Source organism: Nelumbo lutea, chromosome 2, assembly GCF_056320005.1.
Source record: "Nelumbo lutea isolate HS-2025 chromosome 2, American lotus-T2T, whole genome shotgun sequence".
In the NCBI taxonomy this organism is placed as follows: domain Eukaryota; kingdom Viridiplantae; phylum Streptophyta; class Magnoliopsida; order Proteales; family Nelumbonaceae; genus Nelumbo; species Nelumbo lutea.
This window is the reverse complement of record NC_142685.1, coordinates 56,436,631-56,502,603: the sequence shown is the minus strand read 5'-3', so window position 1 is coordinate 56,502,603 and position 65,973 is coordinate 56,436,631. Positions and strand designations below refer to the sequence as shown.

The 65,973-nt window shown below is 41.1% G+C and overlaps 3 protein-coding genes across 4 annotated transcripts; all 3 read right to left on the bottom strand.

Annotated features, from left to right (window-relative positions):
* Nucleotides 1-6,269: 6,269 nt before the first annotated feature.
* LOC148870872 (ABC transporter F family member 1-like) lies at nucleotides 6,270-10,124 on the bottom strand. Of its 2 annotated transcripts, none has more exons than XM_088970184.1 (6): nucleotides 9,886-10,124; nucleotides 9,484-9,724; nucleotides 9,038-9,111; nucleotides 8,728-8,938; nucleotides 8,404-8,638; nucleotides 6,270-7,598 (listed from the first exon to the last, which is right to left on the bottom strand). In XM_088970184.1, the coding sequence occupies exons 2-6, from the start codon at nucleotides 9,718-9,720 to the stop codon at nucleotides 6,541-6,543; spliced, it is 1,815 nt and encodes a 604-aa protein (XP_088826310.1). In that variant the 5' UTR covers nucleotides 9,721-9,724; nucleotides 9,886-10,124; the 3' UTR covers nucleotides 6,270-6,540. The 2 variants fall into 2 exon arrangements, with proteins under 2 accessions (XP_088826310.1, XP_088826311.1); XM_088970185.1 differs by having other exon boundaries at nucleotides 9,484-9,751; nucleotides 9,886-10,117.
* Nucleotides 10,125-14,305: 4,181 nt separating this feature from the next.
* ATVPS33 (Sec1/munc18-like (SM) proteins superfamily) lies at nucleotides 14,306-38,987 on the bottom strand. Its single transcript, XM_088970288.1, has 22 exons — nucleotides 38,739-38,987; nucleotides 38,615-38,654; nucleotides 38,447-38,527; nucleotides 38,181-38,375; nucleotides 37,827-37,937; nucleotides 37,672-37,737; nucleotides 33,159-33,266; nucleotides 33,020-33,064; nucleotides 31,224-31,280; nucleotides 30,769-30,863; nucleotides 29,739-29,790; nucleotides 29,522-29,578; nucleotides 23,928-23,990; nucleotides 23,731-23,837; nucleotides 18,846-18,968; nucleotides 18,611-18,692; nucleotides 17,456-17,523; nucleotides 15,866-15,946; nucleotides 15,687-15,744; nucleotides 15,526-15,587; nucleotides 14,911-15,004; nucleotides 14,306-14,723 (listed from the first exon to the last, which is right to left on the bottom strand). Exons 1-22 carry the CDS (start codon nucleotides 38,789-38,791, stop codon nucleotides 14,634-14,636), a joined length of 1,788 nt encoding a protein of 595 aa, XP_088826414.1. The 5' UTR covers nucleotides 38,792-38,987; the 3' UTR covers nucleotides 14,306-14,633.
* A 4,276-nt stretch (nucleotides 38,988-43,263) lies between these two features.
* On the bottom strand, nucleotides 43,264-43,761 carry LOC148870870 (uncharacterized). The gene has a single exon (XM_088969999.1). It carries the CDS (start codon nucleotides 43,759-43,761, stop codon nucleotides 43,264-43,266), a length of 498 nt encoding a protein of 165 aa, XP_088826125.1.
* Nucleotides 43,762-65,973: the final 22,212 nt, after the last annotated feature.

The following is a 65,973-nucleotide window of genomic DNA, read 5'->3' as shown; positions in this document are numbered from 1 at the left end:
CCTACGGAAAGAAAGGTTGGCGCATATATGATGTTGAAAGAGGTGAATATTTTGTCTCTCGTGATGTAGTCTTCCATGAAAATATATTTCCATTGTCGCTGGTTCAGAAGCCACTCTGGGAGACAAACCTGGCTCGACCATTGCACCAGTTGATGCCGCAGTCAATGATGATGTTGTACACAGCCACAAAGGGAATAAAGACAAGGGGAGTGATGTAGCCAACATCTGTGATAGGGGGAGCCTTGAGAATAATGATGATGGAAGAGAGGAGGAGCACGGAGAAGAAGAGAGTGTGCAGGAAGTGGGAATTAATGGCAATGAGGACAGAATTAATGTGGATCCAGCACCACAAACGGCACCATAAGAGCAACTTGGTAGAGGACATCGGCATCGCACGCTGTCTGTTTTGTTGAAGCCCTACGTGACCTACACTTCTCGATGTTTGAAAAACCCCATTCACACTCAAGCCAACTCTGAATCAGAGTCCTTAGGTACGACTCCCTATCCCATAGCGAATTATGTGACATGTACCAACTTCTCTGCTAGACATCAAGCTTTCTTAGCTGCAGCCACTGCAGGAGCCGAGCCCACCAGCTTTTCGGAGGCAATGAAAAGTGAGAAATGGAGGGAAGCTATGAGGAAGGAAATCCAGGCTCTAGAGGATAATGGTACTTGGACATTGGAAACTCTACCTCCCAGGAAAAAGGCAATAGAGAGTAAATGGGTTTATAAGATCAAATATAATTCAGATGGGACGGTTGAACGACATAAGGCTCGGCTAGTTATTCTCGGGAATAGACAGGTTGAGGGGTTAGACTATAATGAGACTTTCCCTCCTGTGGCCAAAATGACGACAGTCTGCACTTTCTTAGCCGTGGCAGCCGCTAAGAACTGGGAGTTGCATCAGATGGATGTACATAATGCATTCTTACATGGGGGTTTGGATGAGAAGGTATACATGCAGTTGCCACCAGGTTTCGCATCTAAGGATCGAACAAAAGTGTGCAAACTGAATAAATCTCTCTATGGATTACGTCAGGCTCCCAGACGCTGATTCTCGAAATTAGCAGCGACCTTGATACAGTTCGGGTTTGTTCAATCGTATCCTAACTACTCTTTGTTCACTTATTTCAAACACAATGTTCATCTGCACGTGCTGATATATGTTGATGATTTGATTGTTGGGGGAAATGATATTGTAGCCATTATGAAATTCAAAGAGTATCCCAGTCGATGTTTCCATATGAAAGATCTGGGTCCACTCAAATATTTCCTAGTTATTGAAGTAGCTCGTGGTCCTGATGGAATATATTTATCTCAACGGAAGTATGCCCTAGACATTATCTCGAAATGTGGACTATTGGGAGCCAAACCAACGTCAGTGCCCATTGAACAAAATCATCATCTTGCACTGGCCAAGGGTGCTCTAATGCACAATCCGAATCAGTATTAAAGACTAGTAGGGAGGTTGATATACTTAACCATCACACGACCTGAGTTGTGTTATTGTGTTCATATTCTGGCCCAATTCATGCAAAGCCCGTGGCAAAAACACTAGGAGGCAGCTCTGCGTGTAGTACGATATATGAAAGGATATCCTAGACAAGGTATAGTATTGCGTTCCGATAGCAATCTGCGCTTGTATGCTTATTGTGACTCTGATTGGGCAAGCTGACCGTTGTCACGATGATCGTTGACCGGATATTTCATTCTGCTGCGGCAGTCACTAGTTTCCTAGAAAACGAAAAAATAGCACACTGTGTCGCGCTCCTCGGCAAAAGCAAAATATCGTTCGATGGCTGTGACATGTTGTAAATTGAAGTGGATGAAGAAACTCCTATTGTCCTTGGGAGTGGCGCATGATGAACCTGCGCGCTTATATTGTGATAACCAGGCAACCCTGCATATAGCCGCGAATCTAGTGTTTCATGATGGGACAAAGCATATTGAAGTCGATTGTCATTTTGTTCGCAATGAGCTGCGACATGGGAACATTGTTACTCGGCATGTTCGAACCACAGAGCAATTGGCTATCATCTTGACGAAGGCTCTTGGCAAAGAGAAATTTACCTATTTCCTTGGCAAATTGGGCATTCGGAATCTTCATGCGCCAATTTGAGGAGGGAGTATTGGAATTCGTCATGGACTAGAAAATTCTGAATAAGCATGGATAAACATGTATCTAGGCACAAATTCTGATAGTTCCCTAGGCGTCCTTAGCTAGGTATGATTTGTAGGTAGGTTACTACTACAAGTGAGTCTCCTGCTCCTAAATTTCAGGTGCCGATTGCATGTGTATATATATAGTTGTGCCGTGCATAATGAAAACAAAAATTCTCCACAAAGATTATTTTTTTATAAGGCGAATTAACAATTGGCACGACTCATCCCTCTTTCTCTCAATTCTGCAACACTACACTTCTCTGTAATTATCATTAATTCGCTTGCCAGCTTCAACATATTGGGTTTCAAGGCCCACGATTCACATGGACGAGCAGACGTCAACTTGATTCTCTTATTCTAGAAATAATTGATCGAGTTTTAGTTACAGATGCCTGGATTCGATTTGTTACCACAGCTTGGGTGAAGCACCTTCGGGCTGCAGGTTCCGATCACAGCCCCATTGTTTTGCACACCTTCCGAAAATTACATCGACGGCAATTACCTGTTCGTTTTGAAGCATATTGGACTCAGCTGGATGGTTTTCGTTGTAAGGTTTCAGATTTCTGGAATCTTTCCTTTCATCATTTCATTTTCATTGAGAAGTGTGTGTCGACAAAGTTTAATCTCAAGGGATGGGCTACTTCCACTCATGATCACTTACAAAAGCAAAGGGAGCAGTTGCTGAATCAAATTTCAGAACTTCAATCATCAATTAATTCAAACTGTTGACAACGATCTCTCCTTAGGGAGTTAGATCGTATAGTGGAGCTAGAGGACATTTACTGGCATCAAAGAGCTCGGTGCAATTGGCTTCAAGCCAGGGACAGAAATAGTAAATTCTTTCATATATGCTTCTAATAGAAAAAGAAAGAACAAATTAATGACCAGTGGACTTCTAATCTGGAAGAGCTAGATTGAAAATCTTATCCGTAGCTACTATATACTATGATTTATTTTTGTCCACAGAGCATTGTTGTGCTGATAATGATAATGAGGTTCTTTGTGCTGTCCCCACTTTTGAAGAAGCTAGAACTGCCTTATTTTCTATCGGCAATCTTTTATCGATCAACAATGCTGGGAACAAGTCGGTGCTGAGTTGGTTGAGTTTATTCAAAACTTATTTCTCAATCCTCACTTGATCACTTGTATTAATGGAACCAATATTAATTGTTCTTATTCCAAAAAAAAAAGAAGGTGCTGATCAAAGGGTGACTGATTTTCGACCAACTGGTCTTATTACAAAATAGTAACGAATTGAAAATGATCACTTCATGGCTGAAGAAACTGCTCCTTCAGTTGATCTCCCCTATGCAAACCACCTTTACTACTACCGGGTGGACTGGGCATTAAATTAAACCGGGCCTTACTCGTGAAATTATGTTGGAGATTTCTCACAGAGGGTAATAATTTATGGGTTCACAGATTTTATCTTCCAAATATTTGGGATCGAGATCATGGTACTCCTTCTGGACGGTCCCTAGCTCTTAGAGCTTCAAGACTTTTTACGCAAAGGCTGTAGGTAGATGCATGGCTGGTTGGCAACGGGTGGTCCATTATATTGACTCGCTAACAGACCCTTGGCTTGGCTTCCACAAGGAACAACAATACAACACACCAGACCTTTTACCAGGAGCCCCAAGCTCATCTTGAACTACCCATTTCATTGATCCCACTTCACACCTTTGGATACCATTCCAGACTTGCTGAGTATCAGTCACTCCTCTTCTGGAGTTTTCTCATGAGACTGAAGATCTTCTACTTTTGGACAGGTGCCCAACTCCAAAATGGTTGTTTAACCTCAGCTGAAGCTAGCTAATTACAAATTCCTATCCTCTCAAGAATATCACTCTTCCTCATCGAATTTTGCTTGGAACCAAACTTGGGAGATCAAGCACCTTCCACCTCATGTGCATGTATTGATTCCTTTGGAGATGTTTAGTGGGTGCATTACCTGTTGCAGCATTATTGGCAAGACACCGTCAGCATATCAGTCCCGTTTGTCGCCTACAATAATTTAATAAATATATAATTCGTGATTATAATTAATAATTATTGTTATTATAAATATTCTTAATAAATAGATATTTACTTTAATTTTACTTTAAATTAAAATTATTAATACTGTTAATAAATTTAGTAATTATTGTTATATTAAAAATCATTAAAAATGTTTTTAAAAGTATTGTTATTGATTATTTAATAAAGTATTATAATTATTGGCTATTATTGATAAATAATGTTAAATTAATTTAACTTTGGTAATTATTAATTTAATGAATATTGTTAATAGATCCTATTCATAAATTTAATATTTACTGTTATATTAAAAATAATTAAATAATATTATTAAAACTATCATTCATGATTATTTAATTAAATAGTATAATTATTTACTATTATTGATAAATGTTGTTAATAGCGTTTTGATGACCGACGGTTTGACCATCCAATTCGAACGGATGGTCCATTCTGACAACAAAAATTACAAGCAAAAAATTATGGAATCTTTCGAGCCACCGGTTTTTGGGTCAATGGTTCAATCATCCAATTCGAACAGACGGTCCATTCTGACAACAAAAATTATAGGCAAAAAATTGAGTTTGTGAGGTCCATTAAGTAGTATCATACGTGTTATGTCATTCGAGTGTGTGACTCATATAACCCAAAAATGGAACCGTTCTGGCCACCATTTTTTGGTCGACGGTTTGACCATTCGGTTCGAACAGATGGCCCATTCTAACAAAAAAAATTACAGAACCGTTCTATCCATCGGTTTTCGAGTCGATAGTTTGATCTTTCGGTTCGAACGGACAACCCATTTTGACAACAAAAATTATAGGCAAAAAAATGAGTGCGAGGTCCATTAAGTAATATCATATGTGTTATGTCACTCGAGCGTGTGACTCATATGACCCGAAAATGGAACAGGTCAATGGGTTAACGGTTCAACCACTCGGGTCTCTCCAGTGGGCCTGGCCTGCCTCTAATTTATCTTTGCGGGTTAATTGTAATTCTCACTGGACGTTGCAAGAATGGTTGAATTGCTGATATCATTTAAATGTTCAAACATCTTCGGCTGAAGTCTGAACCGTCTATTTTCGCTCAAGCTGCAATCTACATGTGGAACATTTGGAAATCTCGTTACAAAACTGTTATGGAAGGTGAGACTTTTAACCCTCTTTCAATGGTTTTGGCCTCTCAATCCCAAATAAACTTGATCTCGTCCAATCCCCCTTCTGCCTTTGCGTACTGCGTCTCCTCCCCCACTTAATTTTGATGGGGCTTTCTAATCATTTGGTGGGTCACCAAGAGAATCTCCCTGGATTCTTTTGTTACGCACGTTCTGTGAACTTGCCTCTTGGTGACCCACTTCTGCTCGAAGCTCAAGCAGTCCGCTTAGCTCTCCTTTTTGCAGTAGAATTGGGAGCCAGGGAGATTCTCTTAAGAGTTTGTTGCACACTGTTCTCTGTCTCCATGGAGGATCAGACATCTTATTGAAGATTGCAAACTCCTTATGTCGAGCATCCCTCACTGTTCGGTTCGTTGGACCCCTCGTGGGGCTAACCATTCAGCGCCCAAATTGGCCAAACATGCACTTTCTGTTTTTCTCTTTTTACTTGGTCTTTCCCCCTGAATTTCTTATTGATACTTTGTCTTCAAATTGTAATACCGAGCAGGTTTTTTCATCACTCTGATGACAGGCTTGTTTGCCTTAAAAAATATATATATATATCATTATCCAACAAGTAAAAATCAAACACCGTACAACGATGTGAGTGAACAAATATCATATCCAACAGTGCATCCAGATTTACATGATTCTGGATGATGACATGATGTTAGTGAACTAATCTTTCAAGACATCAAAAATAACACAACGATTCAATCTGCCATTACAAGTCTCCTGCAAACCTGCAGAAACAAAATAAATAAATAAGGCTAGCTATGCAGAAAATTCAAATTTGAGATGTGCGTTCAATGCTTCTTTAACCAGTCTTCAATTTCCCCCAGTTGTAAGTGATGGAGCAGATAAAACGAAAACAGAAGAGAAAATCTCAGATATCTCGTCGCTTTAGTATTAACTGAAAATCAAATGGAATAAAACATGATAAAACAAAGTACCCATTGACATTTTACTTGTATCTTTTAAAGACAATGTTAATGTTATACATCTCTCTTCCAGCCACCTAAATACTGATGGTGCATATTGAAACAAATTGGACCTGTCAGCTACACACCAACACCAATACCCCTCGCCTCCATTTATTGCCCCGCCATCCACTTAAATTAATAGCATGCAGTCATATTTATAAAGTCGTACATAGATACATAAGATGAAATGGATACCCACTAACTGTCCTCCCTACTCTTCCCCTCTCAATCGGACAATCCAGCCTTGCTCTTTAGGTGCTGCTTGAAATCCATAATGTCACCCTCCCATCGGGTCACAGTCTGATTTTCACATACCCATATCTCTTCAGCCACCTGGTTGATGAGCCTGAAATCATGGCTCACAAGAACCAATCCTCCATCCCACTCGTTGAGTGCCTCTGCCAGAGAGTCAATCGTCTCTATGTCCAGATGGTTTGTAGGCTCATCCAACAATAGCATGTGTGGTTGCCTCCATGCCAACCATGCAAATATCACCCGGCTCCTTTGGCCATCGGAGAGGTTCTTCATTGGCATCACCTGCGCTTTGCCCGTCAATCCAAACTTCCCAATTGCTGCTCTCATCCTCTCATCCTCATTTCCAGGGTACTCCTTCATCATAAACTGCAGTGCAGACATCTCCAAATCAAGCTTCTCAGTCAAGTGCTGATGAAACTGTGCAATCCTAAGGTGGTTGTGACGTCGGACCATTCCATCAAGAGGAACCAGATCTCCTGTCATCAGCTTCAACAGTGTGCTCTTCCCAGCCCCATTAGGACCCACCAGTGCTATCCTTGAGTCTAGGTCCACCCCAAAGTCAAGGTTCTTGTAGATAAGATTCTCAGGTGTGTACCCAAAGGTAACCTCCACAAATTGGAGTACTGGTGGTGGAAGCTTCCCCACATCTGTAAAACGGAAAACCAAGACCTTGTCCCTCACCACCTTCTCTGTTAGACCACCCCTCTCCATCTTTGCCAGTGTCTTCTCCTTGCTCTGTGCCTGGCGTGCCAGTTTTGCAGAACCATGTCCAAACCGGGCAATGTACTCTTTCATTGATGCAATCTGTTCCTGCTCCCACTTGTATTGTTTCATCTGGTTCTCTTCAAGTTCTGCACGAGTTTGAACATACTGATCGTAGTTACCAGTGTAGAGCTTCAGCTTCTTGTTCTGCATGTGGATAATGTTTGTGCAGACACCATTCAGGAAATCCTGAGAGTGTGACACCACAACTAGGATGCGGTCAAATTTCTTCAGTGTCTCCTCCAACCAGACACAGGCTTCTAGATCTGTATACAAAGCAAACGAGAATGGTGACCATCATATTGTTATGGAACTGAGCATAACTCAAACATCAGTCAGCAAAGATGAAAAATTGAAAACAAGCATATTGATTACACATCCCTATGATAAAATGAGCACAAGCCTGTAAGATGTTAAAGAATACCTTGTTTGTAATAATATAAAGTCAATGCATGGTTACTTCTATCTTCCAGAATATTATTGTTAGGCCATTGATCTCTTTTATCAAAAATAGGATTATTCCAAATCATTACCCTCCCCTCCCCCAAACATAAAATAAAATAAACCAACTAAGTAGTAGATGCCAACTAGATCGAGCAACAAAGGCCGACAAAGAAATGTGAATGGGTTATAATTTTACCCTCTTGATTGCAGTAACAGAAACTAAGGCCCTGCTTGATTCAATGTAAAGGGGCAGAAAACAATCAGAAATATCTAGCTATATTTCTGCAACTCCAACAGTGAAAATGAAATCACCGTTTTCCACTTCTTTAAATCAAAACAAGCACAGCCTAAAAATTACCACATATACTGCCACACTACCTAAGCATGCCACAAAACAGCCAAAAAATTTGAACACACTGTGCAGGTTACTCTTCAGATTATCAGAACCAATTAAGTTTCTCTTTACCCATAGTGAAAAATCTTGTCATTTAGGTTGCTAATTTCCTCACAGTAACTATTGAAAATTAAAAAGAATCGAATACTAAACACTGAAACCCCAGGATGTTGATCATGCCAAGCAACATGTACTCCCCATAACCTATATATAAAACTTCAATCATAACTTACCAAGATGGTTTGTTGGTTCATCAAGTAAAAGGATTGTTGGGTTCATGAACAAGGCCCTTGCTAATGCAATCCTCATTCTCCAACCACCAGAGAAATCCCGAGTTTTCTTTGCTTGCATCTTTTTGTTGAAACCAAGACCGTATAAGATCTCTGCAGCACGCTTCTCAGCAGTTGATGCATCCAATGCTTCCAAACGCTCATAAATGCGTTCCAGGGTATCTCCACCACCACCATCCTGAAATAGCACAAGTGGAAAGAAACATTTAGTAAAATTTCAAGCTTTTAAATCGGGGATACTAAAACCACCAAGTTCTCTAAAGACACCTCTGCTGCCAGGGTTTCAGCTTCTTTCTCCAATCTCAGCCTCTCCTCATCACAGCTTATAACCGCCCCAAGCGCAGACATGTCAGAAGCTTCAATCTCCCTGGTGAGGTGATAGATATCCATGTGCTCTGGAATAGGAAGTTCTCTGCATCCTATTGCTGTAAGGAGGGTAGACTTCCCACAGCCATTCAATCCGAGTAAGCCATAGCGCCTGCAAGCAATAAAAAGGTAACAAGTATCAAAAAGAAGTTCTGCATGAAAAGGAATTATATGAATGTGGATGGTAATTAAGTCGTAGAGTTATCTAGACCTTCCATAGTTGAGCTCCAGTTCAGAATCCACTATCAGATCATGACCATGGAAAGTAACCGATAAAGACTCTATCTGCAAATGAACATAAACTAGTAGGCATCAGTTCCCGACCCACTTCAGAACACAAAATCCCATAATATCCTAAGAGATCCAAACGGAATTAAAAAAAAAAAAAAAAAAAAAAAAGAATCAAGTTGAACAACTAAGAAAGATCTAAGGAGAGCAATAACCATTTCTATCATCAAAAACTAACATGTGAACCGGCTTCATTAGCAATCAGTCCAAGCTACTCTAAAGTGACAATCGTGCTCAACCATGGAAGATTTAAAAACATCCCTATTTATGGTTAACACTGATCGACAGAACAATCCAGGTAACGGCCATCTTCCGGCATCAACGTTGCACTCAAATATACAAAAACGAAGTGGCATTGATCAAACGTACATGGATATCTCTAGAAAGAGGATGAGAACACAGAACGCCGGTGCACGTCCGATCCGATATCCGGAGAGAACCAACCCCGTTGGCTAACTTATCAACGCTGCCTCCGTTCTGCACTCCGATCGCGGTTGCGGCAGACTTAGAGGAAGCAGCTGCCGCGGCAGCAGCCTTCCCTCCTCTCTTGGCAGCCGCAGCAGCCTTCTTAGCCGCGGCCTTCTTCTTACTGGCGTCAGAAACCATATTTCTGCTTGAAACAAACGCAAAACCGATCCTTCAAAAAGCCCCAAATAAATAGCACACACAAGATCGATTTTTTCACAAAGAAGAGAACACCCAGAAGGAAAATCTAAACGAAATCAAAACAAGAAAAAAAAGCAAGGAAAATCGGATCTTTCATATACCCACCTTCGGCGGAATCGGAGACGTGGATATGCGAAGAGTGAAGCAAGGACCTTTCTAGGGTTTTGCAGCAGCTCTTCAGAGTGTCTCTTTCTCCTTTTGTAGTGTTCTTTTCTAACTGTGAAGATCTCTGCTGCTGAGAGAGAGAGAGAGAGAGAGAGAGAGAGAGAGAGTAAGCAAAAGGAGACCCGATAACGAGGACGGTTGGACCGTTCGAGGGCTGTGCAGTGGCAGTGGCAGTGGCAGTGGGAGGAAGCTCCCCTTCACTATTTATAAGAGAGGGAGTCTAGGGGGTCCACGTGTCGGAAAGTGAGATGGGGCGGCTAATGTCATGCTGAGATATATAATATCGTATCGTATCGCAAGAAATTGGCAGTGAAGCAATATAATATCGTTGGAAGAGAGTGACACGAGGTAATGTTTTATTCTGATCGGACGGCTTTAATAAACACAGCTATCCAGTTGATTTGGAGAGTTGGGATTTGGTCGGCTGAACCATTGGATCCCACTCTCTTTATTGAAGTAGGGCCACGTATGCGAAAAGATTATATATGAATTTTCAAAGAAAAGGTCATGTTATTCACTTTGTCATTTGTGTACGGGGGATGTAGATGGGAAAATGGCGGTGTCGAGTGATGTTTTCGAACCGTGGTTGATCCGACCGGTCGGACCGTTCAACCCGGAAATCGACCAGGCAATCTGACTTAGGCGGTCAATCTATTTGACCCAAACAATAGTTATTGATCATTTTTATTTTAATTATTTTTATTATAATATTATTTTTTAAATTATGATGGGCCGATGTATTTTGATCAGGTGATTAAACCACTGACCTAGGCGGTCAATCTAAAGTGATTCCAGTTCAGGGTTGATTTTTAAAATATTGATGATTGAATATGGTGGTAAATACATTTTATTAAACACAAAAATAGAACCAATAGAAAGTGGGTAGATTTGATTAATTGAGATTTTGATTTATTGTTTAGTCAAATATTAATGAATGAACCATAATTAAACTCATGATGTTGGAATTGGAAAAAGTGGTTTCTTAAAGTTTGTCTTGTTCCATAATGACTCATGCCATTAAAGTTTATATATATATATATATATATATAATCAAGAAGCAGTAGATTTTACATTAATGTGTTTATTTGTATCTCCTTGTTTAATTTGCTTCAACCCAAAATTATTAATATTCTTCCCCTAACCTAGAATTTCTGTAGATTTTACAAAATATATATATATATATATATATATTTATATTTATATATATATTTTTAAATATTTAAAAGAACTGAAATTTTAGTTATTTTGAGCCAAAATGAAAATGCAACCATTAGAGGTCTATTACTTGAGATGGTGCAATTTACTTCAATGTAACCTATGCCAATTGTGGTTTTACCCCATCATCTATCATCTATCTAATGAGGATAGTTCAGCCACAAAAACAACCAAAAAGGTATGAACATTAACGGCACTTCATATTGACCATCACTTATAATGCACAATAAATACATTATGAAACCAAACGCCTCCGTACAATTTTTCTCTCACAATAAAAAAGGGGGCAAATTAACAAATAAGAGTATCAGTCCAAAATTTCAAAGGCATATTCACATTTATAAATATATGTATATGGGTGTGCGTGCATCCATACTTGATTTATAGTTCTCACATTTTATTAACTATGAAGTCTAATGATTTTTATTAATACACAGCTTGAAAAGTGTCAATCTAACTTTTTTTAACTTGAAAATGTAGGGGATAATGACTATGAACATTCTCAAGTCCCAACAAATAGGGGAGGGGATGAAATAGAAAGTGGCCCATTATCTACCACTTTGAAGGAACACTAGAACCAACTCCAAAGATCTATATGCCAATTACCAACTTAGCTTTCATTACAACACTAGAAAACACATGCAACACATGGGTTAATATAGAAATTCAGTTAGGTTTGAGTTTGGAAACTTAGATTTTGACATCAGCTTGGGTCCAAGCTAGGTTCTATATTTAAGGAGGTAACTACCATCTGAAGATCAAAATAAATAAATAAGAGTGGTTATTTCCACTCTCAAATAGAAGCATTTTTTAAGGTTAGGTTCTATATTTGAGGATTATAAGCAAAAATTATTATACTATCCTGTAATTGTATACTATAGTAAAATTAATCATTCAATTTATGATGGTCAATCCATCATGTCTACCATATCAAACATTAAAAGCCTTTTTTATTAGAATTTACACCAAGAGAGTATATTGGTGAAGGGTAGGACCATAAATGTCTTGGTTGTTATGGTCAATATTCAAGATTGTATGTGCTCTCTAACTCTAATGTTAGAACTTAGAAGAATGCTTTTCAAGTCAATCTCCACCAGCCTCTCATAGTTAATCTGTATTTGTTAGATCTATTACCATAATACATTCTAGGAGAAGAATTCAATAAGAAATTGCCAATAAAGTAAAAAACTTGGGTAAAACTTTTCCTGGATACTGGTTTATTAGAAAGAACAAAAGCTAATAAAGCTTATATTCGATTTGTGAGTGCCCAAGATTGTCACATATTAGCAAATTTCATTTCATGAGCAGCACTCATAATTATTGTCTTCATTGCAACAGTCAAAGTTTATAGCTTTTAGAAACAAAAAACAAAAACAAAAAAAAAACAAAAAATTCAAAAACAAAAAACTGCTTGGACAACCTTTTTTTTCTGGGTAATAACTCCCCCCTTGACCCCTTTTTCCTCAAAGTTCTGGTTGCGGGATTAGATTCCACGTCAACACTGGATCAAACCAACTAACGCACCAACGAGCCAGCCCTCGGTTGATTTGACAATCTTACTTTAATATATAAATACAAGATTTAAGATTTCCTAGGGCGAGAAGATGTTAAAACATAAACTATTGGAGAGAGAGAGAAACATAATGATCTTGTTGGCAAGAGTAATAATGAATTGTATTGGGCTCAGTTTGGAAAGAGTACAAATGCAAATTTGCACAGTATAAATACATAGAAAATAAAATAAAACAAAATGAAAATATTGACACCATACATATTCGTATTTATACTCTTTCCAAGCTGAGCCTTAGAAACAATTAGGACCTAAAAAGGTTTTTATTTTAGGCTGTGTTTGGTTTGAAGGGGAAATTAGAGAAAGGAAAGAAAAGATGGGAAAACCTTTACAAATCTTCTATAGATTCACTACCTTTCCCTTCCTTTTCCTACCTTTTCCTTCAAACCAAGCATAGCCTTAGTGGATGGATTTTCTTAAAGGCAATTAAAAGTGGAGAGGGTTCTTTATTTTGCCTTCATATGTTTTTGATGATTTAATATTTAAAAAAAAAGTAACCACGTGTAAGATTCATGTTGGTTTCCCACTCATATCCATGTGTTTTCAAAATTATTCCATTAAATCCTAAACTTTTACGAGTTAATCCTAACTCATCTCTAAAAATTGCCTCTCCAAAACTTTTCACATTACCCAATAGTTTGAGTTTTTATTATCATTAAAGTAGTAACCAAACACGACCAATGCAAAAAAAGAGGTATAATTACAGTTGTAAATAATAATAATAATAATAAGATAAAATAATAGATAATCTTTGAAAATTGGTATGGATAAACCTGAATCTGTACTTGAGAATTATTAGTTGTAAAATTTAAAACATTAAAAATAAGGTATGAGAAATGTAAAAACTTTTAGTGTCTTTATTAAGAATAAAAACTTGGGAAATTTCCCAATTAGTACCCTGTACTTTGGGTCTACTGTCACTTTGGTCCCTAAACTTTAAGATGCAATAATTCAATACCCAAACTTTCAAAGCGTGACAATCCTATACCTACCGTTAACTAGTTGTTAATCAACTGTTAAGTGACATTTTAAAAAGACATAAATGTCCCTTGCATGTCATCTAATTTACTTTATCAACTATCCAAGCATTGACAAAAAAAAATTAATAGCCCCAAATCCTTACCTCTTCTATTTAAGAAAGTTGAGATCACCAAAATGTTCATTCAAACTTAACCCCAACTTTCTTGAATGGAAAAGGCAAGGATTTGGGACTGTTAATTTTTTATCAACATTTAGATGGTTGATAAAGAAAATTAAATGACACTCGAAGGGCATTTGTATCTTTTTCAAATGCTACTTAATGGCAAATTAACTGCTGATTAATGACAGGCACTGAATTGTCACGTTTTAAAAGTTTGAATGCTGAATCGTCACATTTTAAAATTCGGAGACCAAAGTGACACTAGACATAAAGTAACGGGTACTAATAGGGAATTTTCCTTGTTCACTAACATAACAAAATTGTATTTTTCTAGGCCTTGTACGAAGCCATTTGATTGAAAATTTTGCACTTAGCTGAAATTATAACAAACTTGTCTCTTTCTAGGCCTTATAGAAATCCATTTGATTGGAATATTTTGTACTTAACTGAAAATATATATTAAATATACCACGTTGAATGAAAAGTTCCAATCTAACATTTTTGCTCTAATCCTAACAAACTCTTTCAAGACCCCAGCTACATCATACAAATAGGAGACACAGACACAAAACAAAACAAAACCCATCACCACGAAACAAGTGAAAATGGATTTAAAGAAATAAATGATGAAAGAAAACAAAACACAAAGAAAAAGCCAAAGAAGATGATAAAAGTTACAAAAATAAAATAAAAGCTTAAATAATACAGAGGCATTTTTGGCCTTTTAATGGGTTAAAAGTTGTTTCTCCTTAAGCCTTTTACTTAACCAAGGTTATCCATGAATGTCTCGACCAAGGTGCGCCCATTGACCATTTTCGTGGTGCCAACAATTACATCATATGCCATTCCTTCCTGCAAAACACAGAAGATATATTTAATATCAGCCAATAAGGAAGAGAAATATCGAAGGTAGGATGACAGAAGAATGGAAATACTGATTCAGTAGTCAGATTACTGCATTGACAGACGATTTTAATTTGCACAACAGCTCTGTTGTATTAACTAATATCTATCCAAACTGGAAGAAGTTAAAACTCACCTGAGCAGTAAGAAAACGAAGGGCAGATATCTCTGCAAATGTTACTCCACCAATAAAGACAACAAGTACTAGAGAGCGGTGTCCATCTGTTACCCTGCATGTACCAGAAAGATCTGGAAAATCAACAGGGGGTCCAAAAACCTATAACTTCAAACTCAGATGAAATTAATTAAGCCAAGTTGACTCAAGACAAACCATCTTCATTGGGTATTTACTATATATGTTCAGTTATACACACGTAGAAAGCATCAAAAATTTAGAAGGATCTTTTCCGGTTCAAAGGTTAAAAAGAAAATCCTGCTTAATCAGAGCAAAGTTAGGTAAACATCAAAATGAGAAATTATAATAGCCTAATACTCCAATCGTTAGAAATTTCTGTAGATATGATTCTTCAAATACTCATCTAACTTGTTATAATTGCTTGCTATAAATCAGTTACTTTGATAGCTGAAACTTTCATTTGCTTAGTAACATTGAGACTAAGGGCCTTTGTTTCACTGTATATTGTCTCTTCACTGCTGGTCAGTAATGGTGCATATTTAAAATTTCAACCATGTGAGTCTTAAGAAGTGACAACTACGAATCTACATGTTTAAAGCAAATATTCAGGCATACTTGTCCAAACTGGTTGGCATCCCCGGTCGAGCATCAATTGGTGAACTCTTCACATGACCACCCTATGAAAGGAAAACAATATTGGAAATGGCATTAGGTAAAAACAAAGGGTGGAGGGGGAGGAAGAGGGAGAAGAAAGAATATGAAAAATATGTACTCACTCTCTTTGATTCCAGATGAGGTCCAGGCAGGAGCTTCAAGATTTCTTCAATTGGACGCCTGACATGTCATTTTTATATATTTCACAACAAATACAAACCATATACAAGTTCTAAAAATGAAGGACATTGTTCTTACTATATCTATGAATATGAAATTTGATTACAAATGTTAGTCTCACCATCCGGATCGAATTGCATGCTGTACAAGGCGAATGCTAAGAGGCGCATATCCAGCAAAAACATAATCAATGTCATGCAAGCTATATAAACACAAGATTCAAATATAAGTAATAAATCAATTGAACAGTAATTAATTGCTAAGAGTTAACATTTAAGACCATATATTTATTTCCATGCAACAGACATCAAAACTACTTAACATGACAATTTGAGATGCAAGAAAATGGTTGAAAACACCCAATGGTTGTCTCAATCCATTGCAGGCAGTCCACCCATTAAGGAGTAGCTTTAATTTGTTTTGGATAATTAAAGAAAGACTTTATTCAAAGAGAAAGAGAGCTCCTAAACAGCAGCAACTCTCCACCTATGGTTCAAAAATGATGCAAGTCATATCACAGAAATTGGAAGAAGTGAGTCCACCAAAATCTCCCAATATCAACACCCAAGAGACAAAGGTTCTCTTAATGACCACAATAACTGCCTCAAAGCCCCAACTCTTCCCATCAAACAGATCTTTTTGTTCCTTTATTTCCATGGACACCAGCATATGGTGAAGGGCCTAGATTCCATAAAACTTTTCCTCTTCTTCTGTTATAATAACATTTCACCAGCCAAGATTCAATTAGGCATGCCTGGTCACACGGAAGGACCCATTTACCTTTGTCACCCAAAGAGCTTGAGAAGTGCCACCAAATGGAGAAGCTACAATGGTTGAGAATATGCTTAACCAATTACAATGATGAAATTACAAAAAACACACTGATTTTCTAACATTCTGCCTTCACAAGGTTATTGATGATTAGAATTTTGTTAAAAAATGCAGTCACATGAAAAAACATATTTTGGAAGGAATATGAGGGACCAAATCCAATGCCAAGGAAAAGTACCATTTGAACCTCCCACCAAAGCTTTGCAATATGAGGTGTATCTTTAAATAATGAATCCATCAAAGTCATATGGGCATTCTATAAAAAATATAAACACAGTCCACAACAAACATCATTTTAAACATCTTCTGCATATGGGGATTCCATCTACCATTCAACAGATTCAATCTAGGAGATAAAGAAACATTAATTGAATGGTACCATCTCATCTATGATTTTGCCAAGATCATTTATCATTGTGTTTCACATTTGATTTTGTGGTCATCCAATAACAGTATTTTTTTAGAGAGAAAAAAAAACAAAGAAAAGGAAAAATGGGACAACAGACAGTACAATCATCATTACCCCCAAATGAGGGGCAGTAAGATGAGGACAAGGCCTCATAAAAGGAAAGCAAACAATAGTGCATGATCATTTATCATCTTTTTTCCAACAGTCTAAGAATTCTATTATCAGTATGTTATGGTCAAAGCTCTAATTGCTTTTCTAATAGAGATTTATGTAGTAGAATTGAGGATGTCACATGGTTCACATAGTATGCATGTACAGATCATTGTTTTTGTTAGCATACTTATTAGAATTCATTGCTGGGCCAGACCTCATGTATCTGATGGACCTCATGAGTAAGATACTTGTTTGACACCCAGGCTTTCTCTATACACCACATTATATGATAAATAAATGAACAGAAAGAATCAATACCTGGTAGTCTCATCCTGAGCTACAAGCTGCAATGCACGTTTAATTGTTACCCAGTTACTTTTGGACTCCTGCAAGGCCCAGGTGATGTAGATTAATCTAAGACATCATGATGTAGGACCAGCTCAGTTCTAGTCCGTAGAGAATGTTGAATGGTTTTCTTGATCAAAGTTTTATGGCTGTAATGGCTTCTTGAAGGAATAAAAGAGAAAATAGGGAGAAAATACCTGGAATCACTCACAGGGTGCCTAGAATCACTCTAGGGCATGGGAATCACTCACCATAACTAGCATAAGCTGAAGAAAACTCAATATATTTCATTGCCTTTGTGTAAAACGTCCATACATATTTATAGACTCTAAACTCATAATAATCCTAGGAGCCAAACTGTTAGACTCATAATAGTCTTAGGAGAAAAACTGTTAGGCTGCGTTTGGAAACGATGAAAATGGAGTGTAAATCCCGGTTCAGGGTAAATTTGCACTCTGGTTCACTTTTGCCTGTGTTTGGCAACATTACATTTATGCATTGACAAATGACAGACCAATGCATATTTACATTGATAATAAGATGTAAAAGTACATCAATAAAAAAGAAGTAAATTTGCATTCAAGTGGGCTTTTGATAAAAAAAAAAGCATATGCTTTATTGAAATTCATGTTTGCATCCATTACAGCTAAAAGTCCATTTGGTAAGAAAATAAATTGGTCAGTGCAAAACTAACCCAACTTTGCAATTTATGTGAACCGTTTTACACTCTACATATTTGCACTCACACTTATTTGCATCGTTTCAAAACGCAGCCTTAGACTCAATAATCCTAGTAGGATTCAAACTAAGTTGCCATATCCGATTTCAATTCAAAGAAGACTCAATAACTCTAATCCTAGTTATGCAATGACTCTGAAATTTTAAACATAAACAAACTATAACTAGACAATTTAAACCCTATCATTGAACCCCACAGAAAATTGCAAAAATGACAAAAATACCCTTGCTACTCAATTCAGTCCAAATCCCAAGTACCATCACTTTGCCATATCAGGACCTGTTGTAAGGCCTTCTTCTTTCTAGAATAAGTCTTCAAGGGTGCTGATCGATTCCTATCACATCAGTAACAAATTAAACTGTCTTAGATCATAAGCTAAGTAAATGTACCTGTTTCTTAAGAAATCCGGCTCTCTCCAAATTATTCAGTGTAGACATGTGCTCAAATCCATAACTGTGTAGTAATTCTCTCCTGAAACAAGAGAATAAACATACAGTAGAGGTTTTAAAAAAATTACAAAATGGAATGGCTTTCTTATAGATTAAAAAATTTTAGAGCATCAAACAACAACAGCCAATGACATCAAAACATGAAGATATCAAACCTGAAGAATGGCAACATTACCTTAGATAGTCAAAGTTTTTCTTATATAACCCTGAATTTGTAGTGGAAAATAATACAAGAAGACGAAGGACATTAACAAGTGGCTCCTGCTTATGGATCATTTCTTCAATATAGTCAATGCATCTGCATACATTGGCCATGTCAAGTATATATTGATATAGGTAAACTAAAAAAAAAGTTTGAGACTATATCACCGTGATTGAAGATCAGTATCATGCATTAGTTGACAAGAAGGAATAGAATATACAAGAACCCAGATTTCGTGATCACATTCAAAGCTCAACAATTTACATTTCCAAAGGAATTACAAAAAAAAAAAGCAAAATAAGAAATCCTAATTATCAACTAACACTGGAGACCAAAAATTCAATCTAAAGGAAGATCTTCACATGGCTTTGCATTCCAGATCAGTCATTACCCAATCTAAAATAAGAGAAGTGAAATCAATACATACAGTCCTATTACCTCATTTTTTTTAGGAATAACTATTAACTTCATTGAATTTAAAAGAAAGTGTACAAGAGAAAGTGGGAGAGAGACAAGCCCTCTTATCTCTCCCCTTGAAAATAAGACAAGCCCTATTACCTCACTTTTTATCGATCAAATATCCTTCTATTTCTTACTCTAAATCCTCCCAACCAATTGTGAATGGAAAATTACTCTAGAAATTTTTGCCTTCTTACAACCTTGCACAATATCTTCTTTGATCATCTTACGCATGAAATGTGTGATATTTATCCAGGATCCCCTATTTTTCAAATAATATACCAGAAAGAGAAGGAATCTAAGAGAATGCTTCACCTAGGAAGGATGGAGTAAACCCAAATTACTTTAACGAAAAATACCCAGTACTGCATTCTCCCCACCATCTTGCATCTGACATCAGACACCTTAGGGAGAACTATTATGCCCCTAATCTCAACTCAACTTAAAAAAGCCTAGTCCCAACCATGTTTTCAAAACCAACCTGGAGGTTGAACCATACGTACATACATACATACATAGAATAAATAATATATAATTGCATTCTACATGTAATATATATATGTTTTATTTTAGATCAAATTTATATTTTTTGCTTCAGTTTTTAAGTTTTTATAATAAATAAATAAATAAATAACTAGAAATTAAGATTTGAGGCCGAGAAAGGAATTTTTGACAAAAATAGTAGGGCAAGGCACTTGGGATGCATAGATCAAAAAAATTTACCTAAAATCAAAAAAGAAAAGAAAATCACCTCAATTTGACAACTAAGCGCAAAGTTATGACCTTTGGAAGTTTGCATATAAATTTAACTTGTAACCCATGACCCATTGGCTGGGCCAAGCAGGTCAATGGTTAGTCATCCAGGTCGAATGGGTTTTGACCATGTCGATAGTTTTTAAGTTGCTGGCGGGTTTGAGGTTGACCCAAAACGGAATTATGGCCAGGTGACAGTTTTACCAATCTAGCCAGCCAGGTCAACAGTGGTTTGCAAACTATGGCTCCAACTATCTAATGCATGGTTTTAAAAACTGGACTGGAAATGGAACCGTTTTGGCCACCGATTCCCAGGTCAAATGGTCTGACCATCTGGTCCAATGCCCGGTTGGACAGTTTTGGGGTCCAAAACCGGACCCAGAGCCATGACCAGTTTCCAGGTCAACCAATCCAACCGTCCAGTCTGGTCCAGTTTTCAGAACCATGATATGATGTCAAATACATGGATCATGTTCTTCCATTCCACTCTGTTCAGTTCCATATCCATTGTTACATTATGAACCCTCAAATCATTTCTTACTACCTCAACCAATGTTCCTTTTGGCCTGCTCCTAGCTCTTCTAGACCCTTCAGTTGTTCTATAAATGTGTTTCTCCTGTCTCAATTCAACTCAACTAAGACTTGTCCCAGCTATATGGGATTAGCTACATGAATTTCTGCTATTCCACTATTCAGTGTCAAATCCATTGTTAAATTATGAGCCCTCAAATCATTTCTCACTACTTCAACCCATGTCCATTTTTCCCTGCCCCAAGCTCCTCTAGACCCTTCAATTTGCAATAGATCACTTTCTCACTGGTGTTGTAAATGTTCTCCAAACATAACCAAACCATCTTAGAGCCTGTTCATTTGATCTGATGTCTGACATCTGAAAGTGCAATAATTACATTAAGAGGTATATTGGTATTGGTGAACTTTTCTTTCCTCTGAACTTTGAATGCAGAGAATGTCGTTTTGAATTCTGAAAATTGTCAAATATCCATTTTAACCTCATATATGAGAACTTTTGTTTGTGCTTTGGGGGTATAGTTGTAAGATTCCTTGTTAAGAGATAAGAAATAAGAGGAACTGAACACCCACTTTCCTCTTAAAGTTATAAGATTCCTCTTAAGAGATAAGAGTTAAGAGGAAATGGACAAGCCCTTAGTCCACTTTCCCTCGTTTTATCAATTGCCCATTTCAACATTCAACATTCACATTTTTTCCCACTCATATTTTGGACATGTTTCTTGACTGCACAACACTCAGTCCCACATAATATTATTGGCCTTACAACCGTTTTATAAAATTAACCTTTTACCCTAAATGGAATTATCCTTTCTATCCAAAGCCCAAAGGCAAAGTGGTGCTCTCCTATCAGATAGGATTCTGGATACATCCCTCCGTTTTTCCTGTCACATTCTAATTCTACAAGTGGTGTCCTCCCAATCTCTCCCTCATTATAGATAATCAAACTAACATAACAAAAGATGTCACGTTAAGGAATCTCTTTGATTTTCAATCCTAAATGTACCCTGATTTAACATCACAAATTCATGGATTCACAAGTCAGCAAATAGCTGAATATTTGGCTAAAGGAAAGGAGTCAACAGGATTTTTTTTCTAGGGAGCCTTTTGATAATTTGCAAATAGAGAAAAGGGCAGACAATCAACCTGTAAACAGCAATACTATAAAGATATGGTGACAATGGTCACCTCATGGGGCTGCTCGGGAGTTTGTATATATCATTGCTTTGTATCAGTGGCAGTTTGTATATATTATTCTTTTCATTGTCTTTGAAACTTTAAATTACCAATCAAAAAATAATTTAGTCCTTTTATTTTAAAACTTCTTGTTTGTAAGGCATTGGTCCTTACATCTAATTTTACATTTAATCCCTCTTTAGTTTCATCAATTAATACTATGTATTCAGCAAAAAACATACACAATTAGACCTCCCTATTCTTTAATATGTTTAGTCAACTCATCCATTAGTACAAACAAAGAAGGACAAAATGTTAGTCTTGGTGAAATCCCATTAAACTGGAAATTTGGGTGTCTCTCCAACAGGTCCTTATACATGTCCTTAATCAAGTTTGTATGCCCATCTTTTCCAAAACCCACCATATTATCATTTTAGGAACTTCATCATACGCTTTCTCCAAATCAATGGATACCATGCGAAGATCTATCTTCTCACTGAAACTTTCTATAAATCATCTCAATAGAAGGATAGCTTCCATGGCTGATCTTCCTAGTATAAAACCAAATTGGTTTTCTAACATACCAGCTCTTTCCTCAATAGCTCTCTCAAAGTTTAATAATGTTGCTTACAAGTTCAACCCCACAATAATTATTGCAACTTTGTATATCACCTTTTTGTTAATTATAGGCACTACAGTGCCTCTTTCTCTATTCATCTAGAATTTCTGCTGTTTCCATTATCTTATTAAATGATTTAAATAGCCATAATAGGTCTACATCTCCCATATCTTTTCAGGCTTCTATTAAATACCATCAAGTCCTAATGTCTTCACCTTCTTCACAGTTAGTCAAAAATGTACCCCTCCAATCTAGGATTCCAAAAAGTCGTTACTCCATCTGAGAGAACTTCCACTTGAACATCAGCCCACTCCACAATATCTAAACCCCAAAGTTATCTACTTAAATATCTAATAAACAATCCATGCCACTATAGTAGAAACAAATCTTCATATTCTTGAACCAGTGGCAATTTTGTAATTTTTTGGAGATTTAGATTTTGTTATTTTTTGAGTTTTTCAAATTTATACTCTAGCCTTTGCGGTTGGCCCCCCTCTTGTATTTATACTTGTGTGCTCAAAGCTTAAGTCTTTTCTGAATTTAACTTACACCACGATAAATCAACCAACAAGACATTTTTGGAGGCAGGGGGTAGGGGTGTCAATGGACCGGTTTTGGGTTGGATTCCGTCCAAATCAAAATCCATTTGGACAGATTGGACGGACCAATAAGACATTGAATTTGGATGGACTGGACAGACCAATATGACATATTGATTGGACCTGCTCCGTCCATAATGAATTTATGTTGGATTGAGCCAATATCTGGTCCATTGATAGAAGACAAAAAAATAGGTGTCAATGGACCAGCTTTGAGTTGAAACCAATCTAAATTAACAGGAATTTGAACAGATTGGAGAGTCTCTGGACCGGTCCAAAATGGTCCAAAATATCATTGGACTGGATTGGACCAGGTCCATTTGTAATGGACTCACATTGGACTGGACCGGATTTGACCAAATCCAGTCCAATTGACACCCCTAGCAGGGGGTGCATGGGTGAGTTAAGGGTTCCCCTTTTTTATTGTTAACGGTTCTCCATTCACCCTTCTCCGTTTTTCTTCTTACTGTTTCTAATAGAAATTCTTTTCTAAATGTCAAATACCCCAATATTGTATCACTCATCATTGGTGTACCATTATGTAGATTATGAATTTACAATATAATATTATATAGAAAAGTCCCATCTCACCATGTGATTCCCTTTTTTAGACTATCTAAAAGTATTTCATGATAATCTAAGAAGTGCAGTGAGAAGCATATAATAATCTGATATATGATTAAAAAGTTCCCAAGGATGAAAACAAAGTACAAATTAAGCTTACACTTCATAATTATCACCCTCCACCAATGTCTGCTCTATATCAAGCTGCCCTTGAAACGATGGCTTTGATGTAAACGTAGACAAATGCTGAGCAAGATTTATGTGCCTCTGTACCACAAATCAGCAGAAAATACAAACCTAGCTTATAAAGGCTTCAGTTTGAAGAAAAAACGTGGAAGTATCAAGGCTTATTCTTACAGTGATTTCTGGTAATGAGTTAAGCTTCTTGACAAAGTCCTTTAACTCAGATACAGTTTGAGTCTGCAAACGTCCATGGTACTCGAATTAAAATTCTTCTTAACACCACTAATCTATGTCAGATCAAAAGCACATTAAATATTGTTTGTAATTAAAATAACATTATTTTAAAGCTTGGTACAAATTCAAATTCTGACTTTACATAACTGATGGCCCTCCTTTGACTTGGGGTGAAAGTCAGGTTGCCCAAGTTGAAGAATCTCAATCACCTCAGGCTCGGTTTCAAACTCAGCTCCATTTAAAATTTAACAAATACTCGACACTCATTGCAACCCAAGTTTCACCCTTACCTTTGACTATTTCAATAATCAAGTACAAATTACATATTCTAAATTTATATGTAATTACTAACAATTCTTTGTGAACAAATAACAACCAAAGTATCGTATTAATATAATAGAATGAGAAAGGTACCAAAAAAATTATGCATAAGGCATACATTAATCAAAACAAGTAAGCAGAGTCCATCCAAAGCTACATAAGCATGAAACTGTAAAAAACTTCATAACATAGTGCAGAGAACAGACCCACCACATCTTCTTCCAATTTCCTCTGAATCCATTTCAAAACAAAAGATCATGACCATAAATATGCCTAGTTTCATTAAGAAGATTAGAAAGCCCAAAAACCCTCACGCAAACTCCTTTCCCAATCTGATGGCATTTCCTCAGCCTCCTTCAATCCAAAGAGAAGATGGCTCAGGAAGCGGAACACCAAAGACCAAAAAGTTACCATATTCAATTTAGTAGCTTCCACTTCCACTATAGGTCCACAGGAAGCACAAATGGAATAAAACCACTAAACACCTGAGGGCCTTCGGTTTTTTATTGGTAACCGTGAACTTTTATTAATTTCAGTAAAGGAATATTATATACAATATGCCTTGCATCCTGTGATATAGGCTGGAAATCTCTACCTAACCGCTTTTAGTTGTATACATTACATTAAAGTCCAGAATAGTTTTTTTCTATTTTAGCTTGGGGCAAGGTGGGTTATCCTCTCCTGTGCTTTTATATCTTCCTTTCAAAACATGTTAATAAAATTTTAAGTTGGCTACCCCTCCATCTGGAATAAAGTTTCAGGTTAACTGATAAAAAGGAAATGGACTGACAGACTAGTTACATCTTGGAGAACTGTACACCCACAACCAAAGAGAGAAGAGGACTCCCAAATACAAAATACAAATTAATAGGAGATTAGTAAGGGGTAAGTAGTTCTCCATTTGCATCACAAAAGACATTTATAACACCAATTTGATCTTCTTTTCTAAAGCTTGCCACAAGTGTTAATTTTCTCAAGAGAAACCTCCTAGAAAGAAGCCCATATTTTTAAGGGGGCACAGGTCTGCTCCAAATTTATTTCATTGGAAAAGACTGAAGAAAGGAGTGAGAATGTAAAAGGCAATTCACATTGGAGTTTTTTTGGGGGGGAAAGGTAAAGTAATTTTATTAAAACCAAAAAAAGAATACAACAGGGCCTTCACCAACAGGGGGCTGGTCCAGGAAAAAAAACAGAGCACAGACTGCCTGAAAATTGGATTTTGAAGGACTGATCGGATTCCAGATCTGCCTGAAAGGGAAGCTTGCAAGGCCTGAACTGCTAAGCTTGAGGGCCACAGATTTAACTGAAAAGCAACCATCACTATTCCACTTCCAGCACCACTCGTCCTCCATGTTAGTATCAATCCCTTGTCCCTGTAAGAGCTCCAGCAGTGGACAATTTCGTCCAATTCCCAATCGAACAGTTTCCTTCTAAATTGAGAGGTCCAGGTCAGACCATTTTCAGAAACAGAGTAAGAGTCAGCCACTGAAGCATCAACATCAGGACTAGCAGCACAGTGAAACAGTAGGGGGAATGCCTCAGCCAAGGAACCCTCCAAGACAGTAGGCAAATTTTCCATTATGCCTTTCCACAAGGAGCATCCCCAACATGAAGGGGGATCACAGGATCTCCAATTACCCCACTCCACCCCATTTTTGCAGCCAAAAGATTTCTCCACCAAGCTGTTCTTTATAAGGCAAATCTCCAGATCCATTTACTGAGAAGTGCAGCAGAGTTGAACAGTTTCAACTTCCTAATTCCCAATCCACCTTCCTCAATGGAGAGGCAAACCTGGTCCCAACTAACTAGGTGAATTTTCTTCTCTTCATCCCAATCTTTCCATAGAAAATTTCTCTGCAATTGTTCCAATCTTTTTTCTGTTTTAGTTGGGATAGGAAACAAAGACATAAAGTATGTCAGCAGATTGGATAGTGTGCTTTTAATTAGTGTCACTCTGCCCCAAGCAGAAAGGTACTTGGCTTTCCAAGAAGACAACTTTTCTCCATTCTTTCAATGACTGGAACCCAAATAGAAGAGGAGGAACATTGAGCCCCGAGAAGTAAGCCCAAGTATTTAGCAGGGAGTGGAAGGAAATTAATCTGGCAAGCCAACATCCTAGCACACTCCACCAAATTGGACACTTGGCCCACTGGAATAATCAGACTTTTACTCAAATTTACTTTTAACCCAGAAACAACTTCAAACCAACTCAGAATCCCCAGAAGGAACTCCAACTCATCAGGGGAATCATCCACAAAACAAAGAGTATCATCACAAAATTGAAGGATGTTCACCCTTTCATTCCCAGGAGCAATCACAAAGCCTTCCCAATAGCCAGAAAGAGCAGCCTTCTTACTGAACAGAGAAATAATTTCCATAATACAGGTGAATAAAAGGAGAGAGAGAGAAAGAGAGAGAGAGAGGGTCTCTCGGTCTTAAACCCCTAGAACTTTCAAAGAAACCTGCAGACTGCCCATTTATCAGCACAGAGAATTCACATTGGAGTTTCTTTTATTGATGATTTCAATTGGGATATTTCTTCATAAATTCTCCAAGTTTTCTTTTCCAAAGGAAATTCTCTTATTATAATTTTTTGAGAAAAGATAACTTGTATTATAAATTTATATTTTCCCTCTTTTTCTTTTCTTGATCTTTTATGGAATCCAGTTGTCAATTTAAAAAAAAAAGGTGGAACTCAAATTAGAAACCCCCTTGCATTTCAAGGGGGCTTCAACACTCAATTCTCTCACCTATATGTACTAAAAGCACAAGCATCCTCAAGGAGAAACAATAGCTTCCCCCCAAGAAACTCAAAGCATTAAAAATCTTGTAGTTTATTTAAGTTTCAATGAAGTTCATTTTTTTAAGAGGTAAAGGTAATTTTGTATCAAGTATAGAGGGTGAGGACTCAAAATAAGTAACACACCCCATGAGGGGATCTAGGCATCTAGCCTTTACATATATACATGTATCAGCCCCAAATCATCTCATTGTAAGTATTTGTATATACAATAATACAAAATTGCAAAAAATAAGGATAGTCATTAACCCAAATGATTTGACTCCACCCATCACTGAAATCTTGCCGTTTAACACCTGCAAATTCTTTTTGAAGGCACACCCAGCTGACTATATCTTTTTTAACTCGCCCCACTACAGTTTCAAAACTGGATTCCTTTTATTCAAGAATATACTTGTTTCTTTCCAGCCATGTTTCCAATATATGGTTAGATGTATAAGGGTCCAAATGAGCTTGCCCCTTTTACTAAATCCTTGAGATGGTCAATAGGCCATCAGCTGCTGCAGGTACTTGGAAGCACCCAAGTTCTGTCAAAAAGTTGTAGGAAGTCAGTCCAGATCCTGAATGTGAAGGGGCAATGAACTATCAAATGCCCCACTGATTCTGTACTTCCACAAGCAGCAAGATTCTCAATCTACAAACTTCTCACCCAGAGATTATTAATTGTTAGGATATTGTCCCTTATGGCTGTCCAAAGGAAGACCACCTCCGATGGGGCCCCTAAACTCCAAATCCATTTCCATGGAACATCAGAATCATCCCCCCCCACCGGTTTATTGTAGGACAACTTAACAGAGAAGATTCCATCTTTGCTAACATTCCACCACCTGCTATACTGTTTGGACATTGATGATAATAACTAAGCTGCTGGAGCAGAGCACTTAGCTGATAAGCCTCCAAATAAAAAATGTGCCTCAAACAAGGGAGCCAAATGGTTTGGTCTCCCATAATTTCATAGCTTTCCTTAATGGTGGAATCCCGATCCTGTGCTATCTCAAAGATGTGTGATAGCTGGATAGGATGCATGGAGAGGTGATGACCACACCAAGTGTCCTTCCAGAATCACATGTTCTCCCCATTATCCAATTTAAAGGTCAATTTTTGTTTGCTTCATCATGTTGAATTCTATACGACTTTTTAATAAAAAATGATGTTTCTATTCAACTAATTAATTAGAATTGAGTTCTTCAAAGATTTTACTTTATTTTATTTTTATTTTGCTCTCTTCTTTCTAGTAGTATAGGTCCCAACCTATGCTTTTTAAATTGATTTACCAATTCTACTTTTTGATCAGTATTGCTTTAATCATAATTCCAGGTTTGCACACTCTGGTTTCTAAATTTTGATACTTCTGAACTAGTTTTGGTTGACGTTTTATTAAATCTGAATGTTTGCTTTTTCTTAAAGCTGATAACTATTTTTTTAGATTCAATTCTGAGCATGTTCTAGTTGGAATTTTCTCTGGTAAAGGTCTGGTTTCTTGCATGTTTAGAATTTAGTTCCTATCCGAATAATTTTGCATGCTCATGATATTTTGCTTCAATTTCTGTTAGGCAATTTCTATGACAGTTTTGTGGAGAACTATTGAGCGGAATTATCTTAGCAGAGACCAATTTTTACATGGGAAACTGTTGCCTAACACCTTTTGGTTCTATCACCAGATAATTGGTTCCAGTACCCAGTTCATGACCGGCTTGCCTTATTTTTGTTGAACCCTCATTGAGATAGGTTCCAAGATCTGACATTTTCACCACCAACATTCTAGCAACAGGGGGTGTGAGGAATGTTTTTTTCTTTTGGGCCCTAACGTCCAATTTAGATGAACTTCTGTTATGAGGAGCCCCTTTGGTGGCTTGTATGCTGCACTTGGATTTTTTTGGAAGCCAATGGATCTTATTTATTTTACTTTCTTACTAATATAATTTCATCCATGATGAAGATTCAAAAGGCAGGCAAAATTTATGGCAGTTCTATACAATTTAAGATTGGGCAAAAACCTCAATTATATAGTATCATGGTGGAAAGTGACTCTAAAGTAGTGGTTATCTAGTTCATATGTAATACAATGGGTACATGGAGATACAGATATATTATGCATGAAATTAGAAAAGTGGCAGCTTAACTGAATGCTACATTTCATTGGACACTTTGATGTGTCAATAGTATGGCCGATGCCTTGTCTAGACAAGGAGCCTATAGAAATCAACTATTTTGGGGGTGGCTCCAAAACATAAGGGGTAGATAGGAAGCAAACCTACAAAAAAGGATGCAAGGCACAACTTTGATTGATCATCAATCAAAAAGAAAGATCTACAGGCTAAAAAATGCAGGCAGTAGGTATATATCTTTTCTTTGAAACTTAAAAAACAAAATAAATGAAAATAAGTTTCCCAGTGCTGCCCTAATCACTTACAGTAGTTGTCATCTCTGTATAATCCTGTTTCATAGACGTTGCTTTTTGACGCAGAACCTGCAATCATACTGCATATAGGCACACATAGAACTCCCAAGAAGGAAATGAAAGCTAACATGATCATAAGGAAAAAAACAGGAAACTAAAAAGTACATATGTCAAAAGAGTAAGAGATGATATCATTTAAAGACAAATGGGTTGGTAAAAATCAATCAACCTGAATAACAACTTCAAAGCTGAGGTCTCTTGTCTCCTTGTACAATTTATCACTGAAATAAATATACAAAAGAGAACAATTCAACATCAATTATGTATTTCTCAAAAAAATAAGAACAAAATATTTGCAAAAAAAATGCAGAGATAATAAATGACAAACATTTAAGAAAGTTCCAGAAGAAAAGGAAAGAGTAAGGTATGTCATGTTTGTAGGACAAGCACAAAGGAGAAGAGACAGATTTACTATCAGAGAGGCAAAAAAAACTTCATTTGTAGTTATTCTAACAGAAAAATGAAAAAAGAGATTATATGCCATTGGAAAGATTTCTTTGGGATCTTCTGTTGATTGACCCCATGTTTTATATGCTTCTTTATTAAACCAGGTAAAAGAATGAAAAAAAAAAAGAAAAGAAAAGAAAAGAAAGAGGTAAAATGTAGATGAACAGAAGGATTTCCTAAAGAAATAGAAGTGAAGCATCTCCTAATTGAAGGAGATTCTAAGGTGGTTGTGGGCTGGTTAACAGACCCAAGCTCAGTAATTTGGTGCTACAAGGATTTCCTAAAGAAGGCAAGCTGGTTAACAAGCAACATGAATGTTAGTTCACGTTGGGTGAGAAGGTCATCAAATGCTATGGCTGATAGTCTCGCTAAACAGGGGGTCTTGAGGGAACATCTCTATTGGGCAACCTTGTAATGATTTTATTATAGTGTATTGTGGTCTCTTACACTTACTTTTACTTTCAAGATAGGTTGCACCTCGTGCCTCTCTTTGGGATGCTGTAAATTTGCTTACATTTTGATAATGAAGTAACTTTTCAATTATCAAAAAAATGTAGATGAACAGAAGGCAAATATAGACCTTTATTTTTGCATGTAAAAAAATAAAATATTTTGAAGAACAAGTAAAACAAAAATGATGCATACAATTCATGGAAAAAACAGTAAAGTGCAAACAAGAAGACAGAATAATAGAAACAAACAGTATATTAAAAACCTAAAATATATTACAGAACATACACATAGTTTCTTACCTTGAATTAAGAGGAACCTTCACCTTTTTACCTTCTTGTTGAACACCCATGATAGATGCATCAAGCTCCACAGAACCATTGTTGACACGCAAAAACTGCACTGGAACAGCCAGAGAAAGCTCATGACACATCTAGAATGATAAGCAAAATTTATCCCTCTGGTAGAAACTACACAGTCAAGTTCATCCATGACCCATACAAGCAAAATTTTCAATTTAAAAGAAGAGAGAGGGGAGCATTAAGAGGGGAAAAGGTATTATACAGCAGAAACGAATGTAATAAGTTCCATCTTAATTTGCCTTTCGGGTTTTGAAAGTTCACTAAGGCAAGGTAACTAGTTATCCGATGATTTTATGGTGAGAGATGAACATTGTTATTTGATTTAATGGTAACATAACTGTGCAAGAGTTACAGCATGCTTATAAGTGATAACTTCAACATTCACAAAAATGTACCTCATCCAGCAACCCTTCATATGTTAATTGAGAACACATAGGTGTAACCATGTCCACCTGAAACCAGTGACAGAATATATGAAGCCATAAAAATCTTGAACAAATTTCAGCAACAATAATATTTACAATTAATAAATAGTAAGCAAATGCCAATTAAGACCTAGTTGGACAATGCATTCACAATGGCAAAAAACTATGCTTCGTGAAAAGACAATTGAAAAAATGTAAAAGAGAACAACTGAGAAAAATTCTTCGCTCACGCACAATGTAAGTCTGTTTTATTTACAGGAATCCATACTTCTCCCTGTTGCACTCTATACTGTGCCTTTGCTAGCAATCCATATCATTAGAAACTTTTGAATGTTATCAAGTCAGAGATGGTTCTGAATTCATGGACTCTGAGAATTTGAGACTCGGGCATCCTTTTGGAGTTCCACTTCTTTGCAAAATTGAAACATCAAGAACTCTATTGAATCCTTCTGGCAATTACAAATATGGTTATAGACTACAAGATGAGATTTTCTTGATGTGTTAGTGTCATCAGTTGTTTCAATGTAATTCTTTAACTTTTATCTAATTTCTCTCCCTTAAACAACATGGTTGGTTTTGTTTTTGAAAATAAAAACAACTGCAACATCAGCGAAGTTGTATTGTTTTCACTGACACGGCAGTTACTTTTGTTTTCAAAAACAAAAACAACCATACTGTTGAACACCCCATCAGTTTAATCATGTATGGACTTTGAGAAAACCATTGTGGTGATTGCACTCTTCTAGCCATGGAAGTAGATGCCACTTGATGCCAATTCCTTATTATATCATCAGCTGTATAATGTTCAAAGGCATCCATCATCTTAACCCAATCGGCTGTTTTGATCTCCACATTCTCAATGATAGCTTCAATACTTTAATTCTTGTCTCTAAACAGCCTTGCATTTCCTTTCCTCGCAAATCACCACAAGATTGTTGCCCTGATGCACCTCTACATAATCTTGCTCCTCTTATTTGGCTGTAAGAAAAAGGGTAAACCAAACAAACTTGCCAATTGCCATGTTTCCCAGGGATGCCACCTGCATCCAAACAAAGAGAAGAAAAAGCTCCCAAATACAAGATACAAAATGGCAGGACATTAGCATGTGGAAAGAACCTACATCACTTGCTACAAAGAAGGCATATGATGTGAGAGGCACTAATAGTGTCCTTCTTTGGGCCATGCCATAGATATTAATTTTTTCATGATATACTTCCCAGTTGAAAGCCCTAATTTTGAGTGGTACAGGCCCTCTTTACAAAGCCTTCACAAGAAAGCCCATTAGAGAGGAAAGAGTAAGGTTGAGTGCCATAAAAAGGAAGCACAGAAGAAAGGATCATTAGAGTTCAAAGTCTAAACCCTACAATCTTGGTTAGAGTCCAGAAGAGAAACCTCTTTTAGAAGGTCAAGGACTGACATAATCTCAAAAACCTCAAAATCTCTAATGCTTGCCTAAGACCAAAATCCCAAGCCAGTCCTTGATCTGAGAAGAGGACATGATGAGAAATTGGTTTCTCTGTTTGAGCAGTGATGGAGTAAAGAGATGGGAATCTATCCTTTACAGGTCAACTCCCAACTAAAGGTCTTTGCAGAAACTCTCCAACAGTAACTGCAAATCTGAACTTTTCATATTCAAATCATTTTAATGTATGATATTGAGTTCAGGCAATATAAGTAGCACAAAGAAGTCAAATGAAATGATTTCTGTAAGAGCTTGTCATGATAAGTAGCTTTGTCCTTCAACCACAGTTTAACAAGAAACTTACCTCTCTATCTAACAGGATGAGTGTATTTATCTCCGGGGCTCCCATCTGAAGAGAGAAGTAATTTATTAGCAATCACTCTGTTGATCCATCAAAAAAGCAATAATCAAATAAAACAAGATAAAGAGCCACATATAGTTACATCTGACAAGTTAACAGGCTCTTCCACTTGCATGTGGTTTAGGAGGTCAGCAACTCGTGCTGATGCTTTCCCTTTAGCCCTCACATTAGGTATTACCCCAAACAAAAACTGCAATATAACAAAAGAAAAGGTTAGTGCAAGGAATTATTGAATTACATGATTACAAATAGATGGAATCAAGTAAACCACCCTGGTGAAGTAATTATCAAATATCATATGCTGATATGCATGTTTTATTAGATATGCCACCAACAATATAAGTCAGGCAAATGAATCTCTTATTTTTATAGTAAACAAAATATTTATTAACAAGGAAAAAAGAGAGTCTCTTTGTCACCATTCCTCAAAGAGGTAACTAGAACTTTCTAGAAATCCTTTCTGAAGCTTTGCTTTTACTTTCTGAAGACTAAGAAATTAAATATTACAAATATTTGAAGATAACATGAATCTCCATGACATTATGTCATAAAAAGACCAAATTATGCCCTGTTGAAGGCTAATCCTAATATCTTATGCTGTCCGTTGTAGTATTCAAGAGCCCATTTTGGGAATAAAGTAATTAACACCCCTTGGCATCTGAATCATTTTCTTCAAATTAGAGAGCTTACCTCTTCCCTTGAATCAGTGGATGGAACTTCAGATGGATTCCTAGAGAAATCAATCAAAGAGCTGATATGTTAGCGAATCTGGTACAGAGAGGAATGTTTTGTATGGTACAGATAGTCTTCCTCATTTTTTAGTTGGCTTAGTTGTTTTTTTGTTTTAGCCCCTCCTTTTGTACATCAACTCATCTACTTCCTTTTTTTGCTCTTAATGAAATAGTTACCTTTCTAAAAAAAAAAAAGTAATCTATCGGAAAAAAAAAAAAAAAGTGATTAAGAAAACGAACTTAACTGCTTACAGGTTCTTGGTATTAAATTTGAGAATTTCACCCAATCCGTGTTGAGCCTTAAACTAGGAAGGTGAACAATAAGAAAAAATGAATCTAAAAAATATCAAATTTTAAGTACAAATAAGTCTTGCTATTATTTTATCTTGGGACCTAAGTCCTAACTCCTAATACATACGCTTCATGCCACCTTGAGAATGAAGCTATTCCAAAGACCGTGTTCATATGTCTTGATTTTGGTATATTAGAAAGGATTTTCAATAACCTGCCAACCGAATGCAACATCTTGCAAATCTGATGTGATTTCTGTAAGTAATGACCAAATTATTTTGAATTTTTATAAGTTGTATCTTAATACATAACTCAAAACAAAGATGAGGGAATTTTGTGGAGGGGGCAGAAGAAGGAAGACAAATGTCATTTGGTGAAATAGAAGACAGTTTGCAGGTCCACAGATCAAGGGGGCCTGGGCATCAGAAAATTAAAGGAAGCCAACATCACATTGCTAGAAAAATGGCTATGGAAGCTCAATGATCAGCCGGCTAGTCTTTGGAGGCTAACCTTAGCCAAGTATGGGCCTAGCACAAGAGATTGGGAGATAGAGAACATAAGATCTTCATATGGTTGCTCAATTTGGAAGGCAATCCAAAAATTAGAATTGCTTTTCTTGAAGGGAATAAAGTACGAAATTGGTAATGGTCAAACGGTCCTTTTTTGGAAGGATCATTGGTGTAACGATGGACCTCTTAAGGACAGATATCCTGATCTCTTTGAGACCGCAGTGGACAAGAATGCAACAGTGGCAGACTACTTGGAAAGGAAGATGGGGGCTGTGTTTGGAATCCTCAATTCCAGAGGAATCTGAATGATTGGGAGGTGAATTCTCTAATAAAATTGTTGCAGACTCTGTATAGTGTTAGATTATGGAGCTCTAGAGGACGAAAGGAAATGGATTTTTGAGAATTCAGAGGTCTTCTTTGTCAAATCCTTCTACAACAACCTAAGAAGGAAAGAAGACGCTGAGTTCCCAGACAAGAAGATATGGATCAGGAATGTATCGTCAAAGTTGGCTTTCTTTGTGTGGTCATCAGTGCTGGATAAAACCCTTAAAAGATAAAACCTAGTTAGAAGAGATATACAGGTGCAGGATTTTGTGTAACAAAAGTGTGGAAACCACAAGCCATCTTCTGATCCACTACGAGTTCACTAAATGGATTTGGGGAAAAATATTGAAAATTTTTTGGGGCAAAGATGTTCTTTCCGGCTGATGTGAAGAGATTCATTTTGCTTGGTGGCTAAAGGGGTTAAGTAAGGCTGGCAGAGTAGTCTGGAACATTATACCTGCGGCAGTGTTCTGGGCAGTTTGGTGTGAAAGGAACGTTAGAATTTTTGAAGGGGGTCAAAACTCAAAAGAGGAGGTTCTCATTTTTTTTTTTTTTTTTTTTGTAAAAGGTAATGTAAATTTATTCAAACCAAACTCAATTACAGACTGAAATCAGACCCAGGAAGGCAGTCTGAAAACAGCCAGAACTACAACCTCCACCAGGAGCAAGACTGAAAAAAATAAGACAAGTTTAGATTTCTGAACTCCTCAGAAGTAGAAATCCAAGAAATCAACTTGCCCACTGCTCTCTGAATTACAAAAAATTCTACTATTCCTTTCTGCCCAAATGGACCACAAGACAGCAGCAGGGATTGTCTTCCACATCAAATTCCCTTTCTTACTTAGGCCTTTAGTTTTCAAGCTGCAGAGATGCTCCTTAACCGACCTAGGCATGACCCAACTGATACCCATTGATTTGAGAAAATGCATCCAAACCTGAGAGGAGAATGGACAGTGAAGACACAGATGATCTGTAGTTTCTGTAGCAAATCCACAAAGACCACAAGATAAATCCAAAATTTCAATGCCCCGCCTCACAAGATTGGATCTGGAAAGGCATTTGTCAAGGACCATCGTCCAAACCAGAACATTGGACTTAGAAGGACTTGTAGGTTCTCAAAAAAATTTTGGGCATGTTATATTCATGGTTGGCTAATCACTCTCTATTCAAAGCTAGACACAAAAGCTCTTTTTTTTATAGGGATTTTCTTTTGAATAGTTTTATGTATCTTCTTGCTGGTTGGGTTTGTTTTAGGGACATTGGGCCTCCTCTAGTACAAATTCTCATTGTACAGGGGTCGGGGCTGATCGTATATTTGATACATAATACAATACTCTACCTTTTAAAAAATAAAAAATAATTAAAAAAACAAGTGATAATACCACTTATATCCAGCATTGTCATATTTCACCTCCAAGAAGAATGGTATCATTGTCAAACTGCAAACACACTGTTACCTGATAGCACTCAACCAACTAACCAAATTAAGCCCCTATTCCTTTACCACAAAAACAAAAACAAAAAACTGAGAATATCTACCAGCAAAGTGAAAAAGGATAAAAAACTGACAACCCTAGCAAAATCTCCTCGAGGAGTTGAATAAGCCTATAGAAAGCCAATTCAGTGGTACTGAAAAGTAGGTAGAAGCTACACAGCCCTTGATCCCTCTTCCCAATCATTGCAAAGACCACTAATTTCATAACATGCTGAAGTAGATCTTAATGTTCTATCATATGCCTTCTCCCAGTCAACCTTACAATTCTCAATCCCCCACCATGCCTTATCTCTTCTATCCTTCTAGGTACTCATTTGACACAAGCATTTGTTGACCCTTTATTGAAGCCTCTTACCCAAATGTCTAACTAATTTGACATGATAAAACCTTTGCACTAAACATACACAAGCTTCCCACAAGGCTAGTAAGTCATAATCCTTTACCTCCATCACCCTTCCTTTTTCAGGTTCAGGATGAATATGTCACTTTCTTTATCAATCTTCACAGAACAGTTCTGCTCCAGCAAATTTCCAACCTTACAAGGACTCAGAATTTCCCTATGTTCATGTTTGCGCTAGATTAAGCAACAGCTCCCTGAAGATTCCTAGATTCCTCAATTCCATTAGTGTCACAAATTTAACACAAAAGCAAATCTTCCTTTCACCCAAAAACCCAAATTTGACACTTTTCCTTATTCCACACCTTGGAATTGGTTTCCACAGTCTCAATCTTCTCCATGGATAATTCAATCCAGCCTTCCACATTAAGCACCTCCCACAACATCAGAATGTTTTCTTTCAGTTAAGGATGGGACAAGCACAGACACTCAAAACAAACAAAGAGGATATGGATGACTTCTATTTCATCCAATAACAATTAAATGGGTCAACAATCCATAAGGTAAAAGCCCATTAAATTAAAAACTTTATGAGAATTAAGGTTGAAATGAATCTTCACAAAATAATTTTACCAATTCAATGATATCAATAATTAATCTCACCAAACCTATGCAACGGTTAACATGTAACCATAAGGAAGTTGGTTAAGCCCAAAAGAATTGCCAAATCAGATGGTCATTCACAGAACCATAAGTATGAACTTCACCCAATTGTCAGAGATAAATTGGAAACAGATGTAGAACTACAACAAGCTTCAAAGATCCTAAAGTGTTGCACTTCAGGCACAAACCTATGTTTGTCGGTCTACTTAACACCAAAAAGTACTTCGCATAAAAGTAGCACAAACCTCAAGCTTATGAATGGCTTTGGCAATATGCCAAAGGGAGCTTGTATCACCACCAACAAGGCATTCCTATTAAGTGCAAAGAATCAAAGGCCAGAAGTTAGATATTCTTAAGACAATAAGCCCATAATGAATCCAGAAGCATAATACCAGCATACCCTCAAAGCCATATCGAGTTCAAAAGAAAGAACATCCTCGTCCAGTGGAACTATGTACAAAGGGTACTCCCCAATATTTACCAATTGATGAACCTTCTCCTCCTCGAGTATCTGCAAGATTAGTGAAACTTCCTTTCTTAGGAGATTAAAAAATTAACTCTAGGGGAATTACCCGTAACGAGATGTTTTTTTCTTTTCAGAAAAATAATAATAATAATAATCTTCCAATGCACAATTGCCTGCTATAAGTGAGAAATTAAGATCCCAAGAAATTCCAGATTAAAACAAGAATATAATGACTCATAGAATCATATATTCAGTCACATCGTCTGATCAAACCAGATTAAAGCTGACCTTCTCACAAGCAACAGTCCGACGGGGGACGAAATAAAGATGGTACTCCCTCTGAAGTCCCTTTGAGATATCACTCTGAATGTTCGAACAAACCAATTTCATTAAATCAATCTGACAACGAACCAGATAGATTACTTTCGTGCATTCAGTTTGAACTGGTTCTGCCGAAAGATGTCTCAGCTCCGCCCCGTTTTCCTATTCCATACCCACACAAATCACAAACCATGAAAAGAAATAACAACTAAATAGAAAATAAACAAACCAACCTTAAGGACAGATGTTGGTACGATCAATGAAAGTGATCCACTCAACTTGGGATCGAGAACCAGACATTTCTTCCCACGAATCTGCATATCAAAAAAAAAAAAACTTGAAATTCGGGAAAAATAAACCATTTGAGCAGAAGAAACGAGTTTGAGTGAAATGGGTCTCACATTCTTGAGAATGTTGAGGAGCTCTTTCTGAGATTGATCTCTGAATTACGACAAAAAACAATACCAGTAAATTATTATACTCATGAGTTTGGGTTGAAAAACTGATTAAGTTCAAGTCAGCTACCTGAGTGCTGTGAGATTAATAGGAGAATTTTCCAAGTTGGGAATTTGAGCCATCGAATAAGAGAACTGAGAGAATTTCTTCTCTCCGTTTTTCCCTCTACCTCTGTGTTGCCGGGAATAGAATAAACAGGTAAGTCGAAGGGCCGAGAAGGGCTTAATTATTTAGGGTTCTTAATGGGCCTTTTTTCTAGCAAAAAAATTGGGCCCTTTTGTGGCCATATCCATGATAGCAATTGGACCTCAGACAGGCACATTGCCCATTATCACGTTTGAGAAAACTTTGGGCACGTTCGTTCCGCAGCCTGTGATGTCCGCGTTCACATCTGCTACGAATTAACGCTCACAACGGTGTCCCAACTAGCAACGGCACATCGGGATTCGGGAACATCTCTCATAATGACAAGCGAGATGCTCCCAATATGCGGTTGCTGTAAAAATAGCAATTTGACCCATCATCAGGCTCCGCCCGGCGGGTTTTTCTTACGAGATCGGCTTCCAGCAAACTTGTGCCCACACCCTTCTAACGCCCTGTTGCAACCTTCATTGACAATATCACCCCATGAAATAAAGGACATAAGTGGAGAGATATTCTTAATGCAAGGCAGTAAAGGCTGCTTGAATGGGCTTTTGCGCTGGCTGAAGCCGAACTCTTTTTTTACCACTGGCTGTGGATTCAATGATACGTTAATATTTAAATATGGTAACGGTTCAGCGGGTTAGAATTTTTAGGGCCAAAGTACAATTGGGGTGGGTGCCAGACTACCAGCTTGGAATTGAGGCCAATTTAGGGTGGGCATTGGTGTTTAAAGTGGAGGTTTTTGACATTTTGAATGCAGTGGAAATAAAAAATCTGTATTGAGTGTATCTATACTTCTCTATTAAATATATGGGGTTTGCACTTTTTACGTGGAACCTCATCATTGGTTCCACAACTTGTTGAACAACCATCGCATTCAACTAATCCAAATTCTCACTGATCAAGATTTGTGGTGAGTCTTAGCAAAATCCGAAACTTTGGGAGTCGAGTATTGATAGCTGATCTAAATGCATATATATATAGGAATGTGAGTGTATCGAGTTAAATGGAAAACCTACATTGACCCAACCCCATCAAGTTAGCATCGGATTGGCCTTAGTTGGGTTTAGGTGACCATGTTGGATCTGACCCATTGTCATTACAACAAGACCCCCCCCCAATAACATCCCATAGCACATCCCACCATGTATTGGGAACATTTCCCGATGATGACATCATCATTTCTACTATTATCATCGGGAGATGTTCCCAATACACGGCAGGGATGTGCTATAGGATGTTATGGCAGCAATCTTGTGGGGGGCTGATTTGATCTCATCTTGTATACCCAAGATAACAAGTTGTGGGACCAATGGTAATGCTACACTGCTGTAGTGATAAAATAGATGAAACCCACACTGAGAGGTTAAATTGTTGTGGGTCTCATGTATTTTATGACTGTTGTGGAGTGTTATAATTGGTTGCACGGCCGGCTGAATAGGCATTTTGTTCAATTAATCCTATCTCTAGTTCCATGATCCTCTAGGCAATATAAAGCTAGCAACCCTCTCCTCTTATCCTTGTTCGGAACCAACGGTACAAGGCAAGCTCACAACGGCAAGAATTTAACATGTTTGGTTAAGTGGGACCATGGTTTTAAAAAAATGAACTGTTTTGGCCACCGGTTTTTGGGTCAATGGTTTGACCATCTAGTTTGAACGGATGGCCCATTCTAACAACAAAAATTAAAAAAAATTAACAATAAAAAATGGCCAAAACCATTGAATGGGTCAACGATTCAACCACTCAGGTCAACGGGTCATTGACTGATTCAACAGTTTTTTTTTCTAGGGATCAGGTTTGGGGTAAAATGGAACCGGTTGCCCGGACAGTTCCCGGGCCAAATGGTCTGACAGTTCGGGTCAACAGTGGTTCGAAAACCAAGAGTGGAACAGATCAGGTTACGTTTGATGCCCCTCCCCTTTTTGTAGGGGTAGGCTGGGTTCTAAGGTGAAGTTGTATTGGGTCAAGTTTGGGTTGGGCCAGATTCATACCAAACCTACACAAAACCAAACTCTACCTAACATGCAATTATTTATAAATGACATATATTGTATGGGGATAATATTATAACATGACACATATGGTGCATATTTTTTAAAATACAAATAATACATATCATATATGGTATAGGTTTAACTATGATACACCAATTGGTGATGGCTCAGTTGGTTGGTGGGATCCTTGACTAGCTAATTCTAGTTAGGGCTGGCAATCTTGACCCACTAAACCCACCCACTTTGGAACCCACCCATATGCACCCAATCTATTGGTGGGTCAATATGGGTCAAGTAACCCATTAGGGTCAATGGAAAACGATTAGGGTGGGTTGGGTCGAGGGTATCCATTAGGGTCAGGACGGGTTGGGTCACGTGGGTCAAGATGAGTGGGGTCAAAGGCAATTCTATCTATACTTGCCAAATCTCAAAAAAATAGAAGTTATAGTGATTTGAACACAAGCCTCCTATGTACTCACATCTCATTACACTTCCAAACCACCATGCTACAATTTATTGTAAGATTAAAAGTGAAATAAAATAAATTTTATTAACTTTCGTGTTCATATGCAATTTTATACAAAAGCAATTTTATAAAGTAATTTTATGAAAATGACTTTTACGGAAGCACTTTTACATGAAAGCACTTTATGAAAGTACTTTTATGAAAACACTTATATGAAAGCCTAAAAGTACTTTTATGAAAGCACTTTTATTAAAGTACTTTTATGAAGACAATTTTATGAAAGCCTAAAAACACTTTTACAAAAGTACTTTATAAAAGCATAAAAGCATTTTTTATAAAAGTGCTTTTACGAAAGTACTTTTATAAAAACACTTTTATAGAAGTACTTTCATAAAAGTACTTTTGCAAAAGCACTTTTATAAAAGTTATACATTTTATGTAATTTTTTTGTTATTTTCTACATTTTCTAAAATCTTCTGGTATTTTCCTGAATTTTCTACAATTTTTTGGTGTTTTTTTGCATAACTTTTGTATTCTTTGGTGTTTTTCATGCATTTCCTACAATTTTTTTGGTATTTTTTGCATATTTTCTATTTTTTCTACAAAAATTCTGAGTTTTTTTGTATTTTTTAGCTTTTTTATTTTTTGTAATTTTTTAGTATTTTTTGTATTTTTCTACAATTTTTTGGTTTTTTTTTTGTATTTTCTACACTTTTTCTACTATTTTCTGTATTTATCTACAATTTTTGCATTTTCGGGCATACGAGTTGACCTGACTCATTTTTGTCACGTGATAGTCTTGAAAGAGATTATTCTCTCAAAATTTATTATTTTGGGTATACAGCTCGTCCTAACCTATTTTTGTATTTGTAAGTGATGGTAGGTGTGTTAATATGGGTGAAGGTGGTTAACGGTCAATATAGATGGGTCAAGTGGGTCAATATGGGTGGATCATGGTGGGCTATGACCCTCTAACATGGATTGATGATGAGTCATGGTGGGTTGGTGGGTCAATATGAATGGGTTGGTATATTCAACCCTTACCCAACCCAACCCACCCACCCATTTGCCACCCCTAATTCTAGCAAAGGCTCGTGATCAAATCCTGATGCCCCTAGGGTTGGGAGTTAAAGGGTATGGGAATAAGCTACCCCTAATCAAACCCTTTCACATTTGTTGCAGCTTCATGGGCCAACCAATCAAAAGCTTGATTCGCCTCTTGGTACACATGCTCGTAGTCCAAACCCCTCTCTAATTGCTCCTTCAACTCCCAGCAGTTTTGGATGATATTCCTTAGCCTCCAAGATGGGTCGAGGTTGTGTTGCAAACAAGATATCACTAGCTTTGAGTCACCCTTGATAATAATGGGATGGCCCTTGAAGTTTAGAGCCAAGTTGTGAGCTTCCTAAGTAGCAGGGGCAGAGCCAAGGGACCTAGGGGGGAGCTATCCCCCCCTCCTCCCCCCCGACCCAGAAAATCCCCACTCTTCATGTATATTTTCTCTCGCCCCCACTCCCCACCCCAATGGTTGGTCCCCCCCCCCCCCCCCCCCACAAATCCAGTTAGACTTTGCCCCCCTCCCCCTCTACCCCTGCCAAGTAGCCCAAGCTTCAACTAAGTGGATGACTGCATAAGCTAGATAATTAATCAACTTTGAGGTCCAAAACTACTCCAAGATGGTTTCTTGCAATGTAGGCCACCAGGCAAAGAACACCCTCAATACACGATGCATCAGAATTCATCTCGAGTTTTGATTGGTCAAAGACCTTCTGATATCATGTCTTTCCATCAACATAGTTTTCTCTATGAATAGGGGTCGTTACTTTTTTCTATGAAGAGTACATCACCAAATCATTAAACCCTTTGGTATTTACAAAACTATTTCTTTCAAAGACAATGGTAGTGGCGCTCAAAGTTGCACCTTTTTTTATATATATAAACCAGATATCCAAAACAGGAGTTACACACAACAGGGGGTAGCCCATCCCTAAATGTCAGCACAAGAAAGACACTTAAGAAAGAAAGGCAAATAAGAAGTCAAACTAAGATTTGAATTAGCACAATTAGCAAGCCAGTCAGCAATTTGGTTCCCTTCCCAGAATGTGTGTCTATACTCCAACATGCCGACCATCCTCTCGATCAAAGACTTGCAACCTTCAATGATCCTTCTTAGTCTCCATGGAGGCTCCACCTGGTTCTTTAGACAATCAATAACAAGTTTTAAATCACCTTCAATGATAATGGAATTTTCGTTGAAATTGAGAGCAAGATTGTGAGCTTCCCAAGCTGCCCACGCTTCAACAAGATTGATAGTTGAGGATCCTATACCATAGGCTTTGAAATCCACAATCTGGCCAAGGTGGTTTCTGGCCACACAAGCAATGGTGCATCTATTGTTTATATAAGAAGCATCAAAGTTTATTTTGATTTCATCCACATTTGGCTTAATCCACCTGATAGGGATGACCATCTTATTTGGAGCCATCAATGAATCACTATCACAACTTGGTTTTACTAACAAAAAGGAGCTTTTAGCTCTATTAGTGATAATTGGAGGAGGGACTGCCTTGTTATTGAAAATTTTATTATTTCGATTCTTTCAAATTTACCACAACAAAATAGCAATTTTTTCTTTTGCAAAAGGAATCTTCGGATGATGAGAAATATCATCCAGAAATGCCCACCATTCAAGCACCTAATTGCAATTCCCCTGAGGAATCGGAATAGTATCCTTTGATATGCACCAAATTTGCTTAGTGAAATGACATTTTAAAAAGATATGAGCGTTAAGACAAATCATCCAATGTACCAAGTACCAACTGAACTACCCCTCAATTAATGTTTTATAATATCTATCCAGTGTTTCGTGTTTAAAATCCTATGTCCATAACTTGGCTCGACCTCGACCTGAGCTCATATTTCAAGCTCAAGGTCTAGTCCCCTTATCATAGATCCTAAGCTTTGCCCGGGTCCAGCCAACCTAATCCATGATCACTCCTAGCCTCTTGCCTTCGACATTGTTTTTGTTGCATGGACTTCAAATGGACTAACATGTCACACATAGCCATATGAATGTGATGTAATTTGTCAAACGTAGACACAAATAATAGACTTGTTACTTCTAGGTCAACCGATTAGAGGCTCAAGGCTCATTCATGAATAAGGATGGAAATTTTTCACATCCCTATACGTACCCTGACTTCCCCAATCCAATGGGGTCGGGGATAGGGATTGTTTTGGTGGGGTGGGGGCGGGGTTAGGGATATATATATATATATATATATATATATATATATATATCAAATTATATTTAAAATTTTAATTTATTATAAATAAATTTATTTTTCAAAAAACATTGTTAACTAAAAACCTAGGGGATTGGGTCACCGTGGGGAATTCGTCTTGGGATCGGGGATAGAGGACAACTTGTATCCCCAATGGGGATTGGAGTCGGGGATGGGGATTTATTCCAAAATTAGGGTCGGGGACGGGGAATATCATCCTTGCCTCGAACCTACGCCATTGCCATTCCTATTCATGAACTTAGCTTGGTTCAATTGGGTTTAAACATGAAGAAGCAAGTCCAATCCAATTATTAATTGGGACACGTGCTATAGAACCAAAACCAACATAATCGCTTTGGTCAATTTGGTTCAATTGGGTAAACCTAATCCATTGGCAACTCTAAACTAAAGGTATTTTAGGGTTTCGTGGGTTTTCATAAACACTGTATATAGGAGTTTGGATATGCTCCTCACAGAGCACTCCTCACACCGTCCTCATAGTATCTCTTGGCCACACATCGGGAATATCTCCTGATTTTTATTTAATATTCATGGGGTGATGTTCCCAATACACAAGCGGGATGTGGCTGTGAGGTCAATGTGAGAAGCAGATCCCACTTCTATATATAGGCTATTCGGTCGGGACCCACCTCATAAAGCCATAAACCACCAGATGAAATCCCCCCAAACAAAACTAAAATTGGGGCTTTATGTTTTTGGATTTGGAAAGTAAACATATTGAAGCATATCCAAACAAACACAACCTAATTTATTACACAAGTAGGGCATGTAGTCAACGGGTTGGGTTAGAACCAGTTAGAGCCAGAACCAATTCTTAGAACAATTGGGCCTGACCCGGAAGGCCCAATTATAATACATATATATATATATATATATATATTTAAATATTATACATTATACATTATATGTATATTATATAAATTTATTTAATATCATATACATATAGTATATGTATATTGATGAGGGCAGATTTGGCCCTCCAGGCAGCTCGCCATAGGCAGCTCGCCACAGGCAGCTCACCATAGGCAGCACGCCACAGGCAGCTCGCCATAGGTAGCTCGCCACAGGCAGCTTGCCATAGGCACCTTTGCCATAGGTAGCTTGCCATAGGCAGCTCACCACAGGCAGCTTGCCACAGGCAGCTCGCCACAAGCAGCTCGCCACAAGCAACTCGCCACAAGCAGCTTGACATAGGTAGCTCGCCACATGCAGCTCGCCATAGGCAGCTCACCACAAGCAGCTTGCCATAGGCAGCTTGCCACAGGCATAGGCAACAACTCACCATAGGCAGCTCGCCATAAGCAGCTTGCCATAGTCAACTTGCCATAGGCAACTGCCAGGGCTTGCCACAGGCAGCTCGCCATAGGTAGCTTGCCATAAGCAGCTCGCCACAGGCAGCTCATCACTTTTTAGAGAAGCTCGGTACAGAAGTAGTTTGGCGTATCGCAGGAAGATCTCCTACCTGACGACCTGGCCCAGACATTGACTCGCCGACTGACACGGGCGCCGACCTGACAACCTGGCCCAGACACCGACCCGCCGACTGATGCAAGCGCCGCCCTAACAACTTGGCCCAGGCGCCGACCTGGCCGCCTGACACAAGCGCCAGCCTGACGACCTCGAGGAGTTCACCACCGTACCCCGGTTCTGACGGGATGTAACGAGTCTTACCGTTTGGAAGCTTTTCACCCACCTAACCCGCGAGGACTCCAGTATATAAAGACCTCACCCCCCAAAGGGGAGGGGAGGATGAAAAAAGGGAAGTAACCCCTGCTCTCTAGCTCTCTCGTTTCTCCAATATTATCTTCAAAGCTCTCTACAATCAGAGTGCTAACTTAAGCTTCGGAGAGCCCCCGTCGGGAAACTACCCCCGGGACCTCTGATTCAGTTCTCGCAGGTCTCTCAGCTCTCGCCGCCTACAAAGAGGAGGAAAAGATGGAGTTCTCACAGGTCCCTCAGCTCCCGCTACCTACAAAGAGGAGGAAAAGATGGAGTTCTCGCAGGTCCCTCAGCTCCCACTACCTACAAAGGAAAGAAGACCACCTCATGCTGAGGGCAGTCGGATTGCACCGCACCAGGGAGCTCCACCATTCTCTAAGTCACCGGACGTCTAGTAGGGAGTTCACCACCAGGTAGCTCTCTGCCACGCAGTTCGCCACCGAGCAGCTTGCCACCTGGCAGTTCACCACCAGGCAGTTCGCCACCAGGGAGCTTGCCACCAGGCAGTTCACCACCAGGCAGTTCACCTCCGGGCAGTTCACCACTAGGGAGCTCGCCACCAAGCAGTTTGCCACGAGGGAGCTCGCCACCAGGCAGTTCACCACCAGGCAATTCGCCACCAGGCAGTTCTCCACCAAGCAGTTCACCAGTAGGCATTTCACCACCAAGTAGCTCATCACTAAGGCACGCCACCACTGGGTCAAATGAGGAGGTACTTAGCCAAAAAATTTTACATCACAAAACATTGGTATGTGGCCAAAAATGGTTACATCAATTGGCGACGTCTGTGGGAACACGCTACAAAAAGCTAAGTTCTCATCCTACAAAAGCTAAGTTCTCATCTTACCAAAGCTAAGTCCTCACTTTTTAGAAATTGAAGCTATCACTTTATAGTTTACATTTTGTATGAACTCAAAGACTATGCAGGGAGCTAACGGACTAAGTAGCTCTACCAACCTTACTTTCAATTCAGATAATGCCTCATCAGTCCTCTCCGCAAGGTCCCCCCTACAAAGATGAGCTCTTCATGGCTTCCGCGGGAGTTGGCGGCCAACAGACTACATAGGCGCCCTTACCGGTCGAGCCTTCCAAGGCTCCCGTGTGAGCTAGCAACCTAAAGTTAGTACTGCTGCCTCCGAAGGTCGATCTCCTAGTAGCTTCTTGTAGGAGTGGGTGACCGGCATTACGAAGTTGATACAACACAATCATAGCTCGATACCTCATACGCAAAGCCTATGGGCCACATTACTACTTAAGACCCGGTAGCCTCTCTGGCACGGGCAAAGTCAAAAAAGAGTAGACTACGAGTCACTCCCAAAGCCTACGGGCCACATTACTACTTAAGACCCGATCACCTCTCCGGCACAGGCAAAGTCAAAAAAGAGTAGACTACGAGTCACTCCCAAAGCCTACGGGCCACATTACTACGTAAGACCCAATCGCCTCTCTGGCATGGGCAAAGTAAAAAAAGAGTAGACTACGAGTCACTCCCAAAGCCTATGGGCTACATAACTGCTTAAGACCCGATCACCTCTCCGACACAGGCAAAAGTTAACAAGAGTAGACTACGAGTCACTCCCAAAGCCTATGAGCCGCACTAGGAATTGGATCAGCACTTACTAGCTTCTCGACTAATGGGCCAAGAGAAATCTACTCCCTTCGCTGAGTTACTCTCAGCTCGGGAGTGGGGGGCAATTGATGATGGCAGATTTGGCCCTCCAGTAGAGTTGTGACACGTGGCACCTCATGCCAACTAAGTATGGCCTCCAGGCAGCTCGCCACAGGCAGCCTGCCATAGGCAATTCGCCATAGGCAGCTCGCCACAGGCAGCTCGCCATAGGCAGCTCGCCACAGGCAGCTCGCCATGGGCAGCTTGCCATGGGTAGATCACCACAGGCAGCTTGCCATGGCCTCCAGGCAGCTCGCCACAGGCAGCTTGCCACAGGCAGCCTGCCATAGGCAGCTCGCCATAGGCAGCTCGCCACAGGCAGCTCGCCATGGGCAGCTTGCCATGGGCAGCTCGCCATGGGCAGCTTGCCATGGGCAGCTTGCCATGGGTAGATCACCACAGGCAGCTTGCCATGGGCAGCTCGCCACAGGCAGCTTGCCATGGGCAGCTCGCCACAGGCATAGGCAGCAGCTTGCCATAGGCAGCTCACCACAGGTATCTCGCCACAGGCAGCTCACCATAAGCAGCTCGCCACAGGCAGCTTGCCATGGGCAGCTCGCCACAGGCAGCTCGCCACAGGCAACTCGCCATAGGCAGCTTGCCACAGGCATAGGCATCTCACCACAGGTAGCTCGCCATAAGGCAGCTCGCCACAGGCATAGGCAGCAGCTCACCATAGGTAGCTCGCCATAAGCAGCTTTCCATAGGCAACTGCCAGGGCTTGCCACGGGCAGCTCACTATAGGTAGCTCGCCACAAGCAGCTCGCCCTAGGCAGCTCATCACTTTTTAGAGAAGCTCGGTACAGAAGTAGTTTGGCATATCGTAGGAAGATCTCTTGCCTGACAACCTAACCCAGACACTGACCCGCCGACTGACATGGGCGCCGACCTAACAACCTGGCCCAGACACCGACCTGCCGACGGACGCAGGTGCCGCCTTGACAACCTGGCCCAGGCACCGACCTGGCCACCTGACACAAGCGCTAGCCTGACGACCTCGAGGAGTTCACCACCGTACCCCGGTTTTGTCGGGATGTGACGAGTCTTACCGTTTGGAAGCTTTTCACACACCTAACCCGCGAGGACTCCGGTATATAAAGACCTCACACCCCAAAGGGGAGGGGAGGATGAAGAAAGGGAAGTAACCCCTGCTCTCTAGCTCTCTCGTTTCTCCAATATTATCTTCATAGCTCTCTACAATCAGAGTGCTAACTTAAGCGTCGGAGAGCCCCCGCCGGGAAAATACCCCAGGGACCTCTGATTCAGTTCTCGTAGGTCCCTCAGCTCCCGCCGCCTACAAAGAGGAGGAAAAGATGGAGTTCTCGCAGGTCCCTCAGCTCCCGCCACCTACAAAGAGGAGGAAAAGATGGAGTTCTTGCAGGTCCCTCAACTCCCACTACCTACAAAGGAAAGAAGACCACCTCATGCTGAGGGCAATTGGATTGCGCCGCACCAGGGAGCTCCACCATTCTCTAAGTCACCGGCCGCCTAGTAGGGAGTTCACCACCAGGTAGCTCTCCGCCATGCAGTTCGCCACCGAGCAGCTCGCCACCAGGCAGTTCGCCATCGGGCAGTTCACCACTAGGCAGTTCGCCACCAGGGAGCTCGCCACCAGGCAGTTCGCCACAAGGGAGCTCGCCACCAGGCAATTCGCCACCGGGCAATTCGCCACCAGGCAGTTCGCCACCAGGGAGCTCGCCACCAGGCAGTTCGCCACCAGGGAGCTCGCCACCAAACAGTTCGCCACTAGGCAGTTCGCCCCTAGGCAGTTCTCCACCAAGCAGTTCGCGAGTAGGCAGTTCACCACCAAGTAGCTCATCACTAAGGCACGCCACCACCGGGTCAAATGACGAGGTACTTAGCCAAAAAATTTTACATCACAAAACATTGGTACGTTGCCGAAAACGGTTACATCATATATAACTCGGGCCAAGTCTAAATCGGTTCGGGACTGGATGAAACCAATTTCGAATCAATAATAATTGGGACACTATATCAAAACCCAAACCTACCTGTCGGTTAGTATTATTGGAACCAAAACCGACCCAATATATTTGGGTACGTTGGGTCGGACCCGACCCATTGACAGCCCTATACACAAGTGATAAGTGATAATTTACTTATCATCGGTTACAACTTACAAGTTTCTTTCCATGGAGTGTTTGTCTCGCATAAAAGCTACGATAAGTTTATCCACGGCGATCCAAATGCCTCCTTATTGACCGCGCGGAAGTAAATAGATTAGGCGGGAGTTTCGGACCACCATCTGGGCTGGGCCCAGTGCCCAAACCAAGCTCGCTCTCTCTCTCTCTCTCTCTCTCTCTCTCTCTCTCTTCTTCACTCTTTTTCTCTATTTTGGGCTTCACTATACCATGAAATATCTAATCACTGAAATGAAAGGTTCAAGTGGGCTCAATTCCAATCCAACATACCATCCATGTTTGGCTTTACATGTTTGGATATTCATTGCTTGCATGAACAAGGAAAACAAGGTTATAAAGAAGAAGACAGAAAGTTTGAGTAGGAACTAGCCAAGGTAATAAGATTTAACAAAGATGGCACCAGCCCGGTTTCATTGTATATAGTCGGCCATACCCTTCCGCCCAAACTTACCGTTAAAAGCCAATTGAAATCAGTCCGGGTCTAGGCTTATACGGGAAGCCTCACAGCAGTTATGTCCACATGTGAATAGGGCTGCAAATGGTATCCAATTGTTTGAATTTGAATTCAAATTTTAACCCTTGAAGGGTGATTCAAAATTGTTCTATTTATAATTGAATTGAATATGAATATACACCTAATTGATTCCATCGATTAAATTCAATTTAAATATATATGTTCATTTTTTTAATGAAACCGAAAGATACAAGAAAGTCTACACAGCTCTGGGGGTAACCCGACCCCAAAATCTAAACAACTGATAAAACCTAAAATCCTAGGAATCACACCAGAGGGCACTCCATTAAGGTGGGCGTGATTAGTTAGCCTATCCGTATATATGTTAATATATGCTAAACTTATTACGTATCTACCAGTAAAATTGGTTTGAATGTTGTGATTTTATTAAAATTGCCATAGGTTCAAGTTCATGCAACTAACTTTCAATTCAGTTTGTCTTAATTTACATATTATATATATATATATATATATATATATATATATATATATATATATATATTCTTAGATATTATGCATTTTTATAGATACATGTATTGGTTTAAGTATATAAGTGATGGATGACAATTTGACCCAACCTATGAGACGGTGACACGTGGACACTGACTCAGCACGAGCAACAACTCAGCATTATAGCCTAGTGCGATCAAGTGACGGGCCCATAAAGCAGCTCGCTACATCGTAGCTCACAAAAGGAGAAGCCCGCCACAATGCGAGCTCCGGGTTCCCCGAGCTACCTTTGAAGGGATACTCCAAGGAAACTTTAGCTCGCAAGCTAGGGGAACTAGCTCACCCAAGCTCCCAAGCAAACAAGTCATCCCAAGGACCAATTCTGTTAAAGGTAATCCTGAAGTATTCTGTGCTCGCTACAAAGTAGCTCGGGAATGGGCTGCATGGGCACTCCTCAAGAAGCTTCTACCAGACAGGAACACACCAATCCACCTATAGATACCCCGAGGTAAAGACACATCGGGCCAAACAGCTCGGCTTAGCTTGCCACACGCAGCTCGTCGCTTATGAGATAGCTCGACACAGGGTAACTCGTAGAAGGGTAGTTCGGCATATCACAAGAAGTCCTCCTGCCCGACCACCATACCTGAAAAATCTGGGGACAATAGCCATATCCCTCGTTGGACAGCGTCATGCCTGCCACCTTTAGAGGGTGCCTCACACCTGACAGGCACGTACCCTGCGATAACGGCCCCGCGCATGCCACCTCAGCCCCTGCTAGTAATGGCTGCGACAGGCTAACAGTGGCGGTTATACCTGCCCTGTCAGAGGCCAGTGGGCCTGATGCAACGGATTTCTGTTATAAGGAGCTTATTATCAAGGGAGAGAAGTATGATCTTCTACTCACGCGCTATCTACACTCTTAGCCTTCATCTTTTCCTTACTTCTCCTACAGAATACTAACTTAAGCATCAGAGTGTTCCCGCCGGGCAACCCCCCGGGGATTCTTCTTCTTCTCCATCTCAGGTACTTTCCAAGAGCCACGTAAGTGCCAACTAGGAGTGACCGGATTGCGCGCCATCAATAAGTATGTGTGAGGTAGAAAAAAAGAGAGGTGCATGATGAATAGGTAATATGCGTTTGTGCATGTGTTTGTAAATTCGTTAAGTAAACTAATTAACCTAACCCAAGTGCCCAACCAACGCCATTTGAAGATCTGATTTGGTTAATGTTGATATTTTTTGGAAGGAGTATAAATATAAATATATACAGTATAAATATAAAAAAATAATATAAAATATAAAGTTTTGTATTGTACATATTTATATTTGTATTTGTACTCCTTCCAAACTAAGTTCTAGTGAAAAAACAATTTAGTGTTAGAAATAATCTCTTATCTTGCTACTTTATTCTTTGAATGAATATAGTCACAGGTCTCACATTTAAGACCGGATCTACTACCTAAGGGAGCAACTTGGGTATAATCATGTGGGGCTTGTGTCAAACTTTGAATGGACCCAATCCAAAGCTTAAGCCGAAAAGAGTATAAAATATTAACTTGGGCCAACCTAAGTTACACCCTTACTGCTGCTACTCACAAAAGGCTATGCAACCACATATACATTCAAACTGTATTCTATTGGATAGTTTTTTTTAGCCCTTAGTTTCAATCCGTTTTGATGTACTTTTGATATTTAGTGCAAATAAATGAAGTACATGCTTGATTCATGTTGTGTTGGGACAGTTTGAGAATTCATTTGAGTGGGTGATCATAGTGACGGGGATGCACTCTCTCTAATGGAAACCAAACTGTTGGCAGTTGATTTCAATCATTGGTAACCTCTACTGTGGTTCGGTAGGCACATAAAATGCTGGGTAGCTCGTCTGCCCACAATCCTTTAGCTCGATCTAGGCGCGCTTTCAGACCGCGAAGAATAGCTCTGTTCGTAACCTTTGCTTGACCGTTCGCTTGAGGGTGTGCGACCGAAGTGAAGTTCTGTCGTATCCCCATGTCTTCGCACTAGTTTTGGAATTTTATGTCCTCGAACTGCTTGCCATTGTCAGAGATTTGCACCCGAGGTAAACCAAAGTGGCACACTATGTTTTTCCAAAAGAAGTTCTAGACGTTTCGGGCTGTAATTGTTACAAGAGGTTCAACTTCTACCCACTTGGTGAAATAATCCACTGCTACCACTAGGAACTTCCTCCGGCCTGTCGCTGGTGGGAATGACCCAAGTATGTCGATATCCCATTGTGCAAAAGGCCATGGGCTAGTGAGGTATTTGAGGTCGGTAGCGGGCTGATGATGGATGTTGGCGTGTTTCTAGCACTTGCCACATTTTCTGACGAGTTCGGTGGCGTCTGCTTCCATTGTTGGCCAGTAGTACCCTTGTTGTAGTGCTTTTTAGGCGAGGGCCCTGCCCCAACAACCGAGCTAAAAGCTAAAAGCACCACAACTTCTGTACGTTTAGAGCTGTAATTGTTACAAGAGGTTCAACTTCTACCCACTTGGTGAAATAATCCACTGCTACCACTGGGAACTTCCTCTGGCTTGTCGCTGGTGGGAACGACCCAAGTATGTCAATGCCCCATTGTGCAAAAGGCCACAGTCTGGTGAGGTATTTGAGGTTGGCAGCGGGTTGATGATGGATGTTGGCGTGCTTCTAGCACTTGTCGCATTTTCTGACGAGTTCGATGGCGTCTGCTTTCATTGTTGGCCAGTAGTACCCTTGTCATAGTACTTTTTGGGCGAGGGCCCTGCCCCCCAAATGTCCGCCGCACAGGCCTTCATGAGTGTCGCGGAGTACAAGCTCGGCTTCGGAAGGTCGCAGGCAGTGCAGTTAAGAGAATGTGTAGGATCTTCAGTACAACCGTTCGTCTATTGTCACGTATTTGGCCGCCTAACGCTCTACCCTTCTGGCGGCATTGCGATTCGCAAGGAGGGTCCCGTGTAGCAGGAAGCTCACGAGCGGGTCGATCCAGCTCGGCTCTGCTTTAACGACAGGAGTGACCTCCTCTACCCCCCCCCAAGAATGCTAGGCCGAGGCAGGTCCTCTATGTACACGGTCCTCATGGTGTTATCATTGGTGCTGGCTAACTGGGACAGGGCGTCGGCCTCAACGTTCTCCGACCTTGGGTTTTGCCTAATGAAGTATGACTGGAAGTTGAGCAGGGCCTCCTGTACTTTGGCTAAGTAAACAATCAAAGTCAGTTCGCGAGCTTCGTATTCTCCTGTGACCCGATTCACCACGAGTTGGGAGTCGCTGCAGATGATAATGTGCTTGGCTTTCATTTCTTTGGCTAGAGCTAGCCTGGCTATCAACGCTTCGTACTATGCTTCATTGTTGGATGTCGCGAACTCGAAGCGCAGTGCATACTCCAACTTTGTGCCACTTGGGCCATGAAGGACTATTCTAGCTCCGCTGCCCTACTGGTTCGAGATGCCATCTACGTGAAGGATCCAGGGATCCTCATCCTAGTTTGTGCTCGGCCTAACTAAGAGATATACCGCACTAGCTGCAACCTAACGGTGCTCAGACTCGACCGGCCTGGGAGCATCGGGCTTGCCCGAGTTGGGGGCCTCGTGCTTAACCGGCCTGGGGACTTCGGTGCCGAAAGTGCATTCTGCAACAAAATCTGCTAAGGCTTGGGCTTTGATAGCAATTCGCGACTTATATTGGAGATCGTACTCGCTGAGCTCAATGGACCACTTCGTCAGTCAACCGGAAACCTCGGGCTTGAGTAAGACTTGCCTCAAAGGTTTGTTGGTGAGGACAACAACAATATGAGCTTGGAAGTATGGGCGGAGCTTTCAGGCTGCGATAACTAGTGCGTAGGCCAATTTTTCTATCTCTGGATATCATGTCTTTGCTCCCTGCAAAGACATCACCCTCTAACGTAGTAGATAGGCCGTTGGACCCAATCTACTTATTTTATTAGTACCGAGCTGACCACTTCGTCGTTGGCCGAGAGGTACAGCTCTAAAACATCGCCCTCTTCGGGTTGGGTTAAAATTGGAATACTAGCGAGGTATCTTTTGAACTCGTCAAACGCGAGCTGGCAATCTTGGGTCCATTCGAACCCTTTGCTTTTCATTGCCTTAAGAGAAAGGCAGGCAATGGTCTGCTGATTTGGACATGAAACGGCTCAGAGCGGCTATCCAATCATTCAACCTCTAAACTTCTTTCACTTTCCGAGGTGGTCTCATATCTAAGATGGCCTTTATCTTGTTCAGGTTGGCATTGATGTCGCGCCGGTTCACAATATACCATAAGAATTTACTTGAAGCAACTCCAAAGACACACTTATTTGGGTTCAACTTCATACTGAATTTACGCATAATTTCAAAAACTAAGTTCAAGTCTTGTATTAATTCACAATAAAGTTGGGTTTTGACGACCATGTCATCTACATAACATTCCACTTTTTGGCCAATTAATAGCTCGAACAGTTTATTTACAAGCCTTTGGAAGGTCGCCTCGGCATTTTTTAACCCGAAGGGCAATACCTTGTAACACTACAGGCTGAGCTCGGTTATGAAGGTAGTTTTCTCCTCGTCTGCTGGGTCCATCCTAATCTGATTGTAGCCTGAGTAGGCGTCTAGAAAGTTCAACAACTCATGCCCTGAGGTCGCGTCCACTAGGCGGTCAATCCTGGGGAGTGGGAAGCAGTCCTTTGGGTAAGCTCGTTTCAGGTCGGTGTGGTCGACGCACATGCGCCATTTATCGTTAGCCTTTTTCACCAGAACGGGGTTGGCCACCTAGCTCGGGTAATGGACTTCCCTGATAAAATTGGCTGCAAGAAGCTTCCCAACCTCCTCGTCGACTACCCTCCACCGCTCTAGGGCTAGGTTGCATTTCTTTTGCTTAACAGGCCTAACTACAGGATCATTATTAAGCTTATGAGTTATAATGTCGGGGTCTATGCTGGGCATTTCTGCCGCAAACCAAGCAAAAACATCTAAATTCTTAAGTAAAAAGCGTACCGGTTCGGACCGCAGGGGCTCCTCGACGGAAGCGCCGATCTGAAGCGTTCGGGTAGGGTCCTCTACAGAGGTCAGAATGGAGATAGTCTCCTCCATGGGCGCAGTTCACTCCTTGCTCTGCTCCGCAGGTCGCTCCAGCTCGAGGTCGTTGGCCACCTTAGCTTTTCCCTTGAGGGCGGCAAAATAGCACTTGCGGGACTCAAGCTGGTCACCCTACGCTACCCCGATACCGAAGTCCATGGGGAACTTCATGGCCAAATAGTAGGTGGACACCACAACGCGTAAGGCATGGGTAATCGGCCGACCTACTATGGCGTTGTATGGGGAGGAGGTCATGACCACCAAGAAGTCGTGGTTGAGCTTTACAATGCTAGGCCTGTTGCTGACTTCCACAGGTACTATTACTCTTCCTAGGGGCTGAACTTCCTCTCCGCTGAAGCCAACTAGGGGTGTGTTTGTGGGCTTTAGGTCGCTCTCTTGAAGCTGGAGTTTGTCGAAGGCTGCTTTGAAGAGGATATCCGCCGAACTATTTGAATCAATGAGGACTCGCTTGACTTCGAACTCGTTGACCCTCATCTTTATGACGAGCGCGTCATCATGGGGGTAGTGGACCCTGTGTGCATCGTCATCTGTGAAGAAGATGGGGTCTTCTATCCTTGGCCATTTTGGGGGGTTCTACTCTTCCCTGCCAGATTCACGAGCTGACGCGCAAGTTGTTGCTGAAGTGCAACCCGCCACAGTCGATCCTCCGACTATGGCGTGGATGATCCCCCGAACTAGTCTCTCTTCGGACGGCTGCTTCTGCAGTTACTCCCCTTGTCGGATGGATTCGGGGGCATCTCTTCCTTGCTCCCCGTATCGACCTGCTTTATTATTACTACTATTTTGTACAAAATTCATTAAATATCCATGACGGATAAGCTCTTCTATCTCATCGTGGAGGGTTTTACAATTTTCGGTATTATGATCGTGGTCTTTATGAAAGATACAGTACAATTTTTTTTCTGGGTGTTGGGGTCAGCCTTCAACCGAGGTGGCCACTTAACGTTTGGGGCGTCCTTGATCGCCATGAGGATCTCGGCCGGCTTTGTGTTGAGGGGTGTGTACTCCCTTTCTGCCGTTGGGGCCCGGGAGGGCTAGACTGGCCTTGCCCCCCAAGTTATATCCTTCTTCTTCCTGTTGTCACTTTGAGACGGGGGATCTGACTCCCTCTTTCTTTTTTTTTGGGGCCTGCTCGCGCCCTCTGGTTGATTTCTTCTTCCGTTCCAATGAACCAATCCGTGAGCTTAAGGAACTCGGTCACGGTTTTGGGTTGGTTGACAACCACGTGCCACTTGAACTCCTTATGAGTGACACCTCGGTTGGCTACCGCAAGGCGAATTGCAGGATCCAGGTCGGGTATCTGCAAACAAGCATAATTGAACCGCTTGATGTTGCTCCGGATGGACTCTCCTTACTTCTACACTATGCTGATGAGCCTCTCTAGGGTTCGCGGACACCTCTTGCTGGTGACGAAGTGAGAGGTGAAAACTTGCATGAACTGTGCCCAAATTCATATCGAGCCAGGCGCGAGGTTTCGGTACCAGGTGCGGGCGACTCCCTTGAATGTAGTGGAAAAGGCCACGCACATGCAGGGCTCGCTAGCTCTCGCCAGGTGCATCTAGGACTAGAAGGCATCCACATGGTCATTTGGATCAAAAGACCCAACATACTTATCCAAAGGAGGGAGCTTGAAGTCCCTTGGCATGGGGACAACAAGGAGTTCTATAGATAACAGGGAAGAAACCGAGAGGAGGGGGGTAGCTTTCACCTCAGCCGAGTATACCTCCTCCTTTCCTTTAAGCTCGGGAGAGGCCCTGGAAGTAGTTCGGCGAGCTCGCCGGCACCTTCGTTGTTGCTTTGCTGGTTCGGCATTGGTTCTCGATGCCTCGATGTTGTCAAGCTTGATAAGCTCGGACTGCTGGTGATGACTCTGGACCGAAGGGCCCTGTTTGTAGCCCGCTGCTAGGACCTCAAACGGGTTGTCTGCTAACAGGAGCTCGAAATGCGAAGGTTGTGGTGACACGGGCTTTGTTGGGTGAGAGGCCCCTGACCAGCCGACAGGCTGTGAGGTGGGTGCCAAGGTGGCAGTCGACCTCTCTTTCTTGCCACGGGAAGAGGTGCGACTCTTAGCTGGACCTTGGACCTAGGAGGCTTCTTCCCGACGAGGCCACTCACTCCAGCGGGTTGGCTTGGCCTGCTTCGTGGGCGGGTGCCGAGGTGGAAGCGACATCTGGGCCTGAGGCAGAGAGGGAAACAGCTACTAGTACTGGTACTAGGAAACCTGGTGCAACACTTGCTGTTGGTAGAGTTGAAACCGTTGGAACTGTTGCATTTGAGCCTGCATGGCCCACATGCATTGCACTAAGTCCTCTAGTTGGTTCAAGTTGGCCACTGGGGCACAACCAAGGGTTTAGTAGAGGTTGCTCCTACAATAGAAGGGAGCAGAGCAATGGCGGATGCCATTGTAAGAGGCACATTCAGACTGGGGACTCTGTCCATGGTGAGGGGGACGGTAAACTGTCCAATGCATACAGTAGGAAGCTGGGGTTGCTCCCCACTAGCGTTCTGGTTGTTTCCACGTCCGACATTGATAGAAGAAGCCATGAAGATTGCTATTTTTTTTTTTGAAGAAGGAACTTCTGAAAGCTCAGAGGAAGGCTTTTAGAATCGTTTCCCACAAATGATGCCAAATGATGCGGCATGATCTGTGCACTAAGGCTCACTAAGGGCTGCTATTTGGGCTGCACTTAGGCTCTCTCTTAGCACATGATAGCTATACTTTGAGCTGCTCTTTTGGGTTGAGAATGGGCCTTCTTTGTCGGGCTGAATTCTACTCTTAGCTTGGCTTTCTTTTCTTGGGTTTTCTCAAGGAATCCACTTGCTTTTCTTGAGCCGAAGTGCTCTCTCTTGCTTCCACAACCGGGCTGGACTGAAATTGGTTTTTTTGAACATTCTTTTCTTGCCTTTTTCCTTCCTTTTCTTGGATTAACCGGATTGTGCATCATCATTTGGCACCATCTTTAGGAAGACTTCAAATGGCCTCTCATAACCTTTAACTCTCTCTCTCAAAGAATCCTTTAGTATCCATGGATTCCTCCAGCAGTAACAGGCACCACACCGACTTGAATGCTGTAGGGGAACACCCTCATCCCACCACTGTATGCATCGGACAGTTCACCATCCCCCTCTCGGTGGACGGAATCCCTAGCCTCAATGCACCAAGCACGGCAGCACCTGTGATTGTTCCCCTTCCCCTCCTTATTGAAACAACCTTCACCGAACCGACCGTTGTCCCTCTGGTGACCAGTCAGAATCAGCTTGATGACTTGATGCAATGCATGCGGGCCATGCAAACTCAAATGCAACAGTTCCAACAACATCAACTTCATCAGCAGCATGTACTACACCACATTTCTTAGTATCACTAACAACAGCAGTTCTCCCAACTACCTCTAAACCAACCGCAGCTCCCACCTTGGCACCCTGCTGTCAAGCCGGTCAAGCCCTCTCCTCATGGCGGGCGCCTTCGCCGAGGGGAAGCTTCCCCACCGTAGAACCCCTCCAGAAGCCAGGCCTCATCCCCGAGCCGGAGGGAAAGACTAACTACCTACGCCTCGCAACTTGCAGCCGGATCAGGAACCTCCCAACCAATCAAGTCGGCACCTCAGCACTCTAAGTTCGGGCTCCTGCTCGCGGAAAACCAATTTGGCGTCCTGGCCGCGGACTACCACCCGCAGTCTGGGCCCATTGAGCTCGGCAACACTGAGGCCAGTAGCGCCAATACCGGGCCTTCCAAGCAGCAGCGGAGGCACCAACAAAGTCGTCGAACTACCACCCGTGTCCTGCCCGAGCTCCAAGTTAAAGAAGAAGCATACTCGGACGAGGTAAAGGTTGCTCCTATTCTTTTAGTCGTCGAACTTCCCCCCTGTCATTAGAACTCCTCGTCATTCCCATGCCCAAGGACTTCAAACTGCCCCCACTAGACAAATATGATGGGTCCTTTGTCTCCATTGATCATGTTGACGCTTTCTTGTCCCAAATGCACCTGGCGAGGGATAGCGAGTCCTGCATGTGTGTGGCCTTCACCACCACCTTCAAGGGAGTTGTCCGCACCTAGTACAGGAACCTGGCCCCCGGGTCGATAAAGAGCTGGACCCAGTTTGTGCAAGTCTTCACCGCACACTTTGTTACTAGCAAGCGGTGTCCCTGAATCGAGGAGAGCCTCCTCGGGATAGTCCAGAGGGAAGGAGAATCCATCCAAGACTATATGAAACAGTTCAACGATGCGTGTTTGTAGATACCGCGCCTAGACCCCGCAGTAGAGCTCGCGGCAGCCAAGAGGGGGTGACGCACAAGGAATTCAAATGACACATGGTGGTCAGCCAGCCTGCGACCATAGCTGAATTCCTCAAGCTCGTGGACAGATTCATAAGGACAGAGGAGGAGATCAATCAAAGGACTGAGGGCAGGTTTAACAAAAGGAAGAGGGAAACCAAACTCCCCAACGAGGATGATAGGAGGAAGAAAGACTCAACTCGGGTTGCGAAGCCAAGTCAGCCGTTCCGAGCTTCCATGGTGGATCAGGTGGACTACACACCCTTGAATGCAAAGCAGGATGAGATCCTGATGACGATCAATGATGCTCCGTACGTGAAGTGGCCCCCTCGTCTGAAAGGGAACCCGAATTAGATGAACAAAAATTTGTAATGCTGCTTTCATAGATACCACGATCATAGCACTGAGCATTGTAATAATCTCTACAACGAGATAGAGGAACTTATCCGTCGCGGGTACCTAAGAAATTTTGTACAACATAATAATAATAATAATAATAATAATAATAATAATAATAATAAAAATAAGATAGGTCTGCAGGGGGAGCACAACAAAGATGCCCCCAAGTCCAGCAGTCGGCCAGCAGAACAGTCACAGAAACAACCCCCGGAGGAAAAGGCCAGTTCGGAGAATGATCCATGTGATCGTTGGAGGATCGATTGTAGTAGGATGCACCTCGACAGCAGCTCGGGCATCAACCCGTGAGGCCGCCAGAGAAGAGAAAAATCCCCCAAAGCGGCCAAGGACGGAAGACCCCATATTCTTCACCGAGGACGATGCGCGCGGTCAACAACTAAAAGAAAGCTCGATTCTTTGGGATCCTTCCTTTCTTCAAACGGAACGAACAGAGATAGAATCAGACCGATTCCCGAAATGCCTTTCTGGATATTCCTCAATGTCCCGGCTATTCACGGAACGTGAGAAGTAGATGAATTCGGGAGATCCTTTCCCCGAACCCATACGTGTTTTCGTAGGTCTTATTGTAACAGGTTTATCTGGAAATATACGTATCCAGATTTTTCCACCACGATGCGCATATCGTGTCATTGCTCGCCACCCTGCTTCTATTTGTCTAGATGTGATCCAAGCGGGTTCAAGTGCCTAAAGAGCGTATCTACCGAAACAAATACGATTGCCTCGATAAGATATTCCCTTCATTCTTCCTCTATGTTGGAACAATCAATATACTTCTAATGTCGAATCAGGATCAACTAGGACAGAAATAAAGCATTGGGTCGAACTCTTCTTTGGTGTCAAGGTAATAGCTATGAATAGTCATCGACTCTCGGGAAAGTGTAGAAGAATGGGACCTATTATGGGACATACAATGCATTACAGACGTATGATCATTATGCTTCAACCGGGTTATTCTATTCCACCTCTTAGAAAGAAAAGAACTTAAATCAAAATACTTAATAACACGGCGATACATTTATACAAAACTTCTACCCCAAGAACATGCAATGGAGCCGTAGACAGTCAAGTGAAATCCAATCCACGAAATAATTTGATCTGGACAGCATTGTTGTGGTAAAGGTCGTAATGCCAGAGGAATCATTACCGCAAAAGCATTAACGCTGCAAAGACCAATGCACCAATTGCGGTACAATAGAGTTGTAATTCACTAGTTATTCCAGATGCTCGCCAAATCATTCTTGCGAACGTACTACCCAGGCGGGATACTTAACGTGTTAGCTACAGCACTGCACGGGTCGATACGCATAGCGCCTAGTATCCATCGTTTACGGCTAGGACTACTGGGGTATCTAATCCCATTCGCTCCCCTAGCTTTTGTCTCTCAGTGTCAGTGTCAGCCCAGTAGAGTGCTTTCGCCGTTGGTGTTCTTTCCGATCTCTACGCATTTCACTGCTCCATCGAAAATTCCCTCTGCCCCTACCGTACTCCAGCTTAGTAGTTTCCACCGCCTGTCCAGGGTTGAGCCCTGGGATTTGACTACCCCCACGACGATGCCCTCATCATAAAGGTAAAGATCAATGACTTCGAGGTCAGGCGCGTACTGGTTGACTTGGGCAGCTCGACAGATATTCTCTTCAAAGTTGTGTTCGACCAGCTTCAGTTGCAGGGAAGTGACTTGAAACCTACAAACACTCCTTTGGTGGGTTTCAGCGGAGAAGAAGCTAGACCCCTCGGGAAAGTGACAGTACCTGTGGAAATCGGCACATGGCCCTACGTAGTCAGACTCAACCATGACTTCATGGTGGTCGCAACCCCCTCCCCATACAATGCCATAATAGGTCGACCAATCACCCATATCCTACGAGCGGTGGTCTCCACTTATCATTTGGCAATGAAGTTCCCTACAAACTTCGGTGTGGGGGTAGCACAGGGCGACCAGCTCGAGTCCCGCAAGTGCTATGTTGCCGCCCTAAAGGGATAGAGCAAGGTGGCCGGAGACCTCGAATAGGAGAGGCCTACAAAGCAAGGCGAAAAACAAGTTGCACCCACGGAAGAAACTGTCGTTGTTCCGAATTCAGCCGCTGACCCAGCTCAGATGCTTTAGATCGTTGCTTCCGTCCAGGAACCCCTACAAATCGAATTGGTAAGTTTCTTACTCCAAAATTGAGATGTTTTTGCATGGTCTGCGGCAGAGATGCCCGGTATAAACCCCGACCTTATAACTTACAAGCTGAATACTGACCCTGTAGTTAGGCCCATTAGACAAAAGAAACGCAACTTAGCCCAGAGCATTGGATGGTGGTTGATGAGGAGGTCGAAAAGCTCATCGTAGCAGACTTCATAAGGGAAGTTCAGTACCCAAGTTGGGTGGCCAACCCAGTTCTAATAAAAAAGGCAAACGGCAAGTAGCGCATGTGCGTCGACTACACCGACCTAAACTGAACTTGCCTAAAAGATTGCTTCCCCCTCCCTAAGATTGACCGCCTAGTGGACGCGACCTTGGGACACGAGTTGCTAAGCTTCCCGGATGCCTACTCGGACTACAACCAAATCAGGATGGGCCCGTCCGACGAGGAAAAATCCGCCTTCATAACTAAATTTGGCCTATACTGCTACAAGGTTATGCCCTTCGGACTAAAAAATGCTGGGGAAACCTTTCAAAGGCTTGTGAATAAATTGTTTCAACCCTTAATTGGCACAAAGATAGAATGTTATGTAGATGACATGGTCGTCAAGACACAATTTTCGCATGAATGAATACAAGATTTGCATTTTGTCTTTCAAATTCTGCATCAATTTAGCATGAAACTAAACCCAAACAAGTGTGTCTTCGGTGTCACCTCGGGTAAGTTCCTAGGGTACATCATTAATCGGTGCGGTATTGAGGCTAACCCGAACAAAATAAAGGCCATCCTAGATATGAGACCACCCCGAAAAGTGAAAGAGATTCAGAGATTAAACGACAGAATAGCAGCTGTGAGTCATTTTATGTCTAAACCAGCAGATCGTTGCCTGCCCTTCTTCAAGGCCATGAATAGCAAAGGGTTCGAGTGGAACCCAGAATGCCAGTTCACGTTTGACGAGCTCAAAAGATACCTCGCCAGTATCCCAGTTTTGACTCGGCTCGAAGAGGGCGATGTTTTAGAATTGTACCTCTCGGCAAGCGATGAAGTGGTCAGTTCGGTACTGGTAAAGGAAGCAGATCGGGTCCAACGACCCATCTACTATGTTAGTAAAGTATTACAGGGAGCAGAAACGAGATATCCAAAGATAGAAAAGCTAGCCTATGCACTAGTCATCGTGGCCCACAAACTCCGTCCGTACTTCCAAGCCCATACCATCATCGTCCTCACTGATAAACCCTTAAGGCAAGTATTGCTTAGGCCCGAGGTCTCTAGTCAATTGACAAAGTGGGTCATCAAACTCAGTGAGTACGACCTCCAGTACAAGCCACGAACCGCTATCAAAACCCAAGCCTTGGCGGATTTTGTTGTAAAATGCACGTTCAGCTCCAAAGTCCTTAGCCCGGTTAAGCACGAGGCTCCCAGTTCAGGTGAGCTCGTTGCTCCCAGGCCGGTTGAGTCGGAGCCCCGTGAGGTCGCACCCAGTTCAGTATCTCTCCTGGTCAAGCCAAGCACGAACTGGGATGAAGAGCCCTGGATCCTTCACGTTGATGGCTCCTCAAATCATCAGGGCAGCGGAGCCGGTGTAGTTCTCCACGGTCCGAGTGACACGAAACTGGAGTACGCGCTACGCTTCGAGTTTGCGACATCCAACAATGAGGCGGAATATGAGGCGTTGATAGCCGGGCTAGCCCTAGCGCGAGAGGTAAAAGCAAAATACATAGTTATTTGTAGCAATTCCCAGCTTGTGGTCAACCAAGTTACAGGCGAATACGAAGTCCGCGAGCCAATTATGATCGCCTACTTGGCAAAGGTAAAAAAGGCTCTGCTTAGCTTCCAGTCACACTTCGTCAAGCAAATCCCGAGCTCAGAGAATGCTGAGGCCGATGACCTATTCCGGTTAGCCAGCACCAGTGACAACACCATGAGAACTGTGTACATAGAGGACCAACCTCGACCGAGCATTCTCAGGGGGGCAGAGGAGGTCGCTCCTGTCACCCAAGCAGAGCCGGGCTGGATTGATCCACACGCGAGCTTCCTGCTACGCGAAACCCTCCCCACAGACCGCAATGCTATCAAGAAGGTAGAGCGCCAGGCAGCCAAGTATGTCATAATAGACGGACGATTGTACCGGAGATCCTACATGCTCCCCTACCTACGCTGCTTCGGCCTCCCGAAGCCGAGGTCGTACTCCACGACATTCATGAAGACCTGTGTGGCAGACACCTGGGGGGTAGGGCCCTCGCTCAGAAAGCACTACGACAGGGGTACTGTTGGCCAAAAATGAAAACAGATGCTGTTGAGCTAGTCAGGAAGTGCGATAAGTGCCAAAAGCACTCCAATATTCACCACCAGCCCGCCACCAACCTCAAGTATCTCACCAGCCCATGGCCCTTCGCACAATGGGGTATCGACCTACTCGAGCCATTCCCGCCAGCAACGGGAGGAAGGAAGTTCCTAGTAGTGGTAGTAGATTACTTCGCCAAGTGGGTTGAAGCTGAAACTCTCGTAGCCATCACAGCTCAAAACGTCCAGAACTTCTTCTGGAAGAACATAGTGTGCTGCTTCGGGCTACCTCAGGTACTGATCTCCAACAATGGCAAGCAGTTCGAGGACATGAAATTCCAAGAGTGGTGCCAAGACATGGGGATCCGACAAAACTTCATGTTGATTGCGCACTCAGAAGCAAACAGTCAGGCATAAGTCACGAACAGAGCTATCCTCCATGGACTAAAGGCTAGGCTAGACCAAGGTAAAGGGTTATGGTCAGACGAGCTGCCCAACATCTTATGGGGATACCGAACTACAAAGAAAACCGCCACCGGAGAAACCCCCTTCAACCTCACCTATGGCACGGAGGCAGTCATCCCAACCGAAATCGAAGTCACCTCACTTTGGTTGGAAGCATACAACGACAATACTAATAACGATGAGCTACGTACCAACATCGACCTATTTGAAGAGGTGAGGAACCTCG

Excerpts from the sequence above, each read along its gene's own strand:
- LOC148870872 (XM_088970184.1), bottom strand. The coding sequence starts at position 9,720 with ATGGTTTCTGACGCCAGTAAGAAGAAGGCCGCGGCTAAGAAGGCTGCT. Across the intron at positions 8,639-8,727 it reads CTGAAACCCTGGCAGCAGAG|GATGGTGGTGGTGGAGATAC; the intron begins GTGTCTTTAGAG and ends GTGCTATTTCAG. Across the intron at positions 7,599-8,403 it reads TGAACCAACAAACCATCTTG|ATCTAGAAGCCTGTGTCTGG; the intron begins GTAAGTTATGAT and ends CTTTGTATACAG.
- ATVPS33 (XM_088970288.1), bottom strand. The coding sequence starts at position 38,791 with ATGGCTCAAATTCCCAACTTGGAAAATTCTCCTATTAATCTCACAGCA. Across the intron at positions 38,376-38,446 it reads TACCAACATCTGTCCTTAAG|GAAAACGGGGCGGAGCTGAG; the intron begins GTTGGTTTGTTT and ends GGTATGGAATAG. Across the intron at positions 37,938-38,180 it reads GGACTGTTGCTTGTGAGAAG|ATACTCGAGGAGGAGAAGGT; the intron begins GTCAGCTTTAAT and ends CTAATCTTGCAG.
- LOC148870870 (XM_088969999.1), bottom strand. The coding sequence starts at position 43,761 with ATGGCTCCAAATAAGATGGTCATCCCTATCAGGTGGATTAAGCCAAAT.